Genomic DNA, 72089 nt, shown 5'->3' on the forward strand with positions numbered 1-72089 from the left:
AGAGATTTCAGTCGACAATCGTAAGTTTTTCGAATCCCCGATTGATCGAAGAAGATCAAACGTTTTGAAGGATTTACAGTTGATGAAGGAGAGGAAGTTTATAAGAAGAGGAACAACTTTTTGAATCAGAATTAGGTTTTGATTTAAGTTTTTAGGTTTTTGTTTTAGATGAAGTGTAAGTTGGACATTTGAAATCGCATTAAGATACTCCATAACCAAGTTTTTCGTCACTAGAGATACATGTGAAGCCTCTATATTAGGTTTCTTATAAAAGGAAGTGCCAAACGGGGCCTAAGCCTAACTAACTAATTTTTTCTCGGAAGCACGTGACAACATCACAGGTTTCATCCATCTCAAATCTCATCAAAAAAGAAAAAAATCCATCTCAAATCAAACGGCTGTAAACCTTCACAATTAAGTTTTTAACCAGTATATAACCACAACCCATCCTAGTCATACTAGTCACGCAATAAACATTCTTTTCTTGATTTTAGCGGGAATAGAAAGCAGAAACCCAGAAGCCTGCAAAAGAACCATCTAGAATTTCCATCCGTACATTACAATTTCTTCTGAAGAGAGAAGGGAGAAAGAAATTGGAGAAAATCTCATTCTCAGAGAAACACAAGATTTTCAAGAAAATATGGTAAGGAACATTTCAACTTATTGTGAAGGAAATCATGGTCAAGATCCAAGAACCGTAATCACTAATTTCTTCAATAAAAGGTTACAAACAACAGTAACGTCAAATCCAGAAATCATAAAACAATGGATTAATGAACGTTTGGAAGTTATCAAATTATTCAACTATGAAAATAGAACCATTGTTGGACTCGGTGTTCAATGGACAGGACCAAGGGAGGCTAATACACTTCTGCATCGGTACACGTTGTTTAGTGATTCAATTGTCTCATACTCCTCTTATTCCTTATGAGCTTCGTAGTTTCCTTAATAATCCAAATAATCATTTTGTTGGGATTTTGATAAACAATTACTTGAGAATTGTCGGCATCAGTTGTGGGTTTCGAATTTGATTAATATAGGTTATTATGTTGATATTTGTGGTTTGAAACGTTGTATAAAGAGTTTGGCAAGGCATGTTCTTGGTATTCCTGGTGTTTGTTCGTATAGTTCGGTTGGGAGAAGTAATTGGAATGTTCAGTATCTTAGTAATAATCAAGTTCAATATGCTGTTGTTGATGCTTATGTTGCTTTTGAAATCGGAAGGATTATCAAGATCTCGGAGATTCAATATTCTGCGTTGTATCCTCGTTTCTGGAATGGGATTCGCGTACCAATGGAGAGCTGGACGCAACAGTATGGTGTAGGGACTTCTTCTTTAACGAGTAGTAGTACTCGTTTGGGTTTGACGTATTTCCATTGAGGTTTTTTTCTTCTTCATTCAAGTAGTTCATAATTTCTTGGTATAAGACCTACTATGGAGAATTTGGCAAGGCATTTTCTTGGTTTTGTTGGTGTTCGTAAAGATCAATGGGTTGGGAGGAGTAATTGGAGTAGTGTGTATCTTAGTATTGAGCAAGTTCAGTATGCAGTTGTTGGTGCTTATGTTTCTTTTGAAGTTGGAAGGATTATCAAGATTTGGAGGTTCTGAAATTTCTGGGGGTTTCTTGATGTTTTTCGTTGGATTCTCATGAAGATTTCTTGTTTGGATTTGGCGTATTTCCAATGACGGCTTTGCAGCAACAGAACTGTATAGGGAGTTCTTCTTCAATTCACATTAGTTTTTTTCTTTTTTCTTTGCTCATTCTAGTAGTTCGTGATTCAGTGTAATGTCTGACAATTTGGGGGTTGAATCATGAATGTGTATGGGAGTTTAGTGTTCACACGCTGATGCTACATCTATGGAAACGATTTTGTATGTCATTGTATAATTTTCTGCGTCGTTATAATTCATAATTACTGGTTGATTACGGTCCTAGAATGAATGAATGATAAGCATTGAGTTTTGGTTTAGTTTTGCTTTTGGAAGTTTGTATAACATTTGGAACACCATCACTAGATTTACCAGTTATAGGAACACCATAACTAAGTTGCTTTTGGTTGAATTTTCAGTAGTTCTCCTTCTGTTGCTATTTGTATCTTATGAAAGAGTAGATTGACCATGTAACAGGATGGTGGGATGTTTCATTCAGATTGAGGTTTCACCATCCTGTTACATGGCTATGCATTGCATTCTGACATAGGTTGTCCGCAATGAAATTTACATTTTTCGGAACTGATTCAAAACAAATGTCAGTGAAACTTGCTCTTGAGCTTTGATAGACAAAACTAGAGACCTAATACTCCAAGGAATATCCCTATCCTTAGAAGGCTAGAGTTGCTTTAGGAACAGTAACATCATCACCTTCTATAGTGACTTTGTTAAGTGGATGTTTCTTTGAAAGAAAGATGTCCAGAATGCAAGCTTTAGTCTCTGCCATTCAGATTATGTTAAAAGTTGAAATTCCACTGCGGAATAGCTCCTACAGAACCTTTGTTAGGATCAAATGTTGCATCCACATTGATTTTGATATAGCATTCAGGTGGACATTTCCAAAGGCTATTCTGAATATTTGAAGCAGATGTTGATTCAAAAGCTACTTTATCTGCAATACCTTGTTGAAAGTCAGACACATAGACTTTTTCAATGTTTGGCCACCAAAGAATGTTTCATTAGAAAAATCAATTTCATTTTCTAGTCTTCCGCGGATTCCTTAAAATGCACATTCCCATAGTAAATTTCATTTATAGTTATCAATTCATTTGCTCCATAGTTTGATGAATCTTTTATCGAACTGATTACTGCAATTTCCGTGTGTATATACATTAGAAGAACATATGTATGATTCTAAAGATTTCTAATCAAGAGGTTTTGCCTTTGATCCAAAACATGAAATACTTAATACATTTCGAATATGTACTGGATTTGAAGAGGCATCACCATCATATTGTAAGAACTTGTTGCATGTAGTAGGTGTTATGACTTAGGCTAGGAAGCAACTTGTAATTTGCTTAGCGTTATCAATGTGCATATTTTACATGTTTTCTGAATCAGTTTTGGCCATACATATAGTTTGATCAGTGGTATTTCAGCTGCATTGGAAATCCTACTGTACCTTCTTCTTTGACTTCTAGTAACATATGATAATGAAAACCAGATTACAGATATATTAACATTACAATTTGGGTGGGGTTTGGACATGAGGAACTAGTGAGCTAGATTGGATTACACAAGTACATGGGTATTAAGCTGTTTGGAGAAGAATTTGTGCATTGCTTTGTTTTCTTGTTTCTTGAATTGTCAGTAGTTGTTCCTTGATTCCTGCAAATATTAGTGATCTTTGATAAATTGCTATTCCATCTTTTCTTTGCTGTGAAAAGTTTCTACCTAAAGATGAACAACTTAGTGACTCGAATGCGCACTAGTTAGTTACTGCTGTAAGGTTTCATTTTTTAAAACGCCAGTAGTTAGAATTCCAAATAATCCTGCAAATTTCAGTAATAATGCTTTCATTATCTATGGCTGATAAAGTGGCTAAGCGGGAACAATTGGCCTTGTAATCTCACCCCTGGCGTGCATAGGATCACTGGTCATGTTCGCACACGTCACCAAAATTGAATGTTTTTATTGTTTCTTTAGTCAATACGAATGAAAGAAGTAGAAAAGACTGATAATCTGCTTGAAGGCTATGCCGCTATGATTCAACAAACAAAAGCGGAAAAAGAAAAGAAAAGAAAGTAAAATGGACAGGCTAGGTAATGGAGATAATACTTTACAAATTTCGCTATGGGCTCTGGGCTACAGAGACGGTAACATTAATATACAGAAATTTCGTTCACATTTTATTCGCAACTCCCACTCAAATGGATATTTCATTAGGAAATTGAATTCAATACGGGTTCCATACATAAAACTAGAAACACCTTCAAAGGAAAAAAACACAATAATTATGAGTAGCTCAAGCATTATTACTGACAACAGATTAACTTGTATCTTAATTTCTGTCATCATAAAAAATGAAATAACTTAGGTACTTCAAAAAGAAAAGAACAAAGCTAACTAATCAAACTGCTGGCTCGCCTTCTTGATTCAGATTACAGCGTTGCCTTTTTCTGACTATATTAGAGAGCTTCGTATTTTTTGGCTTTCCTTTTGGACTTTTCTCCTAGAGATTTCAGCGAAATAAGACTATTCATATGTGGAACTCCTTGAAAATTGTCAAAACTATGGTCCTCAGTCACAACTTCAGCATGTTTGTTTTCTCCTCTATATAAATAGAGGGTTCTACATAATATATAGAGGGTTCTACATAGAGGTTTACCTCTAACTCTACAAAATAACCACTATATAATGCCTCTTAGATTCATGTTTGTTTTACCACTATCTAATAACTCTATATTGTGCAATAAATTTTTTATTTTCTCATTTTACCCCTACAAAATTCAAAAAATCCATGCATTACAACCAAACATCTTCAAAAGTTCAAAAATACAAAGTTTAAAATATAAATATAACCATCTTCAGAAATTCAAAAATACAAAGTTTGAAATAAAAATATAACCGTTCAAAGTTTGAAATGGAAATACAAACACCAAACTCAGCATGTAGGCTACACTAACAGACAACCCGTCAGCTCATTCACAACCCACCACCATGACCAGCCCATTCTCATCGCTTCATGACAACCTTCATATCATCACCTGCTCCATCCACCACTACCAGTAAGTTCATACCACCACTAGTCCAACATCACCTCATTTCATCCAATATATTGTTCTATTGGGTTTACATTGCCCTAGTAAACCTCACTTTGATGCCCAAGTTGATGTGAGTACAATCCTGTTAAAAATCTAACAGTAAGGAAAGACCCTCGATGCCAGAAACATACTAATGGCACAAGTTGATGTGACCACATCCTATGTTCCCAAACCAACACATCCAGTATGTAATATGTTCACAATTCAAAGTTACAGGCAATAGGTGATACCCCAAGAAAAGGATGGTTCAACCATACAAGTGATACAAGACTACAAATAATGCACAGGACAAGTTAATGCAAGAACATGCCAGGTCGAATGATCAAATAATAAAAGAAAAGGGGAAATTTTCATCTTGCTCAAGGCTAGTGAGCAACATAAAGACTGAGATAGAACCATCTCATATGCAAGCACCAGCGGATAATATTTAGCACATAAACGAGAAGAAAAATAAGGGAACTCACCTACACAGCGTTGTATTTATAGAAAAATGGGAAAGCATGGGAAGCAAGATGTTATATTTGATCAACTTTAACAAGCAGCGGCTCAGTCACAACTGCAAGAAAGCAGATAAAAAAAAAACTGTCTTCAATCTGCAAAGTTGAGTGAAGATAAAAAAAAAAGAAAGTAAAGCTCCATGAATCAGGACACATGAACCCTTAATGTATGTCAGAAGTGTTTCAGAATCAATTGTTTTTCTCAAGCCACAAAGTCCAACAAATTAATCGCAAACTGTTATAATGCGTACAGATTCTATTGTGTCTGATCTTGTTGCCATTCTTCATGCACAATTAAAAATATATTAGCAAGCAATGATTTATTCATCACACATTCTTTCGTCAGATTATGAATGTAGTACATTCAAATTTCACATGCTATCTTGCAATGCCAACAAGTGATACATGTTGTCTTTACTTTGAAGGCAGAACATGCACACGTATGTTATGCTAATTTCCTATCCAAGGGGATCCATTGCATGGATATTCCGTAAAGACCAGATAAAAATCAACAACCTACATGTAAAAATAAAAGTGAGCTGAATCCTAAGTTGTCAAGAATCACAGATGCAACCAAAATCTTTGCCATGATACTTGCACCCGTGGGTGGTCCTAAGTGTCAGGATCTGGCTAAATTGGTAAATATCTGATGACTATTAATAGCTCTCCCTATTCACATACAGCTTGAACAAAACAGATAACTCACTACGCATATGAACTTGCAGTGATTGCTAAATGTCATGAAAAAAATAGATGACTCACATTGTACTCTGCAGATTCGACAAAATTTATCAGATAAATAACAGATTGGCAGCGGATAGTTGTCCTACAGCCCGCTCTTGAGCCTCTAATGAACGGTTCTTTGCAGTTTCTTTGCTTTCCTTTAGGACCTGCAAGGATCGGGGATTAGCTAGATATTGCGTTTTAGCTATACTAACAATGCTTATAAGGTTAGTTGATACGTAAATAATTAAGTATAAGAACATCAATGCCAATACTCGGTTGTTGCTCCACATTTAGACCAACACGACTGATCCCTTGGCACTAACTATAGCATATATGCAATCTTTCTAGTGTATTGTTTAACTAACAATGAGTTTCAAATAAAATTAGATATACCCAGATTGAATTTTCATCAAATACTTCATATACTATGGCTTTAAATCCTTCACAGTACTTGTTGGAACAATTGATGAATTATGCCTACGCAAAAAATAAAAATCAAACACGAAACAATTAGTATGGCTGAGTCGCGGACTAGGTCGCTTTCTTTAAGACGTTTCGCGGCTCTGTCCAAGATTGTGCAAGCAGTTCTTCAATGTCGCGTCGTCCCCAAGATAAAACAGCCGAATTCAATCTCTTACACAATCACTCTTGCACGATGAGAAGATGTGAAACTTCTACACTTCATTCTCGCTCAGAAACACTTTTTAGAAAAATCAAGGATGATCACACACTTGTTTTTCTTTCTCACACAAATTCATTTTTTTTTGTAAAAACTGAAGAAGCATAAAATGGAAAAAAAAAACTCTTTATAAGAAAAAAGCTCCTAAAACTCTTTTCTTTTTTTTTCCCTTTGTTTTTCCAACCAAAATTCTGATTTATACTAAGAGTTTCAAAACATTTAAGTGCTATATGAAAATGTTATTATGTTGGAGTTAACACCATTAAAACCACAAATATATAACGGTCAAAATTAATGAAAAATTAATTTTCTTTTATGGAAACCATTATTAATATGTTAAGTAACATCATTAACTCAATCAAGAAAAACGGTTTTTGATATTAACTCAAAATAAATTTATTCTTTAAGATGAAGAATAATTTTCATATTAAAACCATTTTAATGAGACACTAATTTATTGGAATTAAATAATGTTTTTAAAACATATATTCCCAACAATCCCCCACTTATATTTTTTTTCCAAAAAATTGAGCAAGAACGTACAGAGCTGTGCATAAGCAAAGGTATCTCGCGACTTGAACCTTTACGTAGTGTTAATAGGCTCTCTTAAAATACGACCATAGAGTGAACATAAGTCTTGAACTCTAGGAGATAAAAAGATTGCTTAACACACACGACTATACTAGTGTAAAGTCTAAAGCCAGCACATTACAGCCCTGTGCTTGTATCCCAGTTTTAATGAATGATCTAGAGAACTGCCCATATTGTCATAGAAAGCAGCCACACTTTCACATTCATATAGGTGAGTTTATCAAGAGTACTCCTGAAAGTACCCCACTCTAAATATAGATATAAACATCATTAAGAGTTTAAAATTTTAAAATTAAAATTAAACTCAACCTTTTTCTCGTTTCAGGATGTCATGCCGTGGGATGAATTCTTCAAAAGCATGATTCTCACATCTCCATATCATTTATGACTTCATCTAGTCCCTTTGAACCTATTTCTAGGTTGGGTATCCATCATAGATGACTCAATCTCAATGGGCATCAACCTCATCCCTAAGATGTATTCACATCTTCTTATCAATCCTTTCGTCAAAGGACTTATGAAAACTCTTTTCAGACACTATATAATCCATTCTCATAATATCAACTCTTATAGTTGTCATTACGTTCTCAATTCATACAATAGCCGCGGTACTATCACATTGGATTAATATGTGTTTTCCTCTATCCACTATAGAGGATCGAATCACTTTATCCCTTAAAGGATTCAACTGAAAGGATGTCCAATCAGCTTCGCAATATCCTTAAAAAGGATTGCGGTAACCATTTAGATAGTGTATTTCTTGGTGTAAGGTGTGTTTGAAACACCTCATAGCCTTCTCAAAATTTTACCAATTTTCCATACTAGGATTGGTAAATCTGAATATAAAACCTCCACTACGGAGGTAATATAATAAACCCCCACTACAAAAAATACTTATATATAGTCAATCACGTAGCAAAGAAGCATACTGAGCTACCATACTCATGTCTAGTGCAATCACACACAATCTCAAAAGCATTTGCACTAAACCAAATGAGTGAAAACTTATTTACAATCAGACTATATATATTTCTGTCTCTTTTAAAAATTCTATTTTCATTGAAATGAAAATTGATCCAAAGAAAGAAAAAAATCATTTCAAAAATATACACCATCTTCACTCAATTCTTTCATGTCAAATAGCAAACTAATCATGTTCTCAATTTCATTTTCGTCCTATAAGTTAGAATAAAAATTCAAAAAATCACTTATGCATACAAAACAAAGAGTATTGTGCATTTCACTTTCATCAATTCTGAAATCATTCGAATGAATCAAGTAAACAATTTTTATTTTATAAATTGTTTTAAAATTGTTTTTCAGAATATAAAGGATAACTTATGTAACTTATATTTCTTTTATTGTAGAAACTACACAGTTTTCCATGCTTGGTTTACATAGATTCTCATCCTTAACTTACACAAAAGTATATATTTCTACTTATGACTATAACAAATCATACATTGTAGAAACAACATCAACAAAACAAGCACGTAAGTTACTTAGCGACATGAATGCAAGAGTCAACAATTTTCTGTTTCCTTGTCTAAAAACAATAGGCTCATAAAAACTTTTTGCCAAAGATTTAATAGTTTGAAGAACAAAGTTACTCTCTATGAGAAGTTGTTTTCCAGCAACAAAATATTCATGACTAAAATTTAGTCTCACTATATATGCTTTTCTAGGTTCATTCTTAGTGAATTACTTGTCACCTTCATTTTTCTAGTTCCTCTAATTTAAATCAAAGTTGGTGAAACATAGGGTATGGAACCCCCACTATTTTTTGACTCAAACAAGAATTTCAAAATAATATCTAAAGACTCCAAAAAATGTGAAAAACTAATGAACCAATGATCTAGACCCAAAACGTCTAAACAATATAGAGAAAAAATTCAAACAATTTTCTTGAAAGCAACATTTACTAATTCACTACTCAAAAATCATATTTGATATCAAGACTAGATACTCGAAGCATATTTATAAAATCCTCATATATTTTATTTCATCCAGTATCATTGCAAGTTGCGTAAGATTTGAAAGTGTTCATGCTTTTATGAGTTAGGTAATATTACATACATGTTACTCAAAAATTCACCAAGTTTATAATAAAATATAACATGCTCATTTTCATCACTAACTCACTGATTTCTTAAAAAACATGACAAAATCTCATATTTCAAATATTGAAAATTCAATTTATGTTATGATAAAATTGCACTATTATGCTCAAACATTTTATCTATAACATATCATTTGTAGTATTGCAATGATCAAATTCAACAAATTTATAATCTCAATCTAGGAGGAAACAAGATTGTTTCTCACTTCGGAAGTATGAACATTTTAATAAAATTGTTCTACCCGAAGTAAACTTTGAACTATAACAATACCGAAAATCCTAGTGATGTGAGTATATCTCAACACCACTTTCTTTCAAACAATTTGGTTCAAATTTTGAACCATAACCTATCAAAACAAACATGGTGTAAAGAACCAATATATACCAACCTCTCACCGTATCCACAATTCACATTAACTTTGCTTGAAAAGCGTTGTTAATAACATTTGATATCCTTGCAATACCGTGCAACAATAGCAAATAAATTCATAATCAATATTATGTTTATTTCTTGGTGAGAGTTGATATTCACATTGGTTTTGACTAGGTTTCAAAATATTTAGGTTTTGGGTTCGCATAGAATTCCATCTCATAAGTTCCAAACTTAATGAGTCACATGTTTATTGTCATACACAATAATTCTCAATATCTTGTTTCCCTAAAATTTATTCTAAGATTGAACAATCAATTTATTCAATTTAGAATGCCATTATTTGATCACTACAATTACTACAAATAGTTCATCAAACATACCTCCATTGTTTTTAAAGCTCAATTGGTTATAAACCATTGTCCATTCTTTGCACACCAACAAAGAAATCAGCAACCCCATTGCTCCACACATCGATTAATCTCCCTCAATTTTATTTCATTGGAAAATAAAATTTTGCTCAAGTAAATGAATTTTCACCTGTCACAATCATTTACATGTGAGCATTTGGAACCAAAAATAAGTAACGTATGCACTTACATAATTACTTAAAAATCAATCAAAATATAGTATTCTTTGTTTCTCTTGAGTGTCAAATAAAGATTCAAAATTATATAGTTATAACATCATATATTTATAACTCTCTATCAAGCATTTTATCAAACATATGTGGTGCACTAGTTTGATTGCTAAAAATAATCTTCCTTTTCATTACCAAAATAAGAGTACGAAATAATAGAATCAAAACATGATTTTTGAAGTAATTTTTTACATCTCTAATCTCTAATCTCAAGTACCATATACGTCTTATATTTTGGAAAAACATACACAACGATTTTAAAATCACTACGTCTCTCAAACTAAAAATCCAAATAGGAAATTTCAAAAATGGGTTTCGAAGATAAGTTTATTATCTACAAGTTTCATGTTATATACGAATCCAAAATATCAACAGAAAGATCAGAAAAACGAATTCAACAAGGACTAAATTTCTGCTCGTCAGAAATTTTCAGCAACGTTGTGCAGTTTTCTAAAATACTTTAAAAATACTTTTCGGACTCCGAAATTTCTGAAATTTGACATGGATGACCCTCATGATGTCTAATATATCAAGTTAAAATTTCTAGACCCAATTCATTTCCATATAGCAGATAAAAATAAATCTTTACAACATGTTAAAAACAGTCGTGCATCTTCAACAATATTTTTCTATGCTAAAAATTCATGAAAAGATATCAACCATTTTACAATCCTAGTCCATCACATAAAATTAACTCTAGGTATCAGGTTACCTAAAATCTCTAGCATCATTTTCAATCGTCAAAGAAAAATTATACAGATTATAATTTTATAAAACGAAATAAAACATGATACTTATCGCTTTTAGGCAATTGTTTTATTTTTCATATCCATGGCAGAATATAACGTCTTACAATTGTTGGAACAATTGCTGAATTATGCCTGCGCAAAAAATAAAAATCAAACACGAAACAATTAGTGGGTGGAACCGTAAGGGCATGAGCTTTTGTGACAGTTTTGTTACAGTAATTGCAATAGGTTTTGTGACATTAGTTTAATAACATTTATAAGTGTAACATTGATGTGATACTTATTCTGTAACTATTGTTTGTAACAATTATATAATAGCAACGGCATTTTTAGATCTTGTGGCTGAATTTTGCTGATAATCAGCGGTCAAGATCAAAATTTAAAGTATAGGTGACGGTTTTTTGGCCATTTTCACGCCGCAATTGCTGTCAATCGGCTCGACTTCCAATCGTTTTGATTGCGCCTAATCACAGCCGGAGTTGATGACTTTACGATTGACGATTCAATTTCATTGAAAAAACACCAATTGGAGTCCAATTTTTGCGATTAAAATTAAAAAAAAAAACGTTGCGCGGAATTGCATTTTTAGCTCCCATAGTGAACACATGAAAGGACTCCCTTCGGTCGTCAAACCAGTGATCGGAGATTTCATCTGATAAAATAAAGTGTTTTCGATTTTTGTATCGGAAATGCTATTCCCCACTCGTTTCACAGTTCTATGAAGCGCACTGCACGACGTGGCGAGGTGAGTTGTACACCACGTCATTTTTTACTCCCATGACTTTTCTCTCCCTAACTTACCTTCTCTTTGCGAAAGTTCCTCTTTCATCTGTATATTTTTTCTTTCTTCATCGTTTTTATGCAAATCGTTTTTCTGTTTTTTAAGATCCCTTTTCATCTTCTTATGGATTCTTTTATTTAAGAAGTGAAAGGGAAAGAATTAATTTTGATATATTCTTTTTTTGAAGTACGTATTCATTAGATTGTTCTTCATCTTCTTATCAAATTTTTCTATCTTAAATCTGTAATGAACCATGGGTATGTCTATTGTATTGTAGTTAAAATATTTGTGAGAGATTTTTGGTTTTGTGTCTGCCAGTCAATAGGTACTGGTGATGGTGATGGTGATGATGAAGCAGAATTATTATTCTTCACAAAAGAGAAGTTATTTTAAGTCGGCGGTGGACCGATGGTGGTATTGGAAATTACGGCAGTTGGTATTCTGTGGTGTTATTTTGGTTTAATTGGGCCGACCGACCGGAGGGCCCGTAGAAAAGGAGACCCTTGCCATTTTTTTGTTAAATAAAACCTAACATAAAATTTCAATTTCATAAAAAAAATTTGATTTCCGTCCGGTTTCTTTTCGTCTCTTGACGAAAATACCCCTCCTTCATCTCTTTTGTTTCTCAGTTTCTTCTTCACCGTCGCCTCGAAACCATCACCTCGAACACATGAACCTCCGTCAACACTTCCAGCACCACCAATAGCACCTCCACAATCACCAAAAGCTCCGTCGCCACCTCTAGCGACAGAAATTCAACAAGTCACCACCAGATCCATTCTCAAAACCATAACACTCCCAAAGACTGTAAACCCCAAAATTAAGCCCCAGCGAACCCTAAGAACAGTTCCTATGGTAATGGCCAAACACAAAAATTTGTTGAGCCACGTGGATGGTCAAACAGGATTCTCCACTATGGAAAAGCGTAGGGAGTTGGAGTAATAGTCGCGCGATCGAGAGGCTGACGCCGGAGTCAGCAGTCAAAACGCGGGAGTTGGAAAGCCAGACATGGGCGATCGGCTCGGTGACTCGGGCGCTCGGCGACGCTGGCGTTAGGAACAAAGTATCCAACGGTCGGATTCCTAACGCCCATTTTTCAAACGGTCGAATTTTTACTTTATAAATTGGTTGAATTGGTTTCATTTCAAGTCACACCACTTCCATTTCCTTCTTCTAAAACTCCTCTAAATCAAAAATTTCTATACGATATGAATCTAGTGAGAAGAGCGGCGAATAGTATAAATAAAAAAAGAGATCGGCAAAATGAATCGACACCGTTGCCTCAAACATGTGTAGATTTTACTCAAAATCGAGAAGCAGAGTTTCCTGCGCCAAATATAGTTGTTGCTCCATTATTAATCCCAGGTCATGTATTGGGGCATTAAGAACAGTTTGAGGGTTAATATACCACGAGAGGTGGATTTTCAGAATTAAATTTTGTTTATGCTCTTCTACCGTCTGCTGTCCGAGAAAGGGTTAACAGATATCCTTGGCGTGCCCTTTATGGAATAAAAATTAGAAATCATAACAAAAAAATTCTGAAAACATTAGTTGAAATGTGGTGGATGACGACGCACACATTCCATTTTATGGATTTCGAAATTGGTAAGTTGTTTTAACTTAATTTAAATTAAAAATTTTAAATAATTATTAACAAATCAAAAGAATTAATCATAGTGATATTACACTTGTAATAGGAATTACTCCCCTTGATTTGTATTTCATTGTTGGAATTCCAAGTGGAACCGAAGACCCGCCACCATTCAACGAAGATGAATGGATGTCAAATAAAAAAATGGATGATTCTTTGTCCCTCGTTTGTGGAAACAAAAATGCGTGACGATTATTCGGGTTTGAAAGGAGGTGAGATTAAATGTGCGGCCTTGAAGTTTTTCTTATCCCAACCCAAAAACCCAGAACATGTAGATGACTATCCTGAACTCGAAAGGTTGTTTATCTTATGGGTACTGGGTCAGGCATTCTTTCCAAACTCAACATATGTTGCTCATGTTGGTTGGTTTGAAGCATTAGAAGATCTCGAAAAATCACCATATTATGACCGGGGATCTGCAATTTTAGCAGAATTGTACTGTGGGATGGATAAAGCGTCCGTGGGCTATGAAAACATCACTGGTTTCTGGAGCATCATAGAGGTAAATGTCAATGTTGGACATGTATATTGTGTATAACATAGACAGGAACACTGACATCGACGTCTTTGGTTCCAGTTTTGTTCATAGGTTACATCAGATGAATCGGAGCCACATCAACTTAGTTGTTTGCCCTTACGCTGATTTACCTCAGTATGGTGATGCTGCTGGACAACGTATTCTTGATTATTCTATGCATAGAGTTGTTTTTTTACAGTCTGGAATCACTAAGAGGGGTTTCGTATCTGGGAGAAAGAGTGCAGTACCAAATACAATGTTTATTTGCAATTACAATTAACCCGCTACAACAGATGCAAACCTCTGCATCAGATTTTGATCGGCTGAGAAGACATACCAACTAGGAAAGGTATGAACTAAATACAAGGATGGGTATTACTGTAGCGGAGTATGTCAATTGGTTCAACTCAATTACGAAGCCTGTAATGGGGACGCAGAACATGCACGTCTATGGTTTTGATTTCCCAGCGTTATCAAAGATGTTCCATGATCCGAATATCGTTCCTAGCCAACCACCTCCACAAGAGCCAAGCTTTATGACGTATACCACGACGGGAGCAAGTTCTTCATCATACTGTATGTCATAAATTCGTTGGGAGATGCAAAGTATTACTTCACAAGGTGAGCCAACCACGATCCCCATTGTTTCCCAAGGTATGGACCGTGATTCTCCTTACTACAATGTCACTGCCACTGATGAAGAGCTGCGGAGACAACTCAACGATTTGCATTGGCGGAATGTGCAAGTAGAGGCGTTGTACTTGGAAAAACTACGAATATGGCACACAAACACAATGTTTGGATTGAGTCCAACTGTATATGATGATGGAGGGCTGCGGTCACAGTCTTCCAATTCCACCAGGAGCAACCGATCATTCCACGATAGTGAAGAAACAATGGTGGGAGATACACCGGTACAACAGAGTTTGTCACCACCTGTACGACATAATACTGCACCACAAATTGTGCATGTATCTCAACCTCAAGCATTTCAGGTTGAACCTAGGCGCATTGCATCATCATTCTCGCCCTACAATCCAACTGCGCCCTACAACCCAAATGAATGTTGCACACCGGGTCCACCAGAACAACAAACCTCTTATATGCTTGGAAGACCGAGTACACGGAGTGCTTTCCAATCGCCTAATTTCCAATCTCCTAGTTTTTTTCAGCCAGGTTTATCCCCAGGTGTATCCCCTGGTCTAGCTGGAAATTTATATAATTTGTTGGAAACTGAGGATTTCACAGGTCTATCCCCAAGATTTTCTGAATTATTGGCTCCAGAAAACAATAACAACGTAGATAGAGACAACAACGGAGCTAGAGATGAGGGACGTTAGAGAGATTATTGTAATTTTTAATTCTGCTGCATTTGTAGTTTTAGTTTTAAAAGTACAACAGTCTTAATTAAATAAAATTATATATGCTTAAAACGTTTTATATTAGCTTCACTGATGAGAAGAAGTACTAGGTTGAATAACAACTACAAATAAGGGGTTGAAACTGTTCAACACCTTAAGGATTTCAAAACATTTTTCGAAAGGAAAAGCCACATTTTTTCCATCTTCGCCATTCATCCAAAGATCTTGTTACCATCTCAGCATCAGTTTCACCTCTCAGTCGATATCGATTTGCTTGTTTGGTTAAATCTACAAACTCACTTACTTCTTTCTTAATTATGCCAAAATGATTTTCTATGTCGCATATAGCACGACGACTCGGATTACGAGTGTCACTATAGAACCCATCATGAATAACCGCCCAGAAATTGACCCATGGATAGTTTGCCGAAGCAAGCTGAGTAAATAAGAAAACATAATTTTTGCAAATAGATTCATCTTCTTCATTGGTATACGGATTTCGCCGAGTTAACAGGGGTCGAGACATGTTCAATCAAGAATTGAGAGTGAAGAATGGAAATGAGAGTGAGGAATGTCAGACATTGGCGTCTTCAGCAATGACGCGGGCGTCATAAGCTATAACACGCGTTGATATTGATAATGTTGGCAATTTTATTTCGAGCGCCAGCGTCAGTGGGGATGACGCCCGTCATTCACTAAGATGCGCGGTTGTTCCTTCGACTCGATGTTCAAACCAACAGATCTGTTGGTTTGAACATCCATTTTCCATGTTTGTTCATCCCATAGTGAGATCAAAATGAACAAACTTTGTGTTTGGTCATTCCATAGGAACTGCTCTAACACACATCGCCACCACCGTCATCACCACCGCCGCCACACTACCAGCGCTTGTTACAATAACCAACGCCGCCGCCGACACAACCATACCTAACCAGTAGTACCAATAACCTTCAGCACCACCACTACACCTTCAGTACCACCGCCACCACTAAAAACACCTTCGCCAGCTACCAAGTACTACTAGCACCACCAGAATCATCCCTACTTTCTTCAACTGTCACCGCCACAACCAACACCAGAACCCCCACCAAACTAATACCTCCAGTACCACCACTACCAACAAATATGAAATAGAATCAAACTTATTTTTCAACATCACCACCCTCCACCACTTCAAGTGTCACCAACGCCACCATCCACCACTACTACGACCAATAAATCGTTCCATCATTTATTGAATCTGCAATTGAATTTAAAATTTAGGTTTGATGATCTTAATTAATCAGATCCAATTTTTGGTAACCAACATCTAGATTGAAAAATCAATTTTTCTTAGTAACTATTACATAAATTACAATTACAGGGAAAGATGTGATATATACATACATTTTATAAAGATAGTATAAAGATAGATTTGATTTTTCTTAGTAACAATTGAATTACTCGTATATGATTACAATTTTTCTTATACATTTATAAAGATAGATCTAATCTAATTTTTCGATACCATGAACATTCCCTAATGAAAAAAAAAATCAATCTAACATTTTTGATCTTCTTTAGTTGCAAAGAAAGAAGGAAGATGGAGGATATAGAGAGTTGTTACAATATCGCCAAGAAATTAAGAATCTTTGTATTGGACAGATACACATGTTGGCATAGTCTGATTTTGATAAGTCAAAATTTCTGGATGGACTGATGCCTTTGGGCTTTATTGCCTACTTGAACTTTCTTCCAACATTTTTTTTTGTAAGTTAAAATGCATCCCAAAAGACTAACTTAGGGAGTTAGTATCCCTTTCAACAGAATGAGTAGAGCCATCTAATGTTAGACTATTAGAAAAACCCTTAACATTTGATTTATCTATTGTTATAACTTGATTAATACAAGTGGGAGGAATAATTCTCCAAGATACTTTGCATAAACATACTTTGTCGTACTCATCATAAAAAGAAATGTACATATGCTAAGTGGTATGCTAAATGAGATCTTATTGGAGGTGACCCTCATTTTGAGGTCACTAAAATATTAGAATACCAGGTAAAATGTATGTTTTACTAGGTGTTTTATTTTTTTTCATAATTAGTAAAAATTAATTTATTCTGATCATTTATGAACTATACAAAATTATAAACCGTTAAAAATATTATTTTTTTCAACCATTATTGTAGGAGAAAAAAAACAAAATGATTGCAGATTGCATTTGTGTTCAGGGATTACAAATTTTGTTTTACAGTAACGTTACAGCTGTGTTTTATTTTTCTCGATCGGCCTTCCCCACCTTGGCAATGGTGTTCTAGTTATTAGGTTTGAGCTTTATTTCTGAATTTAATTGTCACTATTCTTCTGCTAATCAAATATGAACTATGATTTTTAATTACTGGAATTAGGTAGTGGAAGGTTTTGCAACTCCTGATCTGGAAATGTAAATTGGTTCAAGGTTTTTCAAATCCTGATCTGAAAATTTTCAATTGGTACTTAGATGTAAATGGGTGGTGATGGTGGGTTTGGATTAATAAAGATGTGGTTGTGGGTTCAGAGGTTCTTTTTTACCTAATAACCTAAGGAAGCATCAATCCATAAAATGTAATGAGAAGAATTTGATTTATTAAGTATTTTGTGATATGGGTTTGAATGACGGAGGTGTTTGGTGGACGCAGTGATGGTAGAGGAAGGAGAAGAAGAAGAAAATAGAGACCGGTTGGTGGTTATATCTTCCGGCTGTGGATTTTAATGTTTGTCCAAATCAGCTAGACACCTCAGCTAGAGGGGTAAATAGAGCCGTGAAACGAGTGGGAAATAGCATTTCCGTTTTTTTGTATCGAGGACAAAAGATCAGAAATTTCAAATTAGTATGAGGACTTATTGGACATTTGCTGAGTAAATAGAGGTTTGGTCCCAAAATAGCACCTGAGAGGTGTTATTTCGTTTCCTCTGTTAGATAGATGCAGTGGAAAAAACAAACAACTTTAAAAGTGGGGCCCACCTCTACATAGAGAAAGGTAGGGTTTGCCTTTACATAAAGGAAAAACAAACATGTTACAGATTTAGCCCAAAATAACACCTGAGAGGTGCTATTTCATTTCCTCTATTAGATAGAGGTTTAGCCTCTATCTTTGTAGAGGTAGTGGAAAAATCACTGACGGAACTAGAGGGAGGCTAAGGTGGGCTACCTAGATTTTAGCAATTCTCATTTGGGCAATTGAAAATGTCCAAAAGAAAATCATTTATCCCACAATTAGTAGGAAAAATTTTAAACCTTGTTTTAGGGCATACCGGAAAATTTCAGGGCATACATATTTATTTTCCCAAGTAGGGTTTCTTTATAAGGGGTGTGTAATGGATATGCAATGACCTATATTTATTTTAGAACCTTGTTGTAGAGAGATGATAAATATTGAAAGATGTCTTCTTAGGGCTTTGGATGTCTTCCTATATGTAGGTCTCAAAATTAGGCTTTATAATCCTTCCGGTGAAGTGTTTCCTTGAGATAGAAGTTTATTTCGCGTCCACATATGTCCCAGAACAGTGTCAGGTTCGGCTAATACATTGATAACCTTTCCTGGCCGAACCTGAGAAGTGAAATTTATCCCATGTGGTTGTCAGGTGTAGATGGTGGATTTTTGACAAAGGCTAAATTCGTAAACTCATAATTATACGAAACTCTGATTCAGCAATCGGACGTGAGCATGGAGACATGAGTCTCTCATCGAATTCTCAACGGAGAGTACTTTCTCTCAGAGTACATGTAGATATGTAGTCTCACGACTGGACAACGACATATCTCATGAATACTTAATACTTTCAGTGATTATTTCTATATAGCATCACGAGATGGACAGCTCCTAGACAGCTTGCTCTGCTAGTATAGAGCGATAACATCTTCAGGAACAAACAACGAGTTTACCCTGACTATATAAAGGATATGACTTACCGACAATCTCATATCGGGATAATTAATGCTCCTAGACAGCTTGCTCTGCTAGTATAGAGCCACAAAGTTAATTATTCCTAATTAAGATTGATTCTGCCGTGACATTCACTACTGAACTCCCAAAATAATCTATTATTGCTCCTATTCCATGGTCGAATCCACGACTGGTCTCATGGAATGACAATAACAATTGCTCCTATTCCATGGTCGAATCCACGACTGGTCCCCTGGAATGGCAATAAACAATTGTTCTGATTCTATGATCGAATCCACGGCTTGATCTCATAGAATAGCAATAACTATATTATCTCACTGCTCCAATTTCATGATCGAATCCACAACTGGTCTCATAAATGGTAATAGATAAATCTTAATTACTCTGATTCTATGGTCGAATCTACGATCCCATGGAATGGTAATGCTCACTTTATTATTCTGAATTCATAGTCGAATCCTCAGCTGATCCTATGAATTAATAATAAACATTTTATTACTCAGTTTTGTGAATTATTCTCCATCGAATTCCACAATTAGTAATGAATAATCAACAACCGAGCGTCTGAGCTACCTCTAAGTAATCCCCGATTCAAATGGTGAAGGTGTATTCAACGATGATACACTAACAGTCACCGCACGAACGAGTATTTCAAAAATACAACGAAACGATGAACCTATGTAAAATAGAGAAGAAAATAATAAATAATAAAAAATATTGACAGGGTGCTGGGAGCACGGACACACGACCGACCGACCGTGTCGTGGTCAATCCCACGCCAGTTTTATATTTTTAATGCATTTTTATTATTTTTCATGATTTGATGAAAATTCTCTCATTTTATCAAATTTCCTTCGTCTCGATGAAACTCCTCGGTTTCATGGTACTTCCATAAATCCATAAAAAATAATATAAAATTAAGGAAATGAGTGTGGGGCGTGACCATTGGCCAACCGGCCATGCCTTGGTCCCGACCGGCCCCACACCCCATGGTTCCTTATTATTTTATTATTATTATTATTTCTCTAATTTCATGAAAAACCCCTTGATTTCATGGTATTTTGCACAAATCATCAAATAATAATAAAATAAAATAAATTATGAAAACTTGTGGGACCGGGCCTTGGCCGGCCGGCCATGCCCTAGCCGGTCCCACACGCCCCTTTGTTTTATTATTTTATTATTATTGGTTTTCCTTGAATTCATCAAATTCCTTGATTTCATGGTATTTATCTCAAATTAGGAAAAATTCCCTCAAATCATCGAAATACTTAAAAATGTTAAAAAAAATAGGGAAACTCGTGGGACCGGGCCCTAGCCGGCCGGCCATGCCTTCCACAGTCCCACACGCCCTTGTTTTTATTATTTTAATATTTTTTACTTCCTTGAACTCATGAAAACTCCTTCAATTCATGGAAACTCCCTAAATTCATTAAACTTCTCAAAATTCATGAATTTTTCATGAAATCATCAAAATATTATAAAATTAAGGAAAAGGCACCACGGGACCGTGGTCACGACCGGCTGACCATTCCTTGACCACTGCGGTCCCACCCTCCTCATTCCTTGTTTTATAATTATTTTTCATCATCTCATGGTGTTTTCCTCAGTTTCGCCGAAACCCTAATTTTGACATATTTTCTCGAATGGATGCTCAATTGCACGCCAGAAAATATCAAAATTCTCAGGACTGAGACGCGGACCCCTTGGGGACACGAGCACGCTATCTTGACCGACCAAGATTGGCTCTTTGTCTCACGAAAGCCGGACCCATCAATTTTCACAAGTTTTGACCTAATTTACCCAATTGCTCGTATTAGGTCCAAAACTCTCCTAAACACTTTGGATTTTCATGAAGCGATCGTCAGGCGGTCATGGGACTACCCAGGGCCGGTTTCATGACCCCATGTTCGGTCCCTCACGTCGTCATAATTAATTAGGTTTTCTCACCTAAGGCTCAGACGAGCATTTTCGAATAAATGATTAAACCAGCATTTAATCATTCTTTCACCAACAAATCGTCAACTCTTCAGGAGTTTTTCGTATTTGCTCAGGTGAGCATATGGACACTACATGGTTGATCCATGGTCCATGTAGTCGCTCCCTCCTTCGTCCCATGGTTAAAATTCTGACGAACCATGAATTGATCATCAATTGATCAAATTAGGGTTTCTAAATCCAAGGATCATCATTCCAGATTCTAACCTTAATAATTTTATGACGACCTCATGGTCATTAATTTTATTAATTATGCTCGGTTCAACGACCAGTATTCTAATTAATATTTTTGGTACGCTGCCAATAATCCATCATACGAGCAACACATGCTCAGACGATCAAATATTCAACAATTCATCACATGATCAACACTTGCTCAGATGATAAATATTTGTTCAAACCAAGGAATATTGGTTCAGCAATCAATATTCAACAATCCACCGAATGAGCAATACTTACTCACTTCATCGTAAGAACTATACCTCTGTCTCATGACATGTTCAATTCATGAGTTTCAGAACATCATGTTCAACTCAACGACTACATGGACTCATCGTCCCATCAAACCACGAAGTCATCAATTGACTAACAAACCATGAGACGTCAATCGTGTCACTTGGGGGGATATCACTTAGGGTTTTGGTCTGGCAGTCTACGACACGTGTGTTCAAACACACGATGGAATGTGAGCAAGTCGTGCAATCAGTTGAAGAAATTCACGAGGTAGTGGGTGGAAAAACGACCAAGTCTCCACACGTTGAGCAACTGGTTTCAAACACGATCTCCACTTCCCCACTCTTTGATTCCATCAACTGTCACACTTCATGGAATCATGGTGTCTAAAATTCCAGCAATATAAATAAGTTTCTGAATCAGGATTGAATCATCATCATCAGTATCATCAATATCAGTCTCATCGACAACATGAGATCATCAACTCATTAATTGAGCAACTACTCTCAATTGAGCAATTTCAATCACTCAGAGCTTATCGTATTCATAATTCACACACCCACTATCTTTGATTACCATTGATTCCACACATTTCTCAGCTTCCCTCCTATAGATCAACCATCCTCTCTTGTGACCGAATTTACTCTGGAACGGTCATTGTCTTGATTTAGGCCGGAGTACTACAGATTGATCTCTCGAATCTAAAGCACCCCCTTTGCAGCGGTGCATTTGTGTGAGGTTTAACATTTCGCTCGGTTCGAGGAGTCTCCTTCGTACGGTCGTCTCCTCAATCCCTTAAAAACCAGCAAATCGTTTTTCTCCATCTACATCAGGTTCGGCTGACTCGGTTAGATAACTTTCAAGACGAACATCTCTCTGTGAACACTTCAAAACTCTTGATTTGTAGGCTCCCGGTTCGGATAAATCGTGCTGATGAGTTATCAGCCGAACATTTCTCTGTAGGCTCATGTCTTTCGATCTTGTTTTGGCCATAACGTCCGACGTTGGAATGACCTTTCTCTTTGCATTGTTTTCGTCTTTTCATTCTCTTTAAGATGAAAAAAAAGATCTCCTTGATTTTAATGAGTTGAATTTGGATCTTGGTATTCTCCATTAGTATATTTCACTTTCTTGACACTTTTATAGTCATTTCCACTTATTTTGGTTGATTTATCCTAACAAAGGCTGCACAATAGAAAACAAACGTAATAAAAAAGATGAACACCTAAATGTGTATGAACTTAAGTGTTTTCTGGAAAATAAATAACATATTCGGCTGATACGATTTTTTGAATATGAGCCGAACTTGGAAAGATATATGGTTCGGCTGATACAATATTTAGAGTAAAAACGAACCTTTAACTTCAGTTTTTTTCAAAACTCTCAGGAGAAGGTTTGACTTACAATGAAAATTTCTTATGAGCCGAATAATTAACTAGTAAGTAGGCCAAATTTTATTAAATATAAGTTCGGCAAATAACTATTGAATTTCGAGTAAGCCGAACTGTTCATCTTCTGTAGCATACCAGTTAGTTTCGGCTGATAATTTCTAGCCGAACCTATCTCTAGTTCGCCAAACTTGGATGAAAAAAATCAATTTTTTGATGATTTCAACCTACAAAAACGAAATTAAACATGATCTAGAAGTATACTTGTGTATTGTTAGCATTGGGTTCCTCATCGATGTATTCATCTACGGGATTTGGCTCATAAAAATCATCATTATGAGTTTGAGTTTGGGTAAAATTATTCTCATAATCTGAAATATCATCCATTTCTAGATCATTGTTGTAGTTGATGTATTTTCTGAGCTTTTCTAGATGAAAATTGTCTCTCCTCATCCATTTTGATTACTTGAATAAAAAAACAAGTTATTTCTTCACTTCTCCCTTTCCTTGTCTACAAAAAAACCTTTTTTTCCTCCCAAATTAATCAACACAAAGCTTTATAAATTAATTATCCTTAATCACTAATCATTAACATTAATCTCTAATCAAGATTATTAACAACTAATCATTAGTATTAACCATTGATACTAAAAGGACAGTTTTGTCATTACAAAACTATTTGGTTAAGGGGTTTTTAGATTTACTATCTAATGATCCGGTTTTGTCATTACATGGTATGCCTTGAAATTTTTTAATATGCCCTAACACATGGTTCATATCAAGTATTCCCTTTCTGTTATCAGTACCAATACTACCCCTGACATAGTTGCACATGATTGACCATGTGTGTTTCTCGTTTCGTCTAGCTATTCGACATGGAATGATACATTAGTTTCTTAAAGAGACAAATTTAATCATAGCAAATTAAGATATTTCTAATTACCCCTTTCAGTTCCGATAGTTATTCACATAACTTCAAATGTACTAGTCAATTTAACTTTAATACGAGAATAATTCAAGATATATTAGCCAATTCAACTCTACCATGAGGATGAACATATAATAATGTATTTTCAAATGCGACAGTGTCATTTTATTCTAAATAATAGGCTAAAATCCTAAAATCCTAAAATTTTGTAGCGGCCTGCGGCCGCCTAAAAACCTACTATGTATACCCCATGCAAAACTTTCGCTATTGAAATTTTCCCTCGCTAAAATAAATCTTCATCTTCGTAGCTTATTTTAGGTACCTTTTCTGGCTTTACAACTTATTATGCATTATTGTAATTGAGATTAGTAAAATTGAGTATTTATAGAAATTCTTTCAGCGCTCCCATATATAGATTCCTGGTTCCGTTATCGTAAGAAAGAATACTTGTTTCATTGAGCCACAAGAGAATCTCGTTGTTCTTTGTGACAACGAATGGATTATAGAGATGACCATGAGGAGTTACACATATTATACTGAACTCCAAACTCCTCTTCTACATCATCATCGTTGCCATTATTTTTCTCCCGCATATCTTTGAGTGATCATATGTCACCACACGCTCAGCTAAATTATGAACAAGAAATAAATCCCATCTCAGCACCTTGATTTGGTATGTGGCACTCTCGCCGCCATGGAAACTCGTCTTTTCTACCCAATCCAGCCGATAAAGCGATCCATCTGCAGAAGGTACCCTGCCAAAACTATGAATAAGTGATTTCTACGATTTTCTCCACCCAGTACCCCTCCCAAGAGTATAATATACTTGGACAATTCCTTGGTGACGGGGTCATATAGTTGCGAACTATGTGACAATGGATTCTTATAACCTTGTACTTGTTACTCGAATCTTGGTAACCAAATCCACTCACTATAAGAGCATCTCTAATGTAAGGGGTCTAGGTCATCCTAGGTGGAGGTTTATTAATATATTTTTGTGGGTCATTGCTAGATGATAAGAAAAAAAAGGTAATACTTTTTACCTAAAGTTTATCTCGAATCTCAGGGTCATATTTAACACTTTTTTTATTTAAATATAAAGAAAAAATGATGATGTGGACTTAAGACCCAAGGCTATAGAGAGATTAGACTTTTTCCGTTACCCCCACTTAGCCATGCCATCTTTCTTTATGACCTTCACCTATGCATTGGAGATGAAATTTTGGTGGGAAGTCTTGAATCCTAAATATCGTGCTATTTTAAGACCTTTACCCCTTGCATTGGAGATACTTTAAGACCATACTTCTTATTTATTCTAGAAAGACTAATGTATCCACAGTAAAAGGGTTGCAGATGTAAACACGATCGTTTATAAAATTATGAGGTATACGAAAACAAGCCAAACCATTGCAAGAACCAACAATGTTATCAACATAGTCGTGTCTTCGCTTATTAATGCTAGGGTGATTGATCCTTATAAGTGTTTTGTACCAAACCTTCTCATGATCATTGTTATTACTGCTGTTATTGGTACTAATAAAACTACCATGACTACAACCAATCTCATCATAATCTCCATTATAAATTTGAACGTTCCTACCACCGAATTCTCTAGCCAAAGTCCATTTTTTTATGCAAAAGGTAAGCTTTCTAGGTTTTGCAGACAAATTTGGACTTCAAAACTGACTAAGGAGGAATATAAGAAACAATAACTGAAGTTATATCCACGTGAAAGTCTTCCATCGTATTGTTAGAGCACCGCTCGGTCGAAATCGCAAGCGTTGCTATCTCAAGCTTGTTTGTCAGGTTTAGTTGCAAAAAATATAAGTCTTGATTTCTAGTGTACTAATAGCTAAGTCTCGGACTAGGATAGAAAGTGTAGTTGAGCTCTAGACTCCACGGTGTTCATCATGCAAAGATGAAGAACTACTCAAGGAACTGGTGGAACTTCATCGAAAAAAAGGTATGTGGAGACTTGAACTTATCTATCACTCAAAAGTCTACTTTATCTCCTATCTTGAGACAAAAGTCATATTTCTATATAGATAATGATTATACACATGTACTATTTTGGGATGAGTTTATCTCCCTTATCAATTTTTCAAAATATGTGTTGGTAATCTTTCGCTTTGGCCAAGTTCATCTTTACTAGTGACGAAAATCATATTAGTTTCAATCACTTGAAAATCGCTTTGACGAAAAATAGTTTGTGAACAACAACTATATAACGTTCTCTAAGAATGTTTCAATGATTGAAATGAGAGTTTAGAATACATAACCATGGTTGTATATAAACATTGTGAGATAAATCATATGTGTGTAAGTCCAATATCCTTGAACCAAAGTATGCGTACTTTGCTGCTCAGGATAACCGGAACTAAAGTCCGCGTACCAGTACGCCTACTTTCGGAAGTTCACATCCCGTGAATTTCTGCTGGAGTTTGTGAACTAAAAACAAACTTATTTCTGGTACTTAAGTCCGCGTACCAGTATGCGTACTTAAGTACCATAAATAAGTTTGTTTTTAGTTCATGAACTAAGAAATTTATATTTTAAGGAATGTAATCTTTGCAAACGGTGGTTATTATGTTCATGAATCGATTCGAGTGAATCAAAACTGTTTTTGTTTCGATTGTGTCTTGTATATGAGATCTAAGCAATTGAACAACTCTCTAACTAGTTCATTTGAGTCATTTGAACTAGTTGTGGCAAAGAAGAATAAGGTTAATATGAAAGTGTTCATATGACTGACCTATGGTTAACTACTGTTGAACCAACGACTTGTACATGTTTAGGTACGGTTACTCAAACCTAAATGAAGTTACATTTCATGTGTGTATAACAAGCTAAGATTCGATCTAACAGTTGAAATATATTAGCTTGAATTTAATAAGGTTTTCATCTAACGGTGAATATTGAATGCTTTATTACCAAGGTAGCATTAATTGCAAACCATGATTTGAAGACTATATAAAGGAGAACTCTAGCAACTGGGAAACATAATCCCCACACCTCCCGTGTGATATTAGTTGTATAAGCTAGAGTCGATTCTCCTTTAACCTTAGGTTTCTATCGAGACCCTGCAGGTTAACGACTTGAAGACTTCATTGGGATTGTAAAGCCATACCCAACTATTTTCTCTGTAGTTGCGTGATCTGATCTTGTTGTTTCTATCGTATCTGATCTTGATGTTTCTATCGTACTTGATAGACAAATCTGTCTCACACAAAAAAGTTGATAGGATTGAATAAATATGTCTCCCACAAAAATACCCAAGAGTTTTTGTTCCGTATTTTGATAAATCAAAGTGAACAGGAACCAATTTATAACCCGAACTTATATTCCCGAAGAACATCTTAGAATTATCAATCACCTCACAATAAATTTAATCGACTAGCGAAACAAGTTATTGTGGAATCACAAACGATGAGACGAAGTGTTTGTGATTACTTTTCTATCTTGCCTATCGAAGATATAAAATCTCGAGCCAATTATTTCAATTGCACTCAATATGATAGAAACAACAAGATCAGATCACGCAACTACAAAGAAAATAGTTGGGTATGGCTTCACAATCCCAATGAAGTATTCAATTCGTTAACCCACAGGGTCTCGAGAAGAAAACTAAGGTTAAAGGAGAATCGACTCTGGATAGTTATGCAACTAGTAACAAACATGAGGTATGGGGATTAGGTTTCCCAGTTTTTAGAGTTCTCCTTTATATAATTTTCAAATCAGGGTTTACAATCCAAGTTACCTTGGTAACAAAGCATTCAATATTCACCGTTAGATGAAAAACCTGATTCAACCAAGCTAATATCTTTCAACCGTTAGATCGAACTTAGCTTATTACACACAAATGAAATGTACCCTCATTTAGGTTTATGTAACTGTACCTAAACGTGTACACCAGGTTGGTTCACAAATAGTTAACCGAGGTTAGCCATATGATTACTCTCATATCAACCTTATTCATCTTAACCATAACTAGTTCAAATGACTCAAATTAAACTAGTTAAAGAGTTGTTCAATTGTATAGAAAACACAGTCGAAACCAAATCGGTTTGATTCACTTGAATCAAACATGAACATTATAGCCACGATTTGCAAAGATTGCATTCCTTATGATTTAACTATTTAAGTCCATGAACTGACCGATTTGACAAAGTAACCAGCTTAAGTATGCGTACGGGTATGCGTACTTAAGCAACCGGATTTTGAGTTTGTTAAGTTTCCAAACTCAGCAGAAATTTTCGGTTAAAAAACTTCCGCCAATATGCGTACGGGTACGCATACTTGAGGTGACTAGTTTAGGAGTTTGTAATTCCCAAACTCAGCAGATATTTTCGGTTCGAAAACTTCCGCCAGAATGCGTACGGGTACGCATACTTATCTTGTCTCCTTCACCAATTTCGTATACACACATATGAATACTCTTGATTCCCGGTTCATGGATTTATACACTAATATGCGAACACACTATATATGCTTATATCCAAAGATGGTTACATCATCAACTCTTTATTTCAATCATTGGAACATTCTTCTATAATTATAATAGCCCTTTTCACACACTATTAGCATCAAAGCAATTTTCAAGATATTGAAACAATCATTATCGAAACATTCCAAGCCTACATAAAATGATTGTATCACACGAACCATGCAAGATGTTACTCAACAATTTTCTCATGATATAAGATGAACTTGGTCGAAGCAAAAGCTTACCAACACATTTTTCTAGAAATATGTAAGCGAGGTATACTCAACTCGAAATCTCAAATGTGTATAGAGAAAACTATATCGTAACACGACTTATGTCTCAATATAAGAGATAGTAAAAAAAGACTTTCCAAGTGATAGATTAGTTCAAGTCTCCACATACCTTTTGTCGAAGAAGTTCCACAAGCTCCCCTTAGTAGTTCTTCGTCTTAAAGAGATGAACGCCGAGAGATCTAAGCTCAAGTACACTATCTATATCCTAGTCCGAGACATCTATAAATAGGCTAGAAATCAAGACTTATAGTTTTGATCACTAACATTGACAAACATGCTTGAGATAGCAACGCATGCGAGTTCGACCGTGCAATGCTCTAACAATCTCCCCCTTTTCAATTTTAGTGACAAAACTATCAATACATATGAATTACAAAATAGATAAAAATTGTAGCTTCCCATCCACATGCTTGATCTCATTGGCATCTTCAACGCAACTCGAAATCTTCGTCACTTCCAAGTACTCCATGATCCTAAATGTTGTAAGTTCAACATCATGGTTGTTGAAGATCCGTAGCTATAACAATGAGAAAACAAAATGCTCTCAATCATTGTTATACAGTGTCATAGTATTATTACACAACATCAAAGTACAATTGTATCACAACTTTTACAACAATACTATGGTGATATTCATCACTCCCCCTTGGTCAATACTTTATCTCAACATGAAAACCACTCCCACTTACATAATGATCCGTAAACCATTTGTATTTGTAGTATCATACTACACATTAATTCTCCCCCTTTTTGTCAATATAAATTGGCAAAAACTAGTGGGACCTTCATGAAATTTCCACAAAGATACTTCATGACTAAAAGAGAATACCATACCATCTTATTTAGATGTCATCATAAAGCCGAAGATAAATGCATTCATCAAGGAGTTAATAAAGATACAAGATAACCCCTAATATTCCGCAACCGCACTCCCCACAAAGATTTGACAATTAAGCACAAGTTCAATATAAACTGTCCCCCATAAAATAACATCCCCGAAGGAACAACAAAGACGACCTTACTTTCAAAAGAAAGAAGGATTTCTTTGGACAAAATCAAATCACATGAAAACATGAATTTGAATCCAAAGTATTCAATTGAATTATCCACAAAAGAATTCATGATTAATCCAATCTAAACGCACAACTAAATTAATCACAAGAAAACTCATAATTAATTCAATTGGAATACACAACCAAATTAACCACAAAAGTGATCAATTCAATTGGTCATGCTCGACATAAGAGAACTTACGGAGCAACAACTAAAATAACCATAAGAGAATGATCAATTTAGTTGGTCATGCTCAAACATAAAAGAACTTACGGAGCAACACAGTATATGCACAAAAATGTGGATCGGAGATCGACCAAATACTGCGGAATAGACAAGGATTCATCCTATTTTCCATCACTATTTGCATAATGACATCCAATAGGCTTAATCCTTGTAAACAAAAGTTTTATCCTTTCTTCCATCAAAACAATGACATAAAAGTCTTTAACTTTGTAATGTCAAAAGTCCATTCTATCTTCTATCAATACATTCATACCGACATAATAGAGATAACTTTTGAACAAGTATGGGACAGTCACAGGTTCACGAACGTAAACAACATATCCCATAACAATTTGCAATATATAAAATCATAAAGATTATAATTGCAAACATCATCTTCCAAAAATTTAAATAAATAAATCTAAAAAACATGAAGATGAAAATCGTTTGACATAGCTATGCGTACTCACAATAATGGCTATTCCAAACCCTAGTTATTATTATAAAAACATAAAAACAAGATTTACTAGACATTGAGACCTCTGAAGAATTCTTTATCGTCCCCGAACTCCTTGTCGTCGACAGCCATTGGTACATAGGGTTCATGGAGAAAGGAGTCAATTCCAACAAACCTTCTAGGCTGATGATGTCGAACCAAGGCCTTCTGAATTTCGAGAGTTCTCATAACAAAAGCCTTTATTTGTTTAATCTCCTTCCTTGCTTCCTTCAATTCTTCAAGAACATCAGAAAACTTCTGAGAATTTGAAGGAACAACTCTTGGCTTCCTCACATTCCTTCTTTTTCTTTTCAAAGTTGGAGGCAATGGAGATTTTTCTTTTTCCTTCATGATTGATGTCTTAACAATCATATTAACATATTTTCCATTAGAACACATGATGCTTGGAGTCTCCATACGTGTATGGGTTTGTGAGAGGAAATCACAATATAAACTCAACAGGCAGTCTTAAGATGAAAAGAGTTTCAGAGAAGGAAAAAAGAATGTTCGCCTATGTGAGAAGTTTCACAAATCTTAGCTCAATAAATTTTGTATACTCATATGAGAGAAAATTTAGAGCATAAGAGTAGAAATTTTTTTGATACACAAAGTTTCAAAAAGAAATTAAGAAATCAAAAGCTTGACACGACACACACAAATACTTATGCAAAAATGTTTGTGATTGATAATCCAGCTAAGAGCGATAAGAAAATAGCTGGAGAGTCACAAAAACACTTTGCCATCAAGTATACCTGACTATATCTCACTCAACCAGGATTTTTTGTGAGTGATATTTCAACCTTGTGATTAATTAGCACAAGTATGAGCCGTGAGCTCATTAAATGAACGTTGCTTATGGTTAAGCCTCTTTTTCCTGATCTTTGGAGGAAAACCATTATGATGTGAAAAGTTATCATAAAACTTATTATCACCAAAGTATGACGCATAGTGTTTATTCTTACCTGAAGAATTTACAGAGGGACTTGTCAGCATGTTGATGATATCTTTATATCCTTCAATTATCCTTTTTAGGTTGGCTTCCATTTTTCCATTGCTTCCTTCTTCTGGTACCTTTTGCACATCATGAAAAACACAATCTCCCTTCTTAATTGACGAATATCCATGAGTTCTTCTTCGTCGAAATGGCTTAGGAAGACTGTTATGTGTTTGAACATTTGAGGAACACATTGAAATGACTTTCCTGGTGGGGTACACAGGGTGAGTTCTAAAACCAATTGGTTTAGACATACCAATGTCAGTTACACCTTTGAGAATTAAATCTAAGGTGCGTTGAAGACGAATAATAGAATTGTCATTCAACCTAGAATTCCTCTTTTGTTTACTCGGTCCTTTTGAATCACAAAAGAGACACACCTTCTGATCACCTGAGTGATTAGATAAAACAGTCTTAACACCATTGGGAGAATTCTTCCTTCCGTGTGATATGGAAGACACATGCACATCTCTCTCAACAGGAAGGGTTTTCGTTTTTACTTCTGAAACTGATTCCTTTACAGTTAAATCAGAAGCAATTGGTATGGTGGACTCATTTGAACACTCTTGAATGAAGAGTTTACTTAAGAGATGTTCAATTTTCAAAGCATCCTTTTTGAGAATTTCCTCTTGAAGAATCTTTAAACGAGAGTCACGCTCACTTACCATACCAACTAGGACATTGACTTTGTGTTTCAAACGATTGACATTATCAGCCTGGATCCTAAAGAGTTTTAGAATCGTTGAACTCTCTTTGGCTGCATTCCTTTCAACTTCAGATAAGAACTCATCAGTAAGGTAGTCAGAGAAACACTTGTCAACGTACGTTTGTTTCATTTCGAACACAAGGTTCATCTATATTCGAGATTGAAAAATCTTTCTCTTTAATAGACTTCATAGAAACATAACTTTTATTTCTGGTGATGTGTTTATCAGAGACTATATCGTCCATCCTCAGATCGCTACAAACATGATAAGCACGTAAGTGCTACATTTTATACCCATATTTATGTTAGCTAGGACTCGATATTTTTACTAATTACATTATTTTAGTGCTTTTATAGAAAGTACGAGCAAGTCCAATCATTGTAAGAAAAACTGGCTAAACCGAAGATAAATGACGCGTGCGACCAAGATGATTATTGTCACTCAGTGCAATAAAGAGAGACAACTTGATGGTTACCAGTTGCACCACCTAACGGGCAGCAGAATAGCCTGTGGCCAGACAAGTAGGTGAAGGTCCACTAGTGGGTCAAAAGAGGGACATGGTGCACCATATCTTGTTTGTGGCATTCCCCACTACATCTCGTTTCAGTGCCAAACAAAATCTTCATTTCCTATTTCGAGTTTCATCAAAAGGAATGGTCTGAGTAGGGTGGCGGCTGGTGAATCAAAGATGAAGTCGACGTTTAATCGTTGGTACTTGAAATGATGATTTTTGAGAGTGGAGATGGAGATTAACAATGGGAGCAGTTAGAAAGAGTTATTGACGCTGGTTATCTCGTGCCGAGAATTGTTGGTTGATGTCGTGGTTGTAGCAGATTTAGACATGAACTGAAGATGGTATTCGAAGCGTTTCTGCATTTAAGTATGGTGTGATGATCGATAGAGAGAAGAGACTGAGCCAGACACGAAGATAGTGAAGATGGGTTTCAACCTGATAGTGGTGTTGGCAGTCTTGTGCCGAGAATTGGTGGGTTTCTGCTCGAGGGATGCGAGTCTGATGCTTGATAAAATGTGGCAATGAAATGAAACTGGTGAAATTGGTGTTGGCTCGAGTGCTAAAGACTTAATAGTAGTTCTGGGTGAACCAGTTGCTGGTGATGATTATGGGGTGGATTTGTGGCTTGAATTCCATCGAGAAAGCTGGTCAGTGATATGATGATGGCAATGGTTGCAGGCAGTGATGATGGTTTGGACAGATTTTGGAGATGATTAATGGTGGCCGTGTTTAATTGAAGTGCAGCTGGTAGAGACTGATAATGGGTTGTTTAGCTGGCTATGTTGGCTGGTTCATATGGTGTTGTATCGACTGAAATTGAGTTCAGTCAGGGGTGATTGCAAGCAAGTCCATGCAGGCAGTAGAGAAGCAACACAGAGAGGATGCGAGAAGATGGACTGGCTGATGTGCAGGCTGCAGTGGTCGATGTAGAGATAGTGCTGTTGTCGGATTCCGAAAGGAGTTGGATTTGGAAGTCGTCATCATGGCAACAATGGAGATATTGTCTGCCGATGGAGAAAGGCTTTATGGCCGGAGAAGCTAACTTTGGATGAGGTGATACGTGTTTTGGGAACTCTTGATTTGGCAGCAACCAAGTTAAGGTTCTGGTGATGGATGAATCGGGAGAAGCATATGTATGGTTGGATGGCTTTAGTCTTTCGGAAATCCATTAGTTACCACAGCTGGCGAATCTAATCAAATTGGAGATATTTGGTCAGTTAGTTAAGAAGATCTAGGAGATATATATAGAAGTGAAATATATGGATGGAGAGAGGAGATCGTGGGGCTAATTGTTTATACATTGAATGGGAATTAATTCTTTCGCTCGGGTAAGGAAAGAAAATGATTTTTGGCTTGATTACGGGAGGCTGTTTGGAGGAGCAGTTATGTGCATTTTCCTTTTGGTTTATTTAGAGAGGGGCAGACGTCTTTGAAGGGAGGCTGCGGCTGCAGTGCGGTCGACAACAGGAAACTAAGACTAGGGTTTAGTTTTATGGTTTACTTTTTTATGGTTTCTGGGAAAGCCATGTCAAGCTAATCCATGTTGGGGTGAAAGGATGAAGTTGTAGGTTGATTTATTTGTGTTCTTGAACATGGGTTTTCTACCAATAAAACTTAATTTTAATAATTTTGTCCCTTTATCAATGTTTCTTTTCTAGCTAGATTTTTCATGTGCTATTGCATGTATAGTTCATTGTTAGATTGGTAGAAAAACTCATTGAACCTAAGCGATAATTGAGTTATGAATATTCCTTGACTCTTCATGCCATGTATGATTAGTGCTTAGAAATTCTACTTTTAGGTGAGAACAAATAATTCATTTTTGATGATTCTTGTCAGCGATACTTTATCGAAATATCTTCCATGTATGAGTAGCTAGGTTTGCGATTCTACATGAGTAAAATTGAGACCCTTTGTGATTGAATGCAAGTAACTCACCTATAACGGATTACCGGATCCTTAACACTCTCACATCTTTGGTTACATATCCCATTACTTGTTTTCTTAATCTTAGTTACAAATTCTTAAAACTTTCGAAGTATATTATTTGATTAGTTACTTTTGATATCAGTTAGTAGTAGTATTTCACACTCTTCGTGGGAACGACCTGTACTTGCTATTGTTCTACTAGTAAGACGCTCTGCACTTGTAGTATTTTATTGTAAGTTTTCCGATCTACCAAGTTTTTGGCGCCGCTGCCGGGGAGTGGTTGCAAAATACTCTCTGATTGATATCTATTTGTACATAATTTTATTTTGTTTTTCTTTTAGATTTTCTTTAGTTCCTTTTTACGCAGTTTGTTTGATTTTTTTTAGGTACCTTAGCCTGAAGTGTTGCGGGAGAAAAGAAAGTATGTACTCGCAAGGCTTTTGCAAGAGCCACTCGGAAGATCCACTAGAGGTTTGATTAGCTCAATTTGGATACGATTTTGATGATGATAGTGTTATTTTTGAAGTCAATGCCTTGTTAGACTCCACACCGCTGTTAGACACTAATAAATGGATGCCCAAACTAGAACCTTTTGTTATGCCCGAGTCTCGACTAGTTCCACTAATCGATAAAGCTTAGACTTTGACCCCTAAGACATTGTCTGATAGTATTCATCTTAATGATATCAATAATGAAACCGTTGTAGATAAAAATGGGTCTATTAGTCATGATATTATTACTCCATTGAGCTCTTGTTCCGCGGATGAATTAGAACCAATTTCAGCCGCGGAAATTATTTCAGCTGACTTAGAACCTGATTTAGAGAGTGCTCCGCGAATAGAAATTGTCAAACAATCTGAACCTGTCGCTTATGAGAGTGACTTAATTCTATTGGGAATGATTTTACACCTCTTTTTGGAGGTTTATAGTATTTGCAGATGCATATTTTCAGCTGGCCGGATTAGTTGGGATGATCCTCAATTTTTCAGACTCTATATATATGATTGGCAGTTTACTTCGCGGGTACCAACATCACCTCGGTTGAGATTACTTGCCACTGGCAAGTAGGGAAACAAATAACTTTCGCTTCATGGGAGTCAACCCATCAGATTTGTTCCCTTCTCTCTATCTTTTATTTTTATTTGTGTAGTTTTTACATATCATATCTTAGAATTCTCACCTTAATTTCTACGTTGGATGACTCAATTACATTGAAGACAATGTAATGTTTAAGTGTGGGGGAGTGGCATTTTCTTTAGAAATTATGACTTAAAAAAAAATGTTATGACCAGCTGTGTAGCGGGTCTAAAAAAAAAATCAGCTGTGTAGCGGGTCTTAATAAATTTTTTTTTATTATTATTATTATTTTCAGGGTTATGACCAACTGTGTAGCGGGTCTTGTTATGGTATTTTCTATGACCATCTGTGTAACGGGTGTTTGGTATGGTATTTCGAATTTTCATTTTATGACCAGTTGTGTAGCGAGACCCTCTCTTATGATATGACCAGCTGTGTAGCGGGTCAATTCTTTGTTTTGTTCGAGGACTAGCAAAATATAAGTGTGGGGATGTTGATAAGCACGTAAGTGCTACATTTTATACCCATATTTATATTAGGTAGGACTCAATATTTTTACTAATGACATTATTTTAGTGCTTTTATAAAAAATACGAGCAAGTCTAATCATTGTAAGAAAAACTGGCTAAACCGAAGATAAATGATGCGTGCGACGAAGATGATTATTTTCACTCAGTGCAAAGAGACAACTTGATGGTTACCAGTTGCACCACCTAACGGGCAGCAGAATAGCCTCTGGCCAGACAAGTAGGTGAAGGTCCACTAGTGGGTCAAAAGAGGGACATGGTGCACCATATCTTGTTTGTGGCATTCCCCACTACATCTCGTTTCAGTGCCAAACAAAATCTTCATTTCCTATTTCGAGTTTCATCAAAAGGAATGGTCTGAGTAGGGCGGCGGCTGGTGAATCAAAGATGAGACATTTAATCGTTGGTACTTGAAGTGATGATTTTTGAGAGTGGAGATGGAGATTAACAATGGGAGCAGTTAGAAAGAGTTATTGACGCTGGTTATCTCGTGCCGAGAATTGTTGGTTGATGCCGTGGTTGTAGCAGATTTAGACATGAACTGAAGATGGTATTCTAAGCACTTCTGCATTTGAGTATGGTGTGATGATCGATAGAGAGAAGAGACTGAGCCAGACACGAAGATAGTGAAGATGGGTTTCAACCTAATAGTGGTGTTGGCAGTCTTGTGCTGAGAATTGGTGGGTTTCTGCTCGAGGGATGCGAGTCTGATGCTTGATAAAATGTGGCAATGAAATGAAACTGGTGAAATTGATGTTGGCTCGAGTGCTAAAGACTTAATAGTAGTTCTGGGTGAACCAGTTGCTGGTGATGATTATGGGGTGGATTCGTGGCTTGAATTCCATCGAGAAAGCTGGTCAGTGATATGATGATGGCAATGGTTGCAGGCAGTGATGATGGTTTGGACAGATTTTGGAGATGATTAACGGTGGCCGTGTTGAATTGAAGTGCAGCCGGTGGTTCATGAGTTCCGGAATGAAGCAGCTTGTGGAGACTGATAATGGGTTGTTTAGCTGGCTATGTTGGATGGTTCATATGGTGCTCTATCGACTGAAACTGAGTTCAGTCAGGGGTGATTGCAAGCAAGTCCATGCAGGAAGTAGAGAAGCAACACAGAGAGGATGCGAGAAGATGGACTGACTGATGTGCAGGCTGCAGTGGTCGATGTAGAGATAGTGATGTTGCCGGATTCCGAAAGGAGTTGGATTTGGAAGTCGTCATTATGGCAACATCTCTTTGCAAGATGTATGAGTGGTAACTGTGGTAATGGAGTTCATCCACTGAGACGGAAAAGAGAAGAAGGTGCTGGGGTCGAGATGAAGCAATGGAGATATTGTCTGCCGGTGGAGAAAGGCTTTATGGCCGGAGAAGCTAACTTTGGATGAGGTGATACGTGTTTTGGGAACTCTTGAACTGGCAGCAACCAAGTTAAGGTTCTGGTGATGGATGAATCGGTTTTGGTGGAGAAGCATCTGTATGGTTGGATGGCTTTAGTCTTTCGGAAATCCATTAGTTACCACAGCTGGCGAATCCAATCAAATTGGAGATATTTGGTCAGTTAGTTAAGAAGATCTAGGAGATATATATAGAAGTGAAATATATGGATGGAGAGAGGAGATCGTGGAGCTAATTGTTTATACATTGAATGGGAATTAATTCTTTCGCTCCGGTAAGAAAAGAAAATGTTTTTTCGCTTGATTACGAGAGGCTGATTGGAGGAGCAGTTATGGACATTTTCTTTTTGGTTTATTTAGAGAGGGGCAGACATCTTTGAAGGGAGGTTGCGGCTGCAGTGCCGTCGACAACAAGAAACTAAGACTAGGGTTTGCAGTTGGTGTTCTCCATTTTCATTTTGATTAGCTATTGATGTTTTATTTTTTTATGGTTTTTGGGAAAGCCATGTCAAGCTAATCCATGTTAGAGTGAAAGGATGAAGTTGTAGGTTGATTTATTTGTGTTCTTGAACATGAGTTTTCTATCAATGAAACTTGATTTTAATAATTTTGTCTCTCTATCAATGTTTCTTTTCTAGCTAGATTTTTCATGTGCTATGCCATGTATAGTTCATTGTTAGATTGATAGAAAAACTCATTGAACCTAAGCGATAATTGAGTTATGAATATTCCTTGACTCTTCATGCCATGTATGATTAGTGCTTAAAAATTCTACTTTTAGGTGAGAACAAATAATTCATTTTTGATGATTCTTGTCAGCGATTCTTTATCGAAATATCTTCCATGTATGAGTAGCTAGGTTTGCGATTCTACATGAGTAAAATTGAGACCCTTTGTGATTGAATGCAAGTAACTCACCTACAACGGATTCCCGGATCCTTGACACTCTCACATCTTTGGTTACATATCCCATTACTTGTTTTCCTAATCTTAGTTACAAATTCTTAGAACTTTCGAAGTATATTATTTGATTAGTTACTTTTGATATTAGTTAGTAGTAGTATTTCACACTCCTCGTGGGAACGACCTGTACTTGCCATTATTCTACTAGTTAGACGTTGTGCACTTGCAGTATTTTATTGTAGGTTTTCCGACCTACCAAGTTTTTGTGATAGACGCATTTATGTGTCTAATTTGTCGTCAATGTTCCGTATTGTTAGTACTCGATTTCGTACTTATTATGGTGTTTTATGTGTTTATAGGTATTTTTGGGAAATAATTTTTTTTGGAAAATTCGGCTCGAAAAAAGTTGCTCGGGGCACCCCCCCGGAAAAGTACTAATGGCACCTTCAGATTGGATAAGGGATCCCCCAGGCGCCCCAGCTGTTAAAGGCGCCCATATTTTGGATCAGGGTACTTCATCTTCTTCATTTTGAATTTCAAGTTTTGGCGGGAAAATTGTGGCAGAATTAGGGTTGGAGTTTTTGTGCGATGTAGTGAGACTCAATGGCTGTAATTGTTTGGGAAGACTTGTTTCAGTCTCACAGGCGTGGTAAGGTAGCCTGAATTGATCAGAACTGGCTGAATCATCGAGTTTGAGTGAATCAGGGAGTTACGGGTTTTGCTTAAAGAAACCCAAGAGTTGCTGTTTTTGATCTTGGAGACTTATGGAGTGATTCAATCACTCAAATGGGTTGGTATGGGCCTGTTACACGTAAAACAGGGCCGGTATCTATTTCAGATTCGAAATAAGATGGTTGTGTACGTGGATTATACAAAACAGGGAAAGTGGTTAAGAGAAGATATTCACGGGATTGTACGTATTCTTCTGTACATGGCGTGAGATAGAAGTGTGACAGACTACATCTGAGGCGTGAACATGAAGATTTGGAACGTGTTGTAAGAAGATTAACGCGTGAAAAGGCAAGAAAGGAAAGAAGATAATCCCGAGAATAATCCTCTTCACTTCCGAGTAAATGGAGATCACTGTGAGTTATTACGGAGGATTTTCCTCACATGTTGTGCATAAATAGCATCTTGGGGTATCACTGACCGGGGATGGAGAGTTAGGGGAGAAAACAGAGTGGAGAATAGATAGTTGCAGAGTTCTCTTTGCTGCTGCATGAAGAAGAAGATACGAGAACATAGGACTGCAGACAACAGTCGTTTATTTCTAGTGTCTTATTATTTCCATAGGCTCTCTAACAGTCGATTTGCGACATATAGCTTCAGTTTGCAACATATATTGTAACAATGTGTTCTGCAACATCTTTCCAGCGTTGCGAATCTCTATTTTATTTTATTTCTTCAATAAAAACACCATTTGAGCTATGAGTTATCTTTTTGAGTGTGTTTTTACGATGTGGAGCTAGAACCTTTCACTGGGACGACGGAGGAGGATGTTTTTCGTTCATGTGGTAATTAAAATAATTCTTTTGTTTTATGATTTCTATTAATTATTTGTTATTTTGTTTGATGTCGCATGCTTAGTTTTAATTACTTTTGATGCGTCATGCTCACAACTTACAACTAATGTTTTATGAAATCTACTTTGGCAAAGAATAAAGTTATTCTTTCTTTTTTTTGAGCTATAAATGTCTAGGATTAATTTATGAACCCATGAACATGAAAAACAGTAAAATCCCGAGTCCCAGTAAATTCTTCATTCTGTGACAATATTTTGTACATATATTTTCTTATTTTTAGTATTTTTCATTATTTAAGCCTAAAATCAAATTCAACTAAGTCCGAGTGAACGACAACCTATTTACCACTATATGAAATTCGATCAAAACACAGACTTATAAGGTCTTTAATGTGTTTTCCTGCTCTGATACCAATTGAAAATGCGGGAGTCTAACAACCACACCCAACAATTCGTTTGGAAATATGAGAGGACTTACTCCAATACACTTTCTAGATAATCAACTAGACAATCCGACTCAATCTAGAATAACGTATATCAAAGAGTTTAATATCTCTAACTCTTAATTCAATCCGCAATCAGCAAATACAAATCTGCGAGCCCGATTGAATAAGAAGAGTAACTTGAACGGTACCAAAGACCAATGTTCAAGTGTCAATCAATGTAAATCAACAACCTGATTTAATTATATTTTAACGCACAACCTGATTGATCTTTGTGATATTAATAAGAGGAGTAACTTGATTGATCTTAACGCACAACCTGTGATATTTTAATTATATAACAAAATATAATGCGAAAAAAAAAACACAGACACCAGAATTTTGTTAAAGAGGAAACCGCAAATGCAGAAAAACCCCGCGACCTAGTCTAGATTGAACACCACACTGTATTAAGTCGCTACAGACACTAGCTACTACCAATTAACTTCGGACTGGACTGTAGTTGAACCCTAATAAATCTCACACTGATTCAAGGTGCGGTTGCGCTCCTCGCGTCTCCGATCCCATCAAGATACTATGCACTTGATTCCCATAGCTGATCTCACCCACAACTAAGAGCTGCTACGACCCAAAGTCGAAGACTTGATAGATAAATCTGTCTCACACAGAAAAGTTTATGGGATTGAATAAATCTGTCTCCCACAGAAATACCCAAGAGTTTTTGTTCCGTCTTTTGATAAATAAAGGTGAACAGAAACCAATTGATAAACCGGACTTATATTCCCGAAGAACAACCTAGAATTATCAATCACCTCACAATAAACTTAATCGACTAGCGAAACAAGTTATTGTGGAATCACAAACGATGTGACGAAGTGTTTGTGATTACTTTTCTATCTTGCCCATCGGAGATATAAAATCTCGAGCCAATTATTTCAATTGCACTCAACACGATAGAAACAACAAGATCAGATAATGCAACTACAAAAACAATAGTTGGGTATGGCTTCACAATCCCAATGAAGTCTTCAAGTCGTTAACCTACAGGGTCTCGAGAAGAAACCTAAGGTTAAAGGAGAATCGACTCTAGTTATGCAACTAGTAACACATGGGAGGTGTGGGGATTAGGTTTACCAGTTGTTAGAGTTCTCCTTTATATAGTTTTCAAATCAGGGTTTGCAATCCAAGTTACCTTGGTAAGAAAGCATTCAATACTCACTGTTAGTTGAAAAACCTGATTCAACCAAGCTAATATCTTTCAACCGTTAGATCGAACTTAGCTTATTACACACAAATGAAATGTACCCTCATTTAGGTTTATGTAACCGTACTTAAACGTGTACACCAGGTTGGTTCGAAAATAGTTAACCGAGGTTAGCCATTTGATTACTCTCATATCAACCTTATTCATCTTAACCATAACTAGTTCAAATGACTCAAACAAAACTAGTTAAAGAGTTGTTCAATTGTATAGAAAACACAATCGAAACCAAATGGGTTTGATTCACTTGAATCAATGATGAATATTATATCCACGGTTTGCAATGATTGCATTCCTTATGATTTAAATGTTTAAGTCCATGAACTGATCGATTTAACAAAGTAACCAGCTTAAGTATGCGTACGGGTATGCGTACTTAAGCAACCAGATTTTGAGTTTGTTAAGTTTCCAAACTCAGCAGAAATTTTCGGTTCGAAAACTTCCGCAAGTATGCGTACGGGTACGCATACTTAAGGTGACTAGTTTAGGAGTTTGTAATTCCCAAACTCAGCAGATATTTTCGGTTCGAAAACTTCCGCCAGTATGCGTATGGATACGCATACTTATCTTGTCTCCTTCACCAATTTCGTATACACAAATATGCATACTCTTGGTTCCCGGTTCATGGATTTATACACTAATGTGCGAACACACTGTATATGCTTATATCCAAAGATGGTTACATGATCAACTCTTTATTTCAATCATTGAAACATTCTTCTATAATGTCAATAGCCGTTTTCACACACTATTACCATCAAAGCAATTTTCAAGATATTGAAATAATCATTATCGAAAACTAGTATAACACACATGCGCGATGCGCCTGACGGTCCATTAAATAATTATCAATCAAAAATATTTATTTACACAAAATTATCTTGAGGGCAGTGGCACCATACTTATCTATCCATCTACCGATTTTTAAAACAATCTTATGTAATTTATACACGTAAAATAACATAAACTTAGAATGTTAAAATTGCGTCCAGATTTTAAATAAAAAAGGTGGGAAAGAGCTAATATATTTGAACGGATAACTTTCTTTTGACCATCAGTGTAGTTGTGGCAACAAAGGCAGTACCACCCCTTGTCGATGGCAATACCAACAGCCTGGCACAACAGATTTTCTTGTTTAGTACCTGCTTAGAAGCGAATCAACATCTTTAACACAATAAGCTCCAGATCTATTTTCCATGAATACAAACTTCATATGCACTCACTATGTACCTATACGTTGTAAAAATCAAGATCTGTTGGTTCCAACTTCTCAAGAAAACAAATATCAAAAGTCAAAACCAACAACAAATGTAAGCTATGAAAGAGGTTCCATGTCTATGGAAGCAAAAACATTTGGGCCTTCCATAGATTAAGCTCATGAATTCATTAAGGATGAATTTTATATGTTACTACAATATCAAAGCAAAATCAATTGACGTAGCCTATAACAAAGTACCAACGCCTAAACAAAATCAATTCCCACCCAACGCCTAAACAAAATCAAATTGTCCACTAAAAGAGGTAAGTGAAGTATGATTGAAATACGGCAGTTGTGTTCATCATATGAAGAAGAAAAGCAAAGCCATAATTTTTAGTCATTAGTGTATATAAAGTGTGCTTATAATATGTAATAAGGGAAAGGATTCTATGATCCATGCTTGTATCCTCTTCACCTGTTTTCAGCACTCTAAATGTTTGGATACATGTTTGTTTTATCTCTTGACTGCTAAATCAACACTTTTTTTGAATGAGCTTTATCTACCCAAAAAAAAAAACTTGTAGATGAAGGCATTTGAAGCTGTAAAAGATTAAATAGTTTACCCTTTGCTAGGAAATGTACCTCAGAGATCTTTGTTTGATGGTGTATTCTGTGACGTTGATCCTGTTAATTGATAAGTCTTGGATTTTTATGGGGTCTGGAGTTAGAGCCTGGTTGCACTCTGCTGAAGCATCAATACGTGCCAGACTTTCACGGGGTCTCTTCCTCGAGGCATTCTCGGATCGCATTGAAGAAACTGTAAAATAAAGTCTAAAAAATTAGCTCATAAAGCAGAATAGTGTGTCCAGGAAGTGTATTAGAAGTAAGGCTTTGTCAGGAACTGGATTAAATACCCTATGTTATACAAATTGCTAAGCTACTACAACTTACAAATCTCATGGGAAAAACCAAGCAGGCTAGAGACAAACTTTCTCTTTGTAAGGCCAAGCATTACATACATGCGAAAAATGTAGAGATTCATTATACGTTAACGCCATCAGTACCACCGCCGAAAGAGAGTTCGCAACAGGTTAAGTCAATAAGCTCATATAAACATGATAGACAAAGTTTCCATAAGCTCATATTCATATCAATACACCCTAATAGGTAATTTTGTAAGATGAGTTTTCAATGCATTGTATTATCTGTTGTTGACCTTGATAGTGAAATTAAGGTTCTAAATGAGACACCCAGACTATGTTTTCACTGGGGTATTTTGTCAAACATGTAAAGTTCATATAAAATAAATTGTATTTACACTGTTGAGATTCAACAATCAGCCAAAATCGACAGTCTACTTGAAGCATCATTTCATGGAAACCATTAAATCTGAACCCGTTCAAATGTTAAAGGCTAGGCTTCATGAAAAATCATTTAAAATTTTATTTCAAAAAATTAAAGTCACTAATATTATTGATCACTAACATTAACAAACATGCTTGAGATAGCAACGCATGCGAGTTCGACCGAGCAATGCTCTAACACAATCGATAACCCAGACTTATATTCCCGAAGAACAACCTAGAATTATCAATCACCTCACAATAATCTAAATCGTATGATGGCGAAACTAGATATTGTGGAATCACAAACGATGAGACGAAGATGTTTGTGACTACTTTTTTATCTTGCCTATCGGAGAAATTAATCTCAAACCAATCTTACGATTGTACTCAAACACGAAAGAAACAACAACATCAGATCACGCAACTACAAAGAAAATAATTGGGTATGGCTTCACAATCCCAATGAAGTCTTCAAGTCGTTAACCTACAGGGTCTCGATAGAAACCTAAGATTAAAGGAGAATCGACTCTAGCTTATACAACTAGTATCACACAGGAGGTGTGGGGATTAGGTTTCCTAGTTGCTAGAGTTCTCCTTTATATAGTCTTCAAATCAGGGTTTGCAATCAATGCTACCTTGGTAACAAAGCATTCAATATTCGCCGTTAGATGAAAACCTGATTAGATTCAAGCTAATATCTTTCAACCGTTAGATCAAATCTTATCTTGTTATACACACATGAAATGTAACTTCATTTAGGTTTGAGTAACGTACCTAAACCTGTATAAATCGTTGGTTCGACGGTAGTAAACCATAGGTTAGACATATGAGCACTTTCATATCAACCATATTATTCTTTACCACAACTAGTTCAAATGACTCAAATGAACTAGTTAGAGAGTTGTTCAATTGCTTAGATCTCATAGAAGTATACAAGACACAATCGAAACAAAAACAGTTTTGATTCACTCGAATCGATTCATGAACATTACAGCCACGGTTTGAAAGATTGCATTCCTTAAAATATAAATATCTTAACTCACGAATTAAACTGTTTTAAAAAATAACCTACTTAAGTACGCATACTGGTACGCGGACTTAAGTACCCGGAATAAGTTTATTTTCAGTTCACAAACTCCAGTAGAAATTCACAGGATGTTAACTTCCGATAGTACGCAGCATTGTACGCGGACTTTAGTTCCGGTTATCCTGAGCAGCAAAGTACGCATACTTTGGTTCAAGGATATTGGAGTTACACACATATGAGTGTCTCACAATGTTTATATCCGACCATGATTATGTATTCTAAACTCTTATTTCAATCATTGAAACATTCTTAGAGAACGTTATATAGTTGTTGTTCACAAACTATTTTTCGCCAAAGCGATTTTCAAGTGAATGAAACTAATATGACTTTCGTCACTAGTAAAGACGAACTTGTCCAAAGCGAAAGCTTACCAACACATATTTCGAGAAAAAGATAAGCGAGATAAACTCAGCTCAAAATAGTACATGTGTATAATCATAGTCTATATAGAAATACGAGTTTTGTCTTAAGATAGGAGATAAAGTAGACTTTTGAGTGATAGATAAGTTCAAGTCTCCACATACCTTTTTGTCTATGAAGTTCCACCAGTTCCTTGAGTAGTTCTTCGTCTTTGCATGATGAACACCATGGAGTCTAGAGCTTAACTACACTTTTTATCCTAGTCCGAGACTTAGCTATTAGTAGACTAGAAATCAAGACTTATAGTTTTGGCAACTAAACTTGACAAACAAGATTGAGATAGCAACGCTTGCGAGTTCGACCGAGCAATGCTCTAACAGGAACAACTTCTACTGATTCTGGAATTTCCTTGACTTTCTCAATTGTCTCAGTTGGAGGCAATTCAGTAGGAGAGCTATCATGACAAAAATTGCTCAGATCCATCATAAATTGGGTTCTGAGATTTGCAGATTCCATCATAACTTGGGTTCTGAGATTAAATACTCGAAAACCACGACTATCAGATGCATAGCCAAGAAAGATAGCTTCATCGCTTTTAGAATCAAATTTCCCTTTCTGTTCTCGATCAGAATGTAAAACTTACTTCCAAACACTCTGAGATAGTGTAGGTTGGGTTTCTTACCGTACCACAACTCATAAGGAATATTTAGGGTTCTTGACCGGATGTAGACATGGTTGATCAAATAGCATGCTGTGAAAACATCTTCTCACCAAAACTTCAACGGTAATTGATTTAACTCTTCATGCATCGCATTGACCCAAAAAGGATCTTTCAGAGCTTCATCAATGTTCCTTGGTTCCACCTGCGAAATATAACAACCAAAATTGCATATATTTTGAAGTTGACCCCTTGTTTTGGTTGTAGATTCCCTTCCCCCAATGATATTGTTGGGGTCATGATTCCTTTGAACCCATAGATGTCGTGGAGGGAAACGTTCTTGTTCATCAGGAATGGCTTGATCAGTGCTCTTCTCCTCGTCACTAGAAATGTCAGGATCATTAACAGTTGGGATAACTTCAACTGATTCCGGAATTTCTTTGACTTTCTCAATTGTCTCTGTTGGAGGCAACTCAGTAGGAGAACTATCTTGACGAAAATTACTAATGTAGTCGATGATAACATTAGCAGATTCCATCATGACTTGTGTTCTGAGATTAAAAACTCGAAAACCACGACTATCAGACGCATAGCCAAGAAAGATACCTTCGTCACTCTTGGTGTCGAATTTCCCTCTCTGTTCTCGATCTTTCAGAATATATAACTTACTTCCAAACACCCTGAGATAGTGTAGGTTGGGTTTCCTTCCATACCATAACTCATAAGGAGTGTTAAGGGTTTTAGACCGCAAATACACACGGTTGACCAAGTAGCATGCTGTAAAGACAGCATCTCCCCAAAATCTTAAAGGTAAGTTTTTGTTGTGGAGCATTACCCTGGCCATTTCCTGAATGTTCCTATTCTTCCTTTCTGCAACTCCATTTTCTTGTGGAGTAATGGGTGGTGAGTATTATTGAGTAATCCCCAGTTTATCACAAAATTCAAACACCTTAGTGCCTTTGAATTCAGTTTCACGGTCACTTCTAATTTTCTTTAGCTTGCGTCCTTGTTCGTTCTGGATTCTATTAATAATAATCTTGAATTCATCAAGGGTTTCATTCTTATGAGCTAAAAAAGACACCCAAGTGAATCTGGTGTAATCATCTACCATAACTAAAACATACTTCTTCCCAGCAACAGTAGATTGTTGAATAGGGCCTAAGAGATCCATATGAATTAAATCAAGTGGAGCTTTAGTGAGAATATATCGAGATGATTTATGTGGAACTTTCGTTTGTTTACCCTTTTGACAGGCACCACAGACACCCTCAATATTAACATTGATTTTGGGAACACCTCTAACAAGTTATTTGTTGATGATCTTAGTTAGAAGGCGATAATTGATGTGACCAAAACGCTCGTGCCAAAGATGAATAGATTCCACCTTAGTCAAATTGCAACAATTGCTAAACTGATATCTAAGAGACAATAGTTATTTTTACCACGAGTTCCCTGAAAAATTACTTTTCCAGTTTTGTCTACAATGTCAAATCCATTCGATTGAAGACAACTTTATGTCCTTTGTCACAAATTTGACTAACAGATAGAAGATTAGCAGTCATACCTTTAACGTATACTACATCATGGATTTCAGGAACGCTAGGAAGTTTGATCGTCCCCTTCTTGCTTATGTAGCAACAACGCCCATCTCCGAATGTTACTGGACCTCCTTCAAAATCGCTTGAATTCACAAACCACGAAAGATCTACAGTCATGTGTGGGTTACATCCACTATCAAGGAACCATTGAAAGGGTGATGCTGATTTTAGAGCAAAAGCTCCCATACTAACACTACTAACCAATTGGGTTTTCTTGTTAGATTTGTACACCTTTTGAGAGAAGAAAATAGTTGTTCAACTTTCTTGTGAAGATCACTAGCAACCTTTAAACTTTTCTTGAAAGATATACACGTATGTTGAAAATGATTATGAGAACCACAAAACATACATATACCAACATCATTAAACTCATCTGAGAGGTTCTGAGTCGCATCAGGTTTCACAAAGCCTAAACCTCGCTTATCTCCTGACTTTCGACAATTCTTCATGGAAGAATTAAAGGAGTTATTCATATCCATAGAAGTAACTTTGACAGACTTCAAATCCTTATAATTTGCAATATCAACAACAAGATCAGAATTGATCCGGATTTGTTCATCCCACTTCTTATGGAGATTAACTAGCTCTTCAGAACGATCTCGGAGATCAGAGTTTTTGATATAAATTTCGCAATGAAGACCATCAATTTTCCTTATCAATCGTTGTTTTTCTCGACAAAGATTTTTGATGATTTTTTCTAGATCAAAGCACTCAACCTTATGGATGGTTTATAGAACACAGTCGGAGTTGAGTAGACGCGTTTATAGAGACTTTACTATCCATAGTGAAAAATCGGGGGTCTAACAACACCACCCAATATTTCGCTTAGCAATCTGTATGGACTAACTCTGAAATACTTTGCTAGAGAATCAACTAGACAGTTAGACTCAATCTAGATAAAAGTATCTCAAGGAGTTAATATCTCTCTCTTGATTTGATTTTTACTCAAGCTAAGCAATAGCGAGTCTTTATCAAATACAAGGAATACTTGGACGGTACCAAAGACCAATTTCCAAGGATCAATCAATATCAATCAACAACCAAAGGTTGATTTCCAATTGATGATCACGAACACACAACCTGTATCATTTCAATTATATAAAATATAATGCGAAAAAGAAATAACACAGACACCATAAATTTTGTTAACGAGGAAACCGCAAATGCAGAAAAACCCCGGGACCTAGTCCAGATTGTATACACATTGTATTAAGCCGCTACAGACACTAGCCTACTGCAAACTAACTTCGGACTGGACTATAGTTGAACCCCAATCAGTCTCCCACCGATCCAAGGTACAGTTGTACTCCTACGCCTCTGATCCCAGCAAGATACTGCGCACTTGATTCTCTTAGCTGATCTCACCCACAACGAAGAGTTGCTGCAACCCAAAATCACAGACTTGATAATAAACAGATCTGTCTCACACAGAAAAGTCTATCAAAGGATAAATTTGTCTCCCACAGATAAACCCTAGGTTTTGTTCCGGCTTTTGATATAAAATCAAGGTGAACATGAACCAATTGATAATCCGGTCTTATATTCCCGAAGAACAACCTAGATTAATCAATCACCTCTCTACAATCCTTCCTGACTACACAAGAAGATTTTCGAGGAATCACAAACAGTGAGACGAAGATGTTTGTGACTTCTTTATCTTGCCTATCGTAGAACTCTCACGATCTCAAGCCAATCAATCGACTGTACTCGTACGATAGAAGATTCAAGATCACATCACACAACTACGATAAAGTAGTATCGGCCTGGCTTCACAATACCAATGAAGTCTTTAAGTCGTTAACCTGATTTTAGAGAAGAAAATCAAAGGTTAATGGAGATCGACTCTAGCGTGCGCACTAGTAGCACACAGACGTTTGGGGATTAGTTTTTCACAATGCTAGATGTCTCCTTTATATAGCCTTCAAATCAGGGTTTTTCCTTAGTTACAAAACAATCCTTATTCACCGTTAGATGAAAACCTGATTTAGATTCAAGCTAATATTTCTCAACCGTTAGATGTTTACTGGGTTCGTGAAAACCATACCTAAATGTGTACGTGTATGTTGGTTCAACATAGTAACCCAAAAGGTTAACCATATGAGCATTTCATATTAACTTTGTTCTTCTTCACCATAACTAGTTCAATTGACTCAAATGAACTAATTAAAGAGTTTTTCAATTGCTATGAGATCTTATGTAATTACATAACACACAATTGAAACAAAGATGATTCGATTCGATTGAATTGTCTCATGAACACTATAGCCACGGTTTGCATAAAGCATTCCTTAGTAATTTAATGTTTCATGTTCATAGCACATCTTTAGATCATAACCTCTTAAGTTCACAAACAAGTTCGCGGACTTAAGTTAATCGGTTGAGTTTTCTAAACTCAGCAGAAATTCTCGGAAAGAGAACTTCCGCCAGTTCGCGGACTGGGTTCGCGGACTTAGCACACAAACCAGTTTTGGAAAATCCAGCAGAAATTCTCGGTCGAGAACTTCCGACAGTTCGCGGACTGAGTCTGCGGACTGGGTTCGCGGACTTGGCAAGCCAATTCCACAATCCTCCCGATTTCTCTTGATCAACAAAGTTCGAAAACTTCGGTTCAAAGAATACATGGTTATATAATCTAAACTCTCATTTCAATATTTGAGACATTCTCAGAGGATTCTATGTAGCCGTTATTCACAGACCGATTCATGTCAAAGCAATTCTCAAAGTGATTGAAACTTTTCATGACTTTCGTCACTAGGTGAAGATAAACTTGATCGAAGCGAAACGTTTTACCAACACACGATTTCGAGTTAAAAGATAAGCAATGAACGCTCAAATCAAAATGTCAAATGTGTATGATCTAGTCTATATAGCGTACGAATTTTGTCTCATAAGAAGTAGGAGATATAAGAGATAGACTTTTGAGTGATAGATAAGTTCAAGTCTCCACATACCTTTTTGTTGATGAAGTTCCACGGTTTCTTGTATAAATCTTCGTCGTTGTATGATGAATCGCCATGAAGTCCTTGAGCTCAACTACACTTTTCTATCCTAGTCTGAGACTTAGATATGTAGGATAGAAATCAGGACTTATAGTTTTGATCACTAACATTGAATAACATGCTTGAGATAGCAACGCATGCGAGGTTGATCGAGCTATGCTCTAACAATCTCCCTCTTTGTCAATTTTAGTGACAAAACTATTAATACATATGGAATAAAAAAAAGATAAACTTTAGTGGCTCCTATTCCATAGTCTAATCTTCAACGTTCCTTGAAATCTTCGTCCTTCCAAGTACTCCAATGATCCCAAAGGTTGTAAGTTTAGCACCATCGTTGTTGAAGATCCGTAGCTATAACAATGAGAGAAATCGAGATTCTCGATCATTATTATACAGTGTCATAGTATTATTATATAACAGCAAAGTCCAATTGTATCACGACTTTAACAATAATATTACGGTGATATGTATCACTCCCCCTTAGTCAATACTCCATCTCGATCATGGAAACCACTCCCCCTTACACAATGATCCGAAAACCATATGTATTTGTAGTGTGAACTACAATATTTCTCCCCCTTTTTGTCAATAAAATTGGCAAAGGTACAAGAATGGGATCACAATGAAATTTCCACAAGAGACATTTCATGACCAAAAGAAAAATACATACCAACTTAATTTAGATGCAATCTAATAGCCGAATCTAACAACATTCATCAAGGAGTTTTAAGATACAAGATAATCCCTATAAAATTCGACAGCCGTACTCCCCGCAAGATATTACCATTAAGCACAAGTTCAATAGAACTCTCCCCCATTTATTGTCATTCCCGAGAGAACAACAAGAGCGACCTTAATTTCGAAAGAAAAGAAGGATTTTTTATTGGACACCAAAAACCATAGGAATGATTTTCTATATCCAAAGATCAACCAAATTAACCACAAGTAAACCTATGATTAATTCAATTGGAATACGCAACTAAATCAAACCACAAAAGTGATCAATTTAATTGAAAGTGCTCAACATAAGTAAACTCATGGAGCTACGACTAAGTCAATCATATGGAGATGACTAACTTAACCGTTCAAATACTCAACATAAGGAAAACCTTACGAAATATATGACTACATTAACCAAAGAACATGATAGTGTAGCCTTTCATATACTCAACACAAGAACTTGTGAAATATATGAAAACTCAACTAGATTAATTACAAGAGAACCTATAATTAATCTAATTGGAATACAAACAACCAAACTAATCACCGAAGTAATTAATTTAATTATTTTGGGCTCAACATAAGAGAACTTATGGAACCCCGACTAAATTCATCATAGACTATGACAACCTTAACCGTACATGTACTCAACATAAGAAAGAAGACTTATGGAGTACTAACTAAATAACCAAACTAGTTGATTAATTTAGTTCCTAATGCTCGACATATAGCATCTTATGGAACAACCAACAAAGCCAAGGTAAGTCGACATAGTTGTAAGGTGCTCAACATGAGACACACAATGGAGCCTTCACGGTAAAACATAATAAAATGGATCAATGAAGATCAATACTGTGGATAACATACAAGGATCTATTCTATTTTCCATCATAATGACATAATAGATTTTATCCTTGTTGAACAAAATATTTTATCCTATTTTCCATCAAATACATGATTTCATAGGCATAACTTTTGTATATGTCAAATGTCCATTCGTCATTTCATCAATACGAATACCAATTCATGAACGACTTTACTTTTGACTGCAATATGGGACCTTCAAGTTCACGGACGTAAACAATACATATCCCATAAAAATATTGCAATATCACAAACCATTAAAATACTGCAATAAACATCATCCTCCAAATATTTTTAGAATTTAATACCAATAAACCTAAAAAATAAAATAAGAAAATGAAAACAAAAATAGCTATGTGTAGTCACAATCATCGTTATTCAAAGCACTAGTTATTCTTCCAACTAATCCAAAAAGAAGACTTACTAGGTATTATAGATCTTTCTCAGGGCATCTACAGAAAACTCCTTCTTGTTATTGAAAAACTCATTGATTATAGACTTCTTCTTTATCATCCTTGAGGAAGTAATTCCTTTGTATATGTATATGTTGACTGCTTCTACTGCATTACTTTTTAGAAGTGCTTCTAGTTACAGGAGCCACGAAAACGTATGAGAAGAAAGAAGAAGATAAGAAGATTTAAAAAGGTCACATCCTAATCCTTGACACAGTCTTCCACAGTTTAAGGATCCACAAACAATATTGTTAGCAGGATATTAACAAACAAAGATACATACTTGAGCCACAAGATGCAGAGCCTCAATCCTCTCAAGGCTTGTTGCAAAAACATGTTTCCTCCTTCTTCTGATTCTGGAAGTATTGGTTTTGCATGACCTTTGATTATCCAGATTCAACATTTGCATGTTCTCTTGTAGTTTAGAAATTCTCTTGTTCCTCTTGTTGAATCTCCAACACGTGTTTTGAACATGATTTGCATTTCCACAAAACAAACAACCCGGCGAACCTTTGTCTTGTTGAAGTGCCTTTTGTTTATTACAACTGCTAGCCTTTGTTTTCCAATGACACTTAGGAACATAGTTGTCGATAGTCTTGCTCTTAAATCCTAAACCATTGATGTTTCCAAAGGATTTCTGACCAAATAACATTGCTGATATTTTATCAGAACTTCCAGATAATCGTTGAAGATCATCTTTGAGAGTATTAATCTCTTTTTCCTTTAGAAAAATGGTCCTGGTGAGTTGATCATTAAGACAATCTATCTCAAGATCTTTCACTTGGATTAAAGATTCCAGTTTCTTCAATAAAGCTTTTAATTGAAGATTTTCTTGAAGGACCTCTTTGTTCAAGAAATCAAAAATTTCTGTGTCAGACTCAATTTCTGAATCAGATTTTGAGTGTATGGAGGTTTCTGCTGCGAGAGATGTAACTTCACATTCAACAGACGTATTCAAGACGTCGACACAAGGAGATTTATCTTCCGTAGAATCTTTATAAGCAATAGCTGACAGTGGATGTTTATCACATCTAATGCTCCTCTTCATGAAATCCTTGATCCTTTCTGTTAACCACGGTTTATTGAACCGATAACCGGATGAACAACACTCATCAGCCCAAGATAAGTTAGAGGATTTACTTGTCTCGGAAACAACATTGAATGCAAAGGTTTGAACAGAATTTGGATCACGAATTGTCACCTGTCCAGAGGCGGTATTCATGGAAGGAGTGTTGAGGTTGTTCCCTCCATTGATGGCATGTTTCTTAGAAACGTATCTCTTGTCTTCAAATACAGTTTCTAAGATATCCCAAGCTTCTTTAGACTTAGTGCACATAGTACTGAAGATCTGGGGTAACGGCTTGTCTGATAGCACTTAACCCAAAAGAGTTTTGCATTGCAGCAAGAGATTCTTCAGGACTATAACTACCAACATCCTTTGGTATAGATACACCGTCTTTTGTATTAGCCGGAGGATTATAGCCGTTAACAATATATACCCAGGTTTGAAAATCACATGCTTGAAGATAAGCTCACATTGCAACTTTCCATGCTGAGTAGTTTGAGCCATCAAAGACTGGTGGTACGTTAATAGAGATAGCACCTTTGTCCATAGAGTCAGATCACTACAAACACAGACTGGTTAGGTCTTGAACATGTTTGCCTGCTCTGATATCAATTGAAAAAGCGGGGGTCTAACAACACCACCCAATATTTCGCTTAGCAATCTGTATGGACTAACTCTGAAATACTTTGCTAGAGAATCAACTAGACAGTCAGAATCAATCTAGATAAAAGTATCTCAAGGAGTTAATCTCTCTCTCTTGATTTGATTTTTACTCAAGCTAAACAATAGCGAGTCTTTATCAAATACAAGGAATACTTGGATGGTACCAAAGACCAATGTCCAAGGATCAATCAATATCAATCAACAACCGAAGGTTGGATTTCCAATTGATGATCACGAACGCACAACCTGTATTATTTCAATTATATAAAATATAATGCGGAAAAGAAATAACACAGACACCAGAAATTTTGTTAACGAGGAAACCGCAAATGCCAAAAAACCCCGGGACCTAGTCCAGATTGAATACACACTGTATTAAGTCGCTACAGACACTAGCTTACTGCAAACTAACTTCGGACTGGACTATAGTTGAACCCCAATCAGTCTCCCACCGATCCAAGGTACAGTTGTACTCCTACGCCTATGATCCCATCAGGATACTGCGCACTTGATTCCCTTAGCTGATCTCACCCACAACCAAGAGTTGCTGCAACCCAAAATCACAGACTTGATAATAAACAGATCTGTCTCACACAGAAAAGTCTATCAAAGGATAAATATGTCTCCCACAGATAAACCCTAGGTTTTGTTCCGTATTTTGATATAAAATCAAGGTGAACAGGAACCAATTGATAATCCGGTCTTATATTCCCGAATAACATCTTAGATTAATCAATCACCTCTCTACAATCCTTCCTGACTACACAAGCGGATTGTCGAGGAATCGTAAACAGTGAGACGAAGATGTTTGCGACTTCTTTATCTTGCTTATCGGAGAACTCTCACGATCTCAAGCCAATCAATCGATTGTACTTGTATGATAGAGATTCAAGATCAGATCACACAACTATTATAAAGTAGTATCGGTCTGGCTTCACAATCCCAATGAAGTCTTTAAGTCGTTAACCTGATTTTAGAGAAGAAAATCAAAGGTTAATGGAGATTGACTCTAGCGTGCGCACTAGTAGCACACAGACGTGTGGGGATTAGTTTTGCACAATGCTAGATGTCTCCTTTATATAGCCTTCAAATCAGGGTTTTGCCTTAGTTACAAAGCAATCCTTATTCACCGTTAGATGAAAACCTGATTTAGATTCAAGCTAATATTTCTTAACCGTTAGATCAAAAACTTAGCTTGTCACACACACTTGGGTAGACATTTACTGGGTTCATGAAAACCATGCCCAAACGTGTACGTGTATTTTGGTTCAACATAGTAACCCAAAAGGTTAACCATATGAGCATTTCATATTAACCTTGTTCTTCTTCACCATAACTATTTCAATTGACTCAAATGAACTAGTTAAAGAGTTGTTCAATTACTATGAGATTTTATGTAACTACACAAGACACAATTGAAACAAAGATAATGCGATTCAATTGAATCAGCTCATGAATATTATAGCCACGGTTTGCATAAAGCATTCCTTAGTAATTTAATGTTTCATGTTCAGAGCACATCTTTATATCATAACCTCTTAAGTTCACAAACAAGTTCGCGGACTTAAGTTAATCAGTTGAGTTTTCCAAACTCAGCAGAAATTCTCGGGAAGAGAACTTCCGCCAGTTCGCGGATTGAGTTCGCGGACTTAGCACACAAACCAGTTTTGGAAAATCCAGCAGAAATTCTCGGTCGAGAACTTCCGACAGTTTGCGGACTGAGTCTGCGGACTGGGTTCGTGGTGGCTCTCTAAAAGAGTCACAGAAATTATAACCGCAAGTGCACGGCGTCGAAAGTGGCAAATGTGCAAGTACGGGTCGATCCACAGAGACTTGGGGATGTGTTGAGATTCTCCTAAGCTAATTCTATATGCAAGGCAGTGACAAAAGATAACTGTGAGATGTTGGCAGGAAGCAAAGCAAGTGACTAAGAATGACAGTGGAAAAAGTAGTGAAGAAAATGAAAACAGTGGGAATGGAAGTGTGATTCTAGGGTTAAGATTTCCCTTTCACCTAGCTAGTTCACCTAGGTTAAATCCTTGTCCCTAATGGACAAGAGGGTCTAGTTCAAGCTAGTCTCTTGGCCAGGGCAATTCATGTGGCAAGTTATCCAACCTAAAATCCTTAGATTAACCCCTAGCATTGCCTATCTGATTAAAGCATAAACAATCACAGGTCATTTAGGTTCCTAAGTTTCTAACTAATATGGTTTGTTCATCCCTTAGATTATTACTAACTCCTAGCATTAATGGTTTGTTTAAAGCACCACTAATCACAAGCCAGTGAACCCTTGGAATGTCACTAACCTAAGTGTTTTGAGCTCAACAGGGTCTAACTCAAATGGTTAACCATTTGGCTCAAGGTTCTTCTCACCCTAGTGGTGGATTAGAACATAACAAACATGGTGATTAACATAACATGAATTAAAGTATCAAACATCACAAAATTAACAGTAACAGTAAACCCTAAGAATTAAAATTGAAGAACCCTAAATTTATTTGAAATGGAAATTGAAATTAAACATGAAATTAACCCAATTAGGGGGTATCTCGGATGACCCAAGAACCGTTTAAACATTCTACATCAGTTTCTATTTATAGCTTACATCAAATCCCTAATTTCTAAACCCTAAAATTTGGGGATTTTCAATTTCTCTCACCCATTTGCGAATTCAGCTCGACCCATGCCCTGTTGCTGTTCCCTCTGCTCCTCCTCAGCTTGAACTGCTCCCAATTGCGTCTACTGATGCCCTAGATTTTCTCTTTCTTATTTGTAGCACTTAGGGTTGATGCTAAGAACAAGAGAGGGAAATACTAGGGAGCTGGATGATGGTGATGGCTCTGATTTGGTCGGGAGAATGGAGATGGTGAAGCTCGAGGTGGTGATGGAAGAGATGGTGGTGGCAGTGGAGTTGCAGGCGGTATGGTGGTAGGACTGTGGAGTTTTTGGGGAAGATGAGAAGAAGAACCCGATGGAGAAGAAGGGTCCGTTTGGTTGGGTAATAGGGTTCGGTGACTAGGGTGTTAGACGGACTCATCAATTTTAGATGTTCTGATAAGGGAAAACGTTGGATGAAAAGATGATAGAATGATCCAACGGAGTGATGGAGATGGGGGTGGAGCGACCGTTGGATGATGGATACATCAAAACTGACTGTCCAAGATGGGGTTAGGTACTATGGTGTTTGACAGGAGCTTTGGATTTTGATGCACAATGATGAGGTGGCCGTTGGATGATGAGATGGATCCAATCTGACGGCTCTCATGGAAATGGGTATGGATAATGGAAATGGATTTGGGACTTGGGTATGCCAAGCCCATATCTTCTTTAAGAACAATTCTTCCTCTTCAAGCCCGCTTCTAGTTGATCCGGCTCTTGCAAACATCATTCTTCGCTTCCTCCTAGCGAGAGTCTTTGCCGTTTCTTTGCTCTTTTTGCTCCGTGAGTTAACCAGGCTTTATTTAGTACCTAAAAATGCAAAATTAATTAAGAAAAGTATTTATTCTTGAAAACAACGAAAACACAGAATATGGGATAAAATGTAGAATTAATGCACAAAAGATGAGTTAAATGCCAAGAAAAATATATAGAAATATGCACTTTTTAGCACTCATCAAATACCCCCAAACCTGAATTTTACTTGTCCTCAAGTAAAACAAAACTAAGGAAATCCTACCTATACCACTGTCGCTGGTCTATCGAATGCATTTAGCGTATGCACTAAGCCTTTTAAACCACTAAGTGTCCCTAGTGGACGAGTGAAGTCTCGTGAAGGTTTGCTTAGAACGTACCTACAAAGTTCTAGTCCAAAATATAAGCTCAGATTCCATCAAATGTGACATGTGCAAGTCAGTTTAAGCTCACAGCAAAATGGAGATGTCAATCTAGCTATCAAAGGCACAATCCTAGCACTGATAACAAATAAAGACATGTGATAAGAGTGTAAAGTGTATCTACACATGTGTAAAGAAAGATCGGATGTTATGACTACTAATCACCAAGAGATAGTTTCTCAGGCTAAGAACCGAGGTCGAAATCTAGCTAGCTGTCCGGACTTTACGAGAATTGTGAATGAGTTGGAGGTATTTCACAATTACTCGCGTTGTACATCAATGGCATGCACCCTTCCTTGCTTACTATAATACAACAAAAGATGACTCTTTACATGACTCTAATTTACATTGACTACTCTCTTTTATTTTTGGAACAAGAGAGGGTGGAATTGATAAATACTTGATTTTTTTTATTTTTTTTTTTTTGATTTTTTTTTTTGTATTTTTCTGATATTTTTTTTCTGAATATATACATCGTTTTTTTTTTTTTTTTGATTTTTTTTTTTTTGATAAGGAAACACTTTTGATACATATACAAAAGGAAACAAAAAATTACATACACTTTGCAAGAGGTAGCCATTTTTGATGCACCCAGTTAAATTCGATGGTTGTTTTTCTTAATGTAACCTCCACCTTCTATCCCAACCAACCAAAGAACAAGCTAGTCAAGTTTCGTTCAGTATTCTAAAGTGATTGGCAACTAAAACTTCCGATAGAACACCTCAAGGATGAGGCTATACATGTATTGGTAGATCGTGCGCGTGCAAGTTTCTTATCACTATGTGAATTGTGCTAGAATCAGGGGTGCCTAAATATCTAGACTAAGAATCCTTATGTTTACATACATGCACAAGAGTCAACATTTCAAGGTAAATGAGCTACATTTTTATGTTTTTTTCAATTTTTAATTTTTAATTTTGATTTTTTCATTTTTTTCAAAAAGAAGGAGTTCTTGTTTTCAATTATGGCATATTATCAAAGTATCTACTTTTCACCCCCAAACCTAAACTAAACATTGTCCTCAATGTTTCAAAATATGAACAACATTATAATACAACATATGAAGAGGATCATGTTGAGTAGAGAAAAAGGAAAGAGAATACCCGATTTTGGCGAAAGCAATATTAGAACTCCGTTATTCAAGGCAAGAATCCAACATATGTCAGCCGAGATCATATTGGATTAACAAAATATATACAAAAGGAACAAAAGGGTTTTAAGAAATTTTATCTACTGGATTATATACAAAAAATTCACCATATACTAACAATCTAAAGAGTTGAGGACCAACCCAAAAGACAAAGTGTAGAGGTTTCAACAGCTTCACACAAATATAACAGGAAAGAAATGCAAGTGAAACTGTGAAACAAAATGAGCTACCCCCAAACCTGGATTTTTCAACGGATAAAATTTTGGAAACAAAATCTCGCAGTTTTGGGGGTTCATCATGTACAAGGTCTAACTCAAAGTGAACTGTGCTAGGGACGGGCAAACATGCTAATTCCAACTGTGGTTCCTCAAATGTATTATACTTAGAAGCAAAATAGTCCAAGAGGACTTGGGAAGCACACAGTTCCAAACCTAGATTAGGGACTCTCAGAAAAGTCGGTTTGACAATATGGGTACAAACCAAATCTAGGTTGGGTGGAAGGCCATCAGATTGTGACTTATGTAGGACGATAGGCACATCATTACTAATCACATCAACATATCCTAAGTCTTCTACACGTGTCACAACATGCTCACAATCATCAAACAAATTGGAAAGATCACAATCAGAGTCATCAACATCATCAACAAATTTATTCTCATGCATCGGCAAATCAGGAGAAATATCACAATGTGACCTAGGTAGAGAATCAGACACATCAAATATATTTTCATGCATATTAGCATTAGTGTCTACAGAAGATTCAACCATTCCTATGTCATGCTCATCTTCACAGAATAATTGTACGAATCCCATGTCAATATCAAAATCATATGAATTACAATGAGTATTAGAAAAAACAACATTCATGAAGGTCGAGGGCGAGAAGCCATATGTTATTGAACCAACAGGTTCCACAATATTTTCATGTTCTTCTAACATATCATCATAATCATCATCATGGTAGCATGCATATTGGTCCTCATTAACAGTGGTGGTGTCATTAGTCAATTCATGTTCCTCTAAATTAGGTTCATATTCAACATCATTTACATGAATGGGACTAGACACTTCATTAGGGACAACATACATTTCCTCATGAATTTCCTCCTTTTGTAGGTGAAGCAAAATCTGATCTAAATATGCCTGAATTCGTGATGTAGATCTATCAAAGTTTTGCTTACTGAGTCTTAAAGCTTCTGTGGTGGAGTCTAAATTCATGGGAGTACAAAATTCTTCATGTTCAAATTGTGGTGAATGGTACATGTGTGCATGGTCATTAGGGTTTACAAAATATTGATCGCAACCCTCAAAGGATTGATTATGGTCCCAATGACTACCATTCTCACAATTTATGGGCATTTCATACCTTGGATTTTCTCTAGATTGCCTAAAATTATGCAAAATATGACAATTCTCAACAGGGTGGTCTAAACTACCACATGCGAGACATGCATAGATTTCAGGTTGCCTAAGAAAATTAGATGTGACAGATTCCTCATGTGATTGCATTTCTAAAGTTGTGATTCGATCTTCTAATTGATCGATCAGTGATGATTGTGTGAGTGAGGCACTAGCAAAATGTTCATTTTCACGTTGTGGTGAATGATGCATGTGTGAATAGTTATTAGGGTTCATGTATTGAGGCTCGGGACTTTGAAAATGTCCATAATAATTCCTATAACTATTGACATCATGGTCTATGGGAGGTTCATAACGTGGAGTATGTCCATACGCAAGTTCTCTAAGTGATTTGTTGTATTCCCTAACTGTAGACCAATATCTAGACATGATTGGGCTCAAAAGCTAAGTAACTATGTTACAAAGCCCAAAATTTGGTTTTTAATGGGTTTGGATTTTTGGGAAAAATTTGGTTTTTATGGGTAACATTTGGTTTTGTCGGGTTTGAAAAGAAATTTGGTTTTTAATGGGTTTTGAAAACTCCTTTTGGTTTTAATGGGATGAGGCCCAACTAACTGGTTCAAATATTCTGTGGGACAAGCCCAGCGAACGTCCTAGAGATTTGAGTACACGGCCCAACTAACGAGTTCAGCAAGCCCAGAAACTAACGAAGCCCAGCTGAGTTGGTAGGTTCAGTTAAACTTGTTTAGGTTGTTTGTTGGGTTTTTGAAACCCAAAATTTTGATAGGGACAATCCCACAGTTAAGCTCAAATACAAACCCAAAAGTTAACTTAAATTACAAGCCCAACAAAAAAAATGGAAAAAATTATTACAAGCCCACAAATTAAAAATGGAAGCCCACAGGTTGGGTTCTCTTAATGGGTTTAGGCTTACTTGCTTAAGCACAGCCCAGCTGCTCAGTTTGGTTGCAAAAGCCCAGTTGGGCTTTGGATCACAGCAACAGCAGCTCTAGCAGGAGGTAGCAGCAGGAGAAGCAGCTCAGCAGCACCACAAGTTCAGCAGGACCACAAGCAGTAGCTGAACAGGGGCAATGTTGCAGGCTTGGCAGCAGCAGCTCTACAGGTTCAGCACAGAAGCAAGCTGCACAGGCCAGCAGCACAGGGAAGAGGAAGAAAGTAGCAGCAAGTGGCAGGCCCAGCTGCAACTCAATCAGCAGCAACAACAAGGGCTCAGCCAAGCAAAACAGAGTCACAACAGCACAGCAACAGGAGCACCTGGAAAGCTCAACAGACACTGTCAAGAACAACAAGAACAGCAAGGGAAAAAGATGCAAAGATGAAAAATTATGCAAAGATGAAAATGCAAGTTATGATGAGATAAATGCTTACACTAAATGATTATACTAAATGCAAGATATGAAAGTGAATAGCATCAAAAGAAATCAAGGAAAAACAGCAACCACGCAATGCCAAGTCCCCGGCAACGGCGCCAAAAACTTGGTGTCTCTCTAAAAGAGTCACAGAAATTATAACCGCAAGTGCACGGCGTCGAAAGTGGCAAATATGCAAGTACGGGTCGATCCACAAAGACTTGGGGATGTGTTGAGATTCTCCTAAGCTAATTTTATATGCAAGGCAGTGACAAAAGATAACTGTGAGATGTTGGCAGGAAGCAAAGCAAGTGACAAAGAATGACAGTGGAAAAAGTAGTGAAGAAAATGAAAACAGTGGGAATGGAAGTGTGATTCTAGGGTTAAGATTTCCCTTTCACCTAGCTAGTTCACCTAGGTTAAATCCTTGTCCCTAATGGACAAGAGGGTCTAGTTCAATCTAGTCTCTTGGCCAGGGCAATTCATGTGGCAAGTTATCCAACCTAAAATCCTTAGATTAACCCCTAGCATTGCCTATCTGATTAAAGCATAAACAATCACAGGTCATTTAGGTTCCTAGGTTTCTAACTAATATGGTTTGTTCATCCCTTAGATTATTACTAACTCCTAGCATTAATGGTCTGTTTAAAGCACCACTAATCACAAGCCAGTGAACCCTTGGAATGTCACTAACCTAAGTGCTTTGAGCTCAACAGGGTCTAACTCAAATGGCTAACCATTTGGCTCAAGGGTCTTCTCACCCTAGTGGTGGATTAGAACATAACAAACATGGTGATTAACATAACATGAATTAAAGTATCAAACATCACAAAATTAACAGTAACAGTAAACCCTAAGAATTAAAATTGAAGAACCCTAAATTTATTTGAAATGGAAATTGAAATTAAACATGAAATTAACCCAATTAGGGGGTATCTCGGATGACCCAAGAACCGTTTAAACATTCTACATCAGTTTCTATTTATAGCTTACATCAAATCCCTAATTTCTAAACCCTAAAATTTGGGGATTTTCAATTTCTCTCACCCATTTGCGAATTCAGCTCGACCCATGCCCTGTTGCTGTTCCCTCTGCTCCTCCTCAGCTTGAACTGCTCCCAATTGCGTCTACTGATGCCCTAGCTTTTCTCTTTCTTATTTGTAGCACTTAGGGTTGATGCTAAGAACAAGAGAGGGAAATACTAGGGAGCTGGATGATGGTGATGGCTCTGATTTGGTCGGGAGAATGGAGATGGTGAAGCTCGAGGTGGTGATGGAAGAGATGGTGGTGGCAGTGGAGTTGCATGCGGTATGGTGGTAGGACTGTGGAGTTTTTGGGGAAGATGAGAAGAAGAACCCGATGGAGAAGAAGGGTCCGTTTGGTTGGGTAATAGGGTTCGGTGACTAGGGTGTTAGACAGACTCATCAATTTTAGATGTTCTGATAAGGGAAAACGTTGGATGAAAAGATGATAGAATGATCCAACGGAGCGATGGAGATGGGGGTGGAGCGACCGTTGGATGATGGATACATCAAAACTGACTGTCCAAGATGGGGTTAGGTACTATGGTGTTTGACAAGAGCTTTGGATTTTGATGCACAATGATGAGGTGGCCGTTGGATGATGAGATGGATCCAATCTGACGGCTCTCAAGGAAATGGGTATGGATAATGGAAATGGATTTGGGACTTGGGTATGCCAAGCCCATATCTTCTTTAAGAACAATTCTTCCTCTTCAAGCCCACTTCTAGTTGATCCGGCTCTTGCAAACATCATTCTTCGCTTCCTCCTAGCGAGAGTCTTTGCCGTTTCTTTGCTCTTTTTGCTCCGTGAGTTAACCAGGCTTTATTTAGTACCTAAAAATGCAAAATTAATTAAGAAAAGTATTTATTCTTGAAAACAACGAAAACACAGAATATGGGATAAAATGTAGAATTAATGCACAAAAGATGAGTTAAATGCCAAGAAAAATATATAGAAATATGCACTTTTTAGCACTCATCAGTTCGCGGACTTGGAAAGCCAATTCCACAATCCTCCCTATTTCTCTTGATCAACAAAGTTCGAAAACTTCGGTTCAAGGAATACATGGTTATGTAATCTAAACTCTCCTTTCAATCATTGAGACATTCTCAGAGGACGATATGTAGCCGTTATTCACAGACCGATTCACGTTAGAGCAATTCTCAAAGTGATTGAAACTTTTCATGACTTTCGTCACTAGGTGAAGATAAACTTGATCAAAGCGAAACGCTTTACCAACACACGATTTCGAGATAAAATATAAGCAATGAATGCTCAGCTCTAAATGTCAAATGTGTATGATCTAGTCTATATAGCATACGACTTTTGTCTCATAAGAAGTAGGAGATAGAAGAGATAGACTTTTGAGTGATAGATAAGTTCAAGTCTCCACATACCTTTTTGTTGATGAAGTTCCACGGTTTCTTGTATAAATCTTCGTTGTTGTATGATGAATCGCCATGAAGTCCTTGAGCTCAACTACACTTTTCTATCCTAGTCCGAGACTTAGCTATGTAGGCTAGAAATCAAGACTTATAGTTTTGATCACTAACATTGACAAACATGCTTGAGATAGCAACGCATGCGAGGTTGACCGATCTATGCTCTAACATATAGAGTCAGATTGCTACAAACACAGACTTATGAGGTCTTAAACATGTTTGCCTACTATGATACAAATTGAAAAGGCGGGGGTCTAACAACCATACCCAATATTTCGTTTCTGCAATCTGTATGGAATAACTCCAATATAATTCCAAGAGAATCAACTAGTCAGTCAGACTTAATCAAGGAACATATATCCAAGAGTTATATCTCAATTTCTAAAATAAATATGCAATCGAACAGATAGAAATCTGTGATCCGGATTAATATGAGAAATAACTTGGATGGTACCAAAGACCAATATCCAAGCGTCAATCAATTTCATTCAACAACCAAAGGTTGGATTTACCAATTGATTGAACTACGCACAACCTGTGATATTTCATGTTAGAGCATTACTCGGTTGAACCCACCAAGCGTTGGTATGTCAAGTTTGGTTGTCATATTTTAGTGAATCAAAACTCATGTTAAGAGTCGCTTGATTATGTACTAGAGTCAACTTCGTTTAGGTTAGCTTGAAAGTATTAGGATATGAGACATTACAAGTATTGCGAAGTATTGAAGATGTGAAGAAGCAAGGAGCTACAACGACAACAATCATCCTTCCACTTGAGGTTAGTGATATTTGACTTGAACTGTTTCATTCCGTAACGTATATTTCAAGTCGTGCATATTGAAAACAAAACTGCGAAGCATATTTAAACTCTAGATAGACATAATATTAAGGAATACAATACGAGGCTTACTACTTAAGCTTTAAAATTTGTAGATAAGGCATCACCATAATCATTTGAATGCTATTGTGATTACGTATGGGTATGAGGTGACGATTTCATCCTATGGAACAATGTTTTACATGTGTTCTAAGGAAGTAAGTTCATAAACTTGTTTGTAACCGAAAAGGAAATTTCCAGGCGTTATTGGTTTTGTTATTCATTTCATATCTTATGAACAACCAATATGTGTGATCGAGTATAAACGTTCACGACTTGTTGTGTTCTTGGTAGAACTATTCACAAAGGCCTGACTTATGTATTGGTATGACTTTTATTAGTGAAACCGATCTTAAGTAATCACCTGAGATGGTACGATCGGGTTTGTGATTTTATGTATGACCAAATATGGGAGAGGGGAACCGATCCTTGTAATAGGTGCAGTACATCACAAAGGGGAACCGATCCTTGTATGAGGTGCAACAAGGTTTATAGAAGAAAGGGGAACCGATCCTATGAACATGTGCAACACGTTTTTAGGCACAGGGGAACCGATCCTATGGACATGTGCAACACATATAAGTTAGATACCATATATATGTGGGGAACCGATCCTAGTACCTAGTCAACCGAATTTTGGAAAGCTAGCGTGACTATGCACATTATTCACATGGAAGGTAGAACCGAAACTTATTTTGGTAGAACCGATAAACCCATGATTGTGATTGAATGTTATTTGATCAATCACATAGTTCTTGAAAGTCGGATGAACCAATTCTAAACTTGTTTGGAAGTGTGGCAAATCCGTTTCAAGGTTGTAAGTGTGAAAGAGAACTTACAAAGTAAGGATGTCTACATACTTTGAACACGTGCTTTGAATGTTTATTATTTAATTGTTCAAAGTTGTTCCTTAATATCTAAGGGAAGAGAATCCCATGATCGAAACATAAATAAGTTAAGAATATTTTAATTAAGGTATTTAACTTCATTTTGTAGGGAAATAATAATTAGTAATGTGCATTTACTAATTAGAGATTTTCCGAGAGATTTCGATCATTATTTTTGGACAGAGCATTTCCGGGAATTATGAAAACCAAATCTCTGCTTTAATGAATATCTTGAGAATGTTTTCGGTTTTGGAAATTCCTTGGTGTCAAAACTTCCTTGTCTATAAATATAAAGTTTGCCTTACTAGCAAACTAATCCTTCGTAACAACAAGCTTTCTCTTTGTTTTGTTGTGTTGTTACTGGTGTAGCCGCCTATTCGGAGAGGAGAGTAACCTAATTAGGCGAAATCTCTTATGACCGCTTAGTTTAAAGTCTTCTTTGGGATTGAGAAGCTCTAGCGTGTACCGTTGGTGGGAAACTAGATAATTGCGGTTTATCTTTTGCTTTCATTGATTTGATTGACTAACGGTGGTTGAACTTTGATTGCACCTAGTTTTTTTATGCTTGAAAATCTTCTCTTATGATATAAGATTCACTCAAACTAGTTTAGAGTTTTGACAGGGATCTTTAGACTGTTGTTAGTTCTAAAGACGATCTTGTGATAATCCATTGTTAACAGACTCCGTTTTGTGCGTGATTGATCACAAGAGATTCAAGTGATTGTGTGCAGGTTATCATTGAAGATCTAAGAAGATTTGAAGACGAAGAAGATATTGAAGATTTCAGATTTGTGGGTTCATAATCTTTGGTGTGCACAATACTTGTTTCGGTAAAAGAGGATCCAATTAATAATCGGTTTATCCTTGTGATAGATTGGATTGATTAATTGAGTAGATCGACATCAACACAATTCTTTGGATTAATAGTGCTGTTGGCTTAATCTTAAAGTATTACTTCGGCAATTGAATACAAGATAGATCTAAGAACCTCACGAAGGAGTTTATGTTAAGATAAACAGAAGAGCCTTTGTCCGACTCATATCACTTGGTTGAATAGAGTTGATACCAAACAAATTTGTTGTTCCTTTACTCTTTGGAATACGAACCAAAGGAATTGTTCCAAGTACGTGACTAAGGTCGGAGGCGTGGGAATACAGACGGAACTAGGTGAACTATAGGTTTAGTTGTTTGGTCTCAACTATACGAAGTTAGGTGTAATTTTATGTAGCGGCTTAATCCTGAGAGTATTCAATTCTAGACAAGGTGAAAAAGCGGGGTTCTAACAACACCAATATTTCGCTTAGCAATATGTATGGACTAACTCCGAAATACTTTCTAGAGAATCAACTAGACAGTCAGACTCAATCTAGGTAAAAGTATCTCAAGGAGTTAATATCTCTATCTTGTTTTGATTTACTCAAGCTAATAGAAATCATCGAGTCTTAATCAAACACAAGGAATAACTTGGAAGGTACCAAAGACCAATGTCCAAGGATCAATCAATGACAATCAAACAACCAAAGGTTGGATTATACCAATTGATGATCTATACGCACAACCTGTATTATTTCAATTATAAAGATAAACAATATAATGTGGAATCTGAAATAACACAGACACCAGTAATTTTGTTAACGAGGAAACCGCAAATGCATAAAAATCCCGGGACCTAGTCCAGGTTGAATACACACAGTATTAAGCCGCTACAGACACTATCCTACTCCAAGATAACTTCGGACTGGACTATAGTTGAACCCCAATCAGTCTCCCACTGATCCAAGGTACAATTGTACTCCCTACGCCTCTGATCCCAGCAGGATACTGCACACTTGATTCCCTTAGCTGATCTCACCCACAACTAAGAATTGCTACGACTCAAAATCGCAGGCTTTAACAATAAACAAACATGTCTCACACATACAAGTCTATCAAAGGATCAATCTGTCTCCCACAGAAAAACCCTAAAGTTTTTGTTCCGTGTTTTGATAATAATCAAGTTGAACAGGAACCAATTTATAATCCGGTCTTATATTCCCTAAGAACAACCTAGGTTAATCAATCACCTCACAACAATCTTAATCATATGGTAGCGAAACAAGATGTTGTAGAATCACAAACAATGAGATGAAGGTGTTTGTGATTACTTTTTATATCTTGCCTATCGGATAAATCAAACAATATCTAGACAATCAATATGATTGTACTATTACGATAGGAGATGCAAGATCAGATCACACAACTACGATAAAAGTAGTATCGGTCTGGCTTCACAATCCCAATGAAGTCTTCAAGTCGTTAACCTGGTTTTAGAAGAAGAAAACCAAAGGTTAAAGGAGAACCGACTCTATCATGCAAACTAGTAGCACACGTAAGGTGTGGGGATTAATTTTGCAGAGTTGCTAGATGTCCCCTTATATAGTCTTTCAAATCAGGATTTTGCCTTAGTTACAAAACAATCAATATCCATCGTTAGATGAAAATCTGATTTAGATTCAAGCTAATATTTCTCAACCATTATATCGAAAACTTAGCTTGTCATACACAAATGACTGTACGCTTCTAGGTTTGTAAACCGCACCCAAACGTGTACATTGTTGGTTCAACAATAGTTGACCAAAAAGGTTAACCTTAAGAGCATTTCATACCAACCATGTTCTTCTTCGCCATAACTAGTTCAAATGACTCAAATGAACTAGTTAAGAGAGTTGTTCAATTTCAAGGAAATCTTGTGTAACTACACAAGACACAATTGAAGTAAAGATGATTTGATTCACAAGAATCGGTTCATGAGCTTTAATAGCCACGGTTTGCAAAAGCATTCCTTAGTATTTTAAGATTAAGTTCAGAGATCATCTTTAGATATATAACCTTCTCAAGTTCGCAGACTAGGTTCGCGGACTTAAGACACCGGACAGAGTTTACAAACTCCAGCAGAATTTCTCGGGGTTGGCAACTTCGCTGGTTCGCGAATTGGGTTCGCGGACTTGGTTCACTCAAGTAGTTTGTCAACTCCACCAGAAATTCTCGGGTTTGAGAACTTCGGCAGTTCGCGGACTGAGTTCGCGGACTTGGCACTTGCCATACTTCCGGTTCTCTTGATCAACAAAGTTAGAGAACTTCGGTTCAAGGAATACATTGGTTATGTAATCTAAACTCTCATTCCAATCATTGAAACATTCTTAGAGGACGTTATATAGTTGTTACACCATTTTTCGTCAGAGCAATTTTCAAAGTGATTGAAACATTCATGACTTTCGTCACTAGGTAAAGATAAACTTGGTCGAAGTGAAAAGCTTACCAACACATATTTCGAGATATAGATAGGCGAGGTATACTAGGCTCGAAATACCAAATGTGTATACTCTAGTATATATATATATATATAACATACGAATTTTGTCTCAAAGAGTAGGAGATAAAATAGATAAGACTTTTGAGTGACAGATAAGTTCAAGTATCCACATACCTTTTTGTCGAGAAGTTCCACCGGTTCCTTGAGTAGTCCTTCTACTTGTATGATGAATCGCCATGAAGTCCTTGAGCTCAACTACACTTACTATCCTAGTCCGAGTCTTAGCTATAAGAGACTAGAAATCAAGACTTATAGTTTTGATCACTAACATTGACAAACATGCTTGAGATAGCAACGCATGCGAGTTCGACCGTGCAGTGCTCTAACAATCTCCCCCTTTGTCAATTTTAGTGACAAAGTTATCAATACATATGAAATACAAAAAAGATAATGAAACTGTAGTAGCTCCTATTCCACATCTAATCTTCAACATTCCTCGAAATCTTCGTCACTTCCAAGTACTCCAATGATCCCAAAGGTTGTAAGTTTAGCACCATCGTTGTTGAATATCCATAGCTATAACAATGAGAAAGCATCGGTCTCGATCATTGTTATTCAGTGTCATAATATTATTACACAGTGTCAAAGCTCAATTGTATCAAAACTTCAACAATAATACTATGGTGATATGTATCACTCCCCCTTAGACAATACTCCATCTCACATAAAAACCACTCCCCCTTACACAATGATCCGAAAACCATATGTATTTGTAGTGTGAACTACATATTAATTCTCCCTCCTTTTGTCAATAAAATTGGCAAAGGTACAAGAAGGGTTCATAATGAAATTTCCGTAAGAGACATTTCATGACTGAGAGAAAGAAACACACATCATCTTATTTAGATGCAATCATATAGACGAAGCTAACAACATTCATCAAGGAGTTTAAAGATACAAGATAACCCCTATAAAATTCCACAGCCGCACACCCCTCAAGATATGACCATTAAGCACAAGTTCAAAAGAACTCTCCCCCATTTGATGTCATTCCTGAAAGAACAACAACGAGCGACCTCAATTTCAAGAGAAACTAAGGATTTTTATTGGACACCAAAACCATGAGAATGATTTCTATATCCAAAACTCAATCAAATTAATCATAAGTAAGCCCATGATTAATTTAATTGGAATATATAATCAAATTAAACACAAAAGTGATCAATTTAATTCATTGTGCTCAACATAAGTAAACTTACAGAGCAACGACTAAGTTAACCATACAAGAGACTGATTGGCTTAATCGTTCATATACTCAACACAAGAGAAACTTGTGGAGTAATAACTAAATAACCAACAAGATGATTAATTTAGTTCTAATATGCTCAACATAAAGTATCTTACGGAACAACCAATAAGGCTAATAAAAAATAATCAACTTTGTCGTACCGTGCTCAACATAAGACACATTACGGAGCCTCACGGTAATAAAGTAAATTACACAAACGTTAATTCCTATTTACTTGATAAGTGAATCCTATTGTGTTTGGTTAAGTCCGAACCTTTTTATCAAGTAACATACTTAGTTGTTGTATTGTATCGATCTCGTATCCATAGACGATCACACGAAGTATGAAACGATTAGTTGTATTGCCTCGACTCAGTCTATAGACAATCACTTTCGGAGAAAGCACTTATAGGTAGGAAAAGTTTTAGCTTGAGGTATATTTGGGTACCCTCGCCTTTTCAATTGGTATCAGATCAGGAAAACACGAAAAGATCTAACAATCTGTGTTTGGTGCGATCCAACCTATAAGAATTGAATCTAATGGTCGATTCAGCTAACGTAATGGCAGGATTTTATTACTTTATAAAATCATGGTGGAAAAC

This window comes from Papaver somniferum, unplaced genomic scaffold (genome assembly GCF_003573695.1).
Source record: "Papaver somniferum cultivar HN1 unplaced genomic scaffold, ASM357369v1 unplaced-scaffold_132, whole genome shotgun sequence".
NCBI classification, from domain to species: Eukaryota; Viridiplantae; Streptophyta; class Magnoliopsida; order Ranunculales; family Papaveraceae; genus Papaver; species Papaver somniferum.